This window comes from Bidens hawaiensis, unplaced genomic scaffold, assembly GCF_021521415.1.
Source record: "Bidens hawaiensis isolate Kalapana, Puna unplaced genomic scaffold, B.hawaiensis_p1.1 tig00029871_1, whole genome shotgun sequence".
Classification (NCBI taxonomy): Eukaryota; Viridiplantae; Streptophyta; class Magnoliopsida; order Asterales; family Asteraceae; genus Bidens; species Bidens hawaiensis.
Window position 1 is genome coordinate 127,794 of NW_027494953.1, and position 72,089 is coordinate 199,882.

Genomic DNA, 72,089 nt, shown 5'->3' on the forward strand with positions numbered 1-72,089 from the left:
CAAATTGTTTATTGATTCAAAGTGTTGACTTGAAAATGTCAAATGAATGAAAGTTAGAATTCTAAACATGATTCGGGTTCAAATTTATTTTCAAGGGCATTTTTGGAAATAATCGAAATGTTCGGATGTGGAAAATTGACTATTTTCCCTCGAATATTAAAATATAAGAAAAGATTGCGAACATTTTCGCATGCCACCCATGCCTATTAATGCTTCTAACTTTTATCAAATTTGAAATATTTATATTAGCATTAACTTTTCCTTCATTGATGATCATAACGTTGTATGGAAGCATGTCATACAAAACTATGCTCAAATGAACTAAATATTCACAAAATTGAATGGATTAACAATTATATTTTTATGTTGTCAGTATGACAAAGTCGATAAGACTTCTGAAACTTATCAAAAGCTTTTTAATTGTGTAACTCAGAAAAACATAGGTTTTTGAAGAACACCCGTCGTTACAACTATTGTTCTCCTTTCCTAATTGATAAATATATCAATAAAGATAATGTTCCTTATGTATTTAGGCTGAGTGGTTAGAAGTTAGAACTACTATTGTATGAGAAGTCTTATACTCTTATTTCTAAAATTGGCTTATAACCAAAATTATTTTAACTATACATATATGACACCGAAAATGAAATTTTCAATAAAAAGAAACATTCTCGGGTACGTTTTTGCACGTACTTTTTTTATTAGGTTCATTTAAAAAAAACATTTTGTGATATAAATAAAATCAATTTATGTACATAATATATATACAAGCATAGATGTAATACATTTTTCATATACGCTATACAATTATTTCTTTACTTGTAATTTTTTTAATTTGATTTATCCCGTATGACATGGGCTTTAAAACTAGTTCTTGCATATATAAAAACAGAACTACTCATTTGATAAATAATTTTCAGAGATGCCATTTCACTTAAAAAAATACACCAATATTGGGTTGGTAGTCAAGGCAAAGACAACATCTTTAAACACCTTAGATTGGAAAAGTTTAGGAGGTCTTGAGTTCAAGTCTCACAAACGATAAAAGAAATTCGTCATTCGAAAAAACTTTAAAAAAATCCGTATGCAGTTATACATGTATATATGTTTAGCCAGTCGTTTAGGTGGTGTTGTACGTTAGAAATACATTACTGTATACATATATATATGTTTAGCCAGTCGTTTAGGTGGTGTTGTACGTTAGAAATACATTACTGTGTAGTGACTTTTATATCTGAGACATGTTGAAGAACTTTATCAGGAATATTACAAGAATATTTCAAAAGTAGAAAACCAATGCAGTGGTATAAATAGACTATAAGACTTCATATGCCACTTTAAGCAAGTACGATGCGAAGTTGACTTTAGTACCTCCCCCCAACATAAACTCATTGGGTTAATATTTCTTACTTTCTTCACATTGTTGTAAGTAAATGTAATAAGGTAAGTTTTTACAATATAATTTTTTCGATACTGTTCTTTTTAAAAGAGTCTGTTTTGAGTACTTGAGTTGGAACTAAGTTCGATAAACGTTTGATCATGACGGCTCAACCTTTCTGATGGTTTAAAATGAATTCTACAGGTGAGGTTCTTTTTTAAAAACAAATATTTTTTTTAGTATCATAACAAGTGAGAATATGATGATAAATATGTTTTCTATGTAAGGTCATGAATCACACATATTAGAGCAGGAGTAATGCTTAGTAGAAAGAAAAGTTTTTCCAACTTCCAAGTATAGTGATATTTTGTTTTTCCTTGTCAAAGCTGAAAACTAAACTAAGTTAAACCAACCGCAAATTCGAGAAATTAAGAGCTAAAAGAGTTATGATACGAGCGAAAAGTTAAATGTGCATATTTGAGCATTAAAACGATCCCTTAAATATCGGGGCTAAACTTGAGCAGTTGAGCTTATATTTGTAGTACGTAGAACTCGTTTGCAATTTCATGATCTAACTAGATTTGGTGATACAAAAATGATAACCAGTTTTATAGTTTAATCTTTTATTTTCTACATAATTATAGAGCAAAATCACTGAAGAAGTAGAGGTTTGAAATGATAATTTCTTGTGAGAAATATACATTTTTTAACCTTCATGCATGGGTGGTGGTGAGAGGTGGGATTTTACGTTTGAATACGACTTTAACTGGTTTTCTGCCTTTAACCTCGTTGAAGGTCACATGTATATATGGCATAAAGCTGTTTTACGTTATCTTTTTGTTTAATAGAGTATTGGCAGGGTTCCGTAAATTTACCTGTGATACAAAAGACATATCGTTCTTATTTAAACGATAGAAATTAGCCTCTTGCCATTAAAAGTTCTAGTAAGAACCATATATAAATGAATTTGATCGGATTCTTATCCATTTGCATGAAATAACACTTGTATATTGTACGAAAAGGTTACATGCAAATTAAGATCTCGAAGAAAGCACACATTACAAACTCTTGGACATGCAAATGAAGTATCCTTAAAAATTAACTGTTGCCTAGACACAAAAGATCGACCAAATGATTAAAAAGAAAGAAACAAACACGAACACACAGTTAATGGTGTTTAGGATTAGGTCCTCCAGGACTCAGACGCGTTGGTGCATACCCACTTCCCAGTTCCATAACGTCTCCATGTTGATACTTCCGTTGGAACATGGCTTTGAAGGGTGCAGTCAGGCTCTTCCTATGTTCAAACGATGGCTCAACTAACCGTCGTGCATTTGTGTGAGAAAACATAAGTAACATAACACGTAACCAAATATGCCATTTAGCCATGTTGGAGATATCTGCTATGTGATCTCACTTAGACCTATTTATAGCCATTTTCATCATTGATACTTGATATTTGATCATACGTAAGGTGTGCTTAAAAATAGAGAAATAAAAAAAAGATTAGTGAGGTGTGGACCCACTCTTTGGGCACCTGGGTTGAGTCTTTCTATTTTATTTAGAAAAGGATTTGGTTAGATTTGGTAATTATTTTGCTTGTCCATTGCAAAAAAATAAATAAAAGGCTGCTTGTTGACGAAATGATTTAAACATGTTAATATAGTTTAGAGGCATGAAAACCCAGCTGGACTAGTAACTAAATGCGTTGAATGAGTAGTCAAACAATTCTTTCTTTCTTCCGAACAATGTTTTGCACCTATCCATAAGCAACTTCAAAAATAAACTCAAGTTCAAATGTGAACCAAAATCGAAAAATCTATACTTACACTCATAATATTATGCTGACCTAACATATATATTCAACAAAAAGTATTGACGTATTGTCAATCATGTACTTATAATCCCTCAAGAGAGTGAAAAGCAAAGCAATAATTATATATTGTTTGCAGTATGTGGATGTATATTACTCATTGTAGTAATCCAACCACCAGTACAAAAAGATTTTCTTAATGCAACCTTTATTTTACAAAAACAGTTGCATTAAACCTAATGCAACATTTTTGTTACAGACTGCAACTGTTTTTTTTTCAATTGCAACATTTTCAAGATGTATATATTTATAAAAGAGTTGCATTAGATAGCAAAAACGTTGCATTAGGTCTAATGCAGCTTCATCTGATGCAAAGATGCTCCGGGAAACATTACAGAAAATGACCCAAACATATAAATAGTTGAGCAATGAGTTGAGTTACAAGGCCATAAACAACGGTAGGAAAAGTATATACAGGTAGAATCATGTGACGCTAGACCTAAATTCTACCAATTAGGGCTCTGGTTTCGTAACTAAAAACTCTACCTTAGTATTACTTGATTATCCGTTTTTAATTAGTCTAAAAGAATCTAAACCACTTATATATTTTTTATAAAACCCTCCAAAAAGAGATCCCTATGTAATATTTCAATCATTTATATTACATCACTTTCTTTTAAGAATCTACCTATGTTTATTTTCTATTTCCTTGCTTTTTTATATGAATATATATGGGCTAAGCTAACTAACAACTTAGATGTAGAATGTTGAATGACAGCTTAGATATGTCAATATATATGGATATGAATAATTTAAAAAGAAAGAAAGTTGTCCAATCCAAGAAAGTATGTATGAAAGCAATTGATGGTCTACTCACCTGATTCTCCACTTAGAGTTGAACATCATCAATGGTCTTTTAGTATATACATTGTACTCGTTGAATGGTTCCAAAGGTCAAATGAGCAACCCACTCAGTTTTGGCCTAGTCTTTTAAGTAGTTTAATCTATACATTCTTTTCTAATGTTCATATGATTATAATCATTTACAATTCGAGTTGGTGTCGAAGACTATTAAGACTAATAGTGTATACGAGTTGGTGTCGAAGACTATTAAGACGACTTATGGTGGATATACACGTATGATATAACAGTATTGGTTAAGTGGATGAAAACATGCACTTGCAAGATATGTCCAAGCCAAAGATATTACCCAGATAATCTTCACATAGATAGATATTGTTTCTTCTGTTTCATTTATAAAGGTGACTTTTATGATATATCATCAACTTTCATTAACTTTTAATGTAATAGTACAATTTGGATTCGGTGTTACAACCCTCACCCCTTGGTAGGCAAATGCATATGATTTTGTTCTTATAATCATAATAATAAACAAGAAAATAAACTAGGGTACTTGTCTCATCTTCTGATTCCATGTAACTCTACATCCTTTCGACTATAAACAAACCAACTTATTTGTTTCTTAGTTTTCATCCTTTTTCACAAGAACCGACGTAACTTCTTCCACGTGTTTTAGCTTCTCACGTTTTCAATATCATCGAAAGGCACAAATATGAAAACACGATAATATTATGGATATCACTCAACTCTCATGATAGTTTTAAGAGAAGCCATTTTTCTAACCCAAGCCATAACTTTGAATGGCATATATAGGACTCAACTTGTAAGTGAAACATATATTACCTCCTAATCCTATAATGAGACCTTCAACTTCAACTTATTGTATTTAGCAAACTGGTAATTAATCTCATTGTTAGGCTAAAGGATATGGATAAGTGGGCATCCCCCATTGGTCCAATGTGGCAGCCCCCTCAATCAAATGAGGCCAGTGAACACCGCCCCGCTACTTCCTCATTTCACTAGTGACATGAGGCCACTAACCATGGTCAATTGGTCACGCGGGTCAGTTGCCAATCAGTTTCTTTTTCTCTTTTGCAATTCTTTATAATACTAAGTAATGAAGTTGTGGAGAATGATGGAAAATGAGGGGAATAATCCGTACCCTTAGTTGAAAGGTGAGGCTGAATGATGAAGGAAAAGCTGACGTGGAATGAGAGGAAAAGACTCAAATAGTCAAATGAGTTATACCGTTTAGCCTTATATGGTTCAACTTTTATGAATTTTCTTATATGATTTTGATGCTTACCTTCAATAGTAAGTACATCAAACACTTTTTTACATAGTTGGCAACTTCTATCTTCATATCATGCTACATCATGATACATTCTCAATGCACTATATGCTTAAAAGAGTACTTCAACTAGTGTGCCTTATCATGTAGCAATTGCTTGTCATCAAAAGGTTTGGTACCCGGACATTTCTGAATCGGCCTCTGTACGTTCTATCAAATGCCTCGTGAACCCAAACAACCCATCTACGACTCAAAGCCATACGTATATTGAAACGGTTACACAAACATGCAAGAGGATACCAATGCAAAGATGAATGCCGAAATAAGAGGTGCTATTTACAAATCTAACATCCAATAAATCCGCCGAACCACCACTAATTACCCTTTAACACGTCCTTTACCGGGCAACAATATTTTGATACGATATTCTTTCTTTTATATATGTTTGGTTACTATTTTTAAGTTTGGGTACGTGTTAGGTCTTTTATGGTTAGTAGAATGGGGTGTTTAGTATTTGTTTGATTATATAATAAGCATCATATCATGAATAAAAGATAACAGATTGTTTTGAGTTAATTCTTCTCCTAAATCTTAGCATTCTTCTTCTCCAACCCTATCATATTTGACACGATACAAGTAGGGGTGCAAACGAGCCGAGCTACTCGCGAGCTACTCGGGATTGGCTCGTTAAAAAGCTCGAACGAGCCGAGCTTAATCGAGCCCGAGCCCGAGCTCAAGCCTAAAAGTAAGCTCGTTTAATAAACGAGCCCGAGCTTCACCTATCGAGCTCGAGCCGGCTCGCGAGCCTAAACGAGCCTGCCATTTATATAATTTTTTAAATTATATATTTAATAATTATTAATTAATATATATATATTGTTAATATATATTTTTATAAAAAATAACTAAATAATATATATATATATATATATATATATATATTGTTTTATACAGAAAATTATAATAGAAAATAATATATAAAAACAATTATATTATTTAAAAAATAACAAATAAATGGTAAACGAGCCGAGCCCGAGCTGAGCTCGAGCTTGAAAATCTACTCACGAGCCGAGCTCGAGCTTTGGAAATAGAGCTCGAAACGAGCCGAGCTCGAGCTCTGTGTAAGTTAAACGAGCCGAGCTCGAGCCTGGTCGAGCTCGGGCTCGGCTCGGCTCATTTGCACCCCTAGATACAAGAACCAGACATGTAAAGCGGGTAAGGATCGGTAAACAAGGCAGTGTCATTAATAGGACGTAAACTTGTAAACAGGTGACTCTGATATGCGCCAATCCTACTTGTTTTCAATATGCCAACTTGTTCAAAAGTACAATAAAAAAAAATCAAATATTATAAGTTACATATTCAAATTCATTTCAAACAAAATCAACACTGATTTTCAGTTGCTAATGCCCAATATTAATCAAGTATATTAATAATCCTCCGACTCACGCCTCTTACTCTTCATCTTGTGCCTTTGATTCTAGTTCCGGGTAACAAACGGAACACAAATTGTCAATCCTAGCATAATATAGGTTTTGGACTTCCAACTTTACAGAAGTAACATAACATAAATTCTGATTTCTGAGTCAACACCTGTAATACACAAGACATGATTTAGACTAACACTACATCGCAAACTCAGACTTAAGATATTCGATTAACGCTTCATAAGGGAAGTGTTTCTGCCAAACAACCAGACAACAAATCATACTCCAGTGATGAAAACTAAAACTCGCAAGTGTGTCGAGATCCAAGTCGGGTTGACCTCAAACACTTTTTGATCTTTTTGTTTGTTTTAGTAAATTGTTAATGTGTCAAATATGATAGCAAAAACCGAATTATTACAATCATTATCTTTGTTTTAAAAAAATGATTAGATTTGATGCATTTTGAAATACAGTCCATCTGTTTAACCAACTTGGCCCGTTTTCTTTCCTTTTTTTAAAATTTTTTTTTTTACCCAACTGGCCCGTTTGAGGGGTAAAAACACATACAGACTAACTTACCTAAATGGGTAAAGATTGCATCCAGTAAATTCCAATGCTATGTGACTAAATGTGATAAGTGGGTCATGTTCATGGGTTGCAGGTCGAACAAGGCATGAACCCGATAACCGTGTCAAACATGTGAACACGAACATGACACCATTTATCATGAGTTGACCCGAACACAACCAATTTAACCCAATTTTTTAAAATTCTTAATATTTGCATATAAATACTCTAATTATAATATGTTGATGCCATACTCTCTTCTAAATTTTAAATTTGGGCATAGAATACAAACCGTTTCAAGTCATGACATAATATCACATTTAAAAGAAATCAAACAAGTTGAACGGGTCAACCATAACCCAACCCGTTAGATCGAGATAAAATTGTACCCGAAAATGAATTTAAAAAAGTACCTGCCAAAGATGAAATACAACTGCAAACTGCAGTCACCAAGCAACCCGCGTCGGTTTCATTCCATCTGCCATTCTATTTCAGTTCAACTCTGATGGTTTTTCACGTGTCAACCCCAGAATTAACGACTTAAGACCAAGAGAGCAGCCGAAAAGATATGTTAAAACGCTAAGCGTTCAGTTCTGCAAACTTCTTTTTCAGAACATAAGCAAACTCAATTTCACCAACAGCAACCAACCCATCAAACACTTTCTGCCTCACCTTCACATACGGTATAAACCCTCGGTTCGTCATCCTCACAACAACCTTACCCGCCAAAACAAACAAACCAGATTCCAAACACGCCTCAACAACCAACTCGTAACTCTCAAACCCAATTTGCACATCCATTTCCTCAAGAAAAACGACCATTTCAACCGCTTTATGCACGTCTTTACTAGCCCGCATCGACTTCAAAACTTTAACCACTATTTCTTTCCTAGGCGATAATCTAAACTTAACCACCATCTCCTTCATTAACTCCTCAATCTTTCTAGTCTTTCTAAGCTGACAAAGTAAACCAATTACCAGACCGAAACTGTCCAAATCAGGCACGCACCCTGCACCTTTCATGGACCGCAAGACGTGAATCGCTTCATCATATTCATCAACTTTGCATAAAGATGAAATAAGATAGTTGCATACACCGGTGTCGGGTATGTAACCGATTGAATGCATTTGCAACAACATGTCAGCAACGTCAGATAGCTTTCTTTGATGAAGCCAAACACTTGAGAGAAGAAGGTGAGTTTGAGGGACGGGTGTGCAGCCTGACCGGAGGGTGCGTTGTAAGATAGCTAGGGATATTGGTAGAGGATTTGGGCTTTGGAGTGTGAACGAAAGAAGATAGGTGTATGCGCGTTGAGGGTGGTTGCGAGGTCTTATGGGGATGAAGCTTTGTAGAATGCTGTCGATGGTTTCGGTTGTTTGTTGTTGGTTAGAGTTTGAGAGGAATGTGAAGGGGTTGGAGGCATGAGACGTTTGTTTTGAGGTGTTAAGAATGTCTGCAATTCGGTTGTAAGTTTTGGATTCAATGGCGGATTTGATTGATTGTTCAAGCAAATGTTGGGATGAGGTTGTGTGTACGGAGGATGACAAACGAGTAAAAGCGCAGGAGAACGAACGGATTGGTTTACATAGCTTTGACATTGCCTGACTAGTATAGCCTGCAGATATAGATCATATAATCAAGCTTCAAAATGAACACCAAACGATTATCTCATCGTGTTTGTATTTAAAATCTGGTTGCTGCAAAACTAAATGAGAAAAGGTAACTCATTTGGAAACATCAAATGACAAATGTTTTGAAAATTTGGTGATATTGAGCTTAATATAGGGGTTAAAACAAGTTGAGCCGCTCGCGAGCTACCTGAGATCGGATCGATAAAAAAGTTCAAAACCAGGCAAACCTTTTCTACCCAGCCAAACTCGTTTATTTATCGATCCCAAGTTCAAGACATGTTTGGGAAGCACGTTTAGGCTTGTCGAGCGTTGTGTATTTAACTATTTTAAGTCTTTACCTCTTTTGGACTTGTATGTATTAATTTCACACTGCACAACTGAGCTCGAGCCGAGCTTTGGCTCATATAAGGCACAACACAAACTCGAGCCGCGTTTAATGTTTTTCTCAATATATATATATAAATAATTAAAAATGTATATAGATTAATAAATAATAGCAAACGAGACGAGTTTGAGCTTGAAAATCTACTCAAGAGCGTAAGTCATTAGAATTCTAAAGAGTTAGCTAAGCTCGAGCACGATTAAATTATCAAAATTATGGAAAAATATTTAAGAATCCAATCTACAGTTTTTGCTCAAAAAAAGTCAATTCGAATGAGTTGATTTAAGAAACAATAAAACAAAAACTTTCACTGTAAAACAAAAACATATTAATACGATAGATTTGTGATCACCGCCATCGCTCACAGATTAGGTCAAAATTATTGGTGATTTGGGTCGGATGTTTAGAACAACAGTCCATGGTATTCAGATTTCTAATATGAATAATATAATTAAAACCAACATATTATTACCTTCTTTGAAACGCAACGAAGGTCACAGGACTTCAGATTGTTGTTGCCTTCAAACAGGTTAACCCGTTTCGGACCCGTTTAATCTATTTTCCTAACCCGCTAACTAGATGCTAAAGTGATAGCTTATTCTCATTTTCTTAACCGCTCTCTTTTAATTTTCGTGTGATATTTGCTCATTGCGAATTAGTTTTATCTTTAGTTTAATTCAATTTCAAATCTAACTTTTTTACATTTTGTTTTATAATCAAGCAATTTGTGGAATACTTCAATATCTCTTGTGGATAAGACATTCTACTTATCTAGGATATTTAGGTATTTACATGACTTGTCAATGGTTATTATCGGTTAACAAGTTCATAACTTGATTATTATCCAATAGGCCATCAACTTTTGACGCTTTTAGATAAACAACTTAAACGTGTTGTATTCTGGTTGCACGCTTTTAAGAGTGTGTGGTTTAGCATTGATGTTTTTATCCAAATAAACCTACGAGTCGTGTTTATGTCGAACAACTCAACCCATAAACCAATTCCCATCGAAAATCGATTTAGTTGTGGGCCTTCACGGGTTGTAGGACTTTGGACCCGGATCAGTTGTAAATGGATTGGCTCCAATCATTTTTCAAATTGGGCCTCTTTTCAGAAAATATAGTTTGGTCAAAATCATTATCCTCTTAAAAACAAAAAATCAAATACAAATCAAAGGTGCCGCAGCGAAAAGAACAGCGACTCGTTTTCATAGCTATTATTTTGTCTTGACCAATAAAAATACATACATAACACATTTATTTGCCTCCAAATTTGAGATCAAAGTCTTTCAAATACACCTTGTCCATCCACATTAGCAAAACCTCACCATATATACATATTTCAGTACTAAAAACCATTAAGTTACCTCATTAAACTCTCGATATCTCTTCGCTATGGGCGACTCGAATACCAACACTGTCGACCCGCTCTTAGTCGGGGCTCTTGGGGTCCTTTCTGGCGTTGTTTTCGTGGGCTTTATTCATTGCATAGTGGTTAACTGCCTTAAACGTGCTGCTCAAACCCACGCCGAGCCAGCTAGACCACCAAATATGCACCGAAGTCCAAGGATCCGGGTTAGCCGTGACCCCAACTTCAGGTTATACCTCCCAGCTATTGATATTGGTGGCTCGAGCTCAAACGGGATGGGGTCCATTGGTTTGTCGACCATGTTGCCGGTTCATAAGTATACGAAAGAGCTTAAAGAAGGGACGTGTGCGGTTTGTTTGGGTGAGTTTGAAGAAAATGAGGATGTTAGGATCATGCCTGAATGTGCACATGTTTTTCATGTTTCGTGTATTGATATGTGGCTTTTTTCGCATGATAGTTGTCCTCTTTGTCGGGCTTGTGCGACTCCTCGGGCTCATGATCATGTTCTGTTGTCGATCTTAACATCAAGGCCCGTCGAGTAAGCCGGTTCAGTGGTTTAGTTGTGAAGGTTTCTTTATATCTGTACATATTATCAGTCTCAAGATTATCATTTTATACATGTTTGAACAAATTTGATTATGATAACAAGGGTTGTTAAATGGATTGCGTTAACAAGTAGACGGTTTAAATCAACACTAGATTAAAATTCAAGACGGCTAGGATACGAAAAATGTGTCAGCCACATGAACCTAAACACAATACATGTTTTCACAGGTTGATACGAACACAACCCGTTTTGATTTAAAATTTTATTTCAGTTTTTAAATATTAATGCTCTAAAATCACATATTTACCACCAAGATAAATACAAATGTATATGTGATAATGTCTCCTTTTCTATGTTCTGAAAAATATAAAGAAATTCAAAAGAAAACATTAGCTTATGCATATCCAGCACAATGGGCTTTCAGCCCCTCTTTACACTACAACTAATCAATTATACATATACAAAAATAGTAATTGAATTACGAAATCACCAGTCGCAGATTTTCAACTAAATATTTTTCTTAAACTAACTTAATCATCAAATAACGTGTTCATTAACGAGGATTTCTCCTCCTCGAATTAGCCCGCCAATGACACTGACAAAGAAAGACTAAAAAGGCGATAATAATCACTTGTATGACTATCAAAGCCTTCAAACCTGCAATAATGTAACTAATATCAGTACTAGAAACGAAAACGTGTAGCATTTGACTTTTAAAAGTCAAATAAACAATTAGTTCGACTTCAATATCAATATGATGTCATGTGTTACCTTGGAGTTTTTGGAAGGTGTCGTCCCCGCTAAAACCAACCCGTTTTTGTTTGGTGCCACGAGAACCAAATTTATTGACTCGGGAACCATAATTTACTGTCTTGATTTCGGTATGCCCGCCCATAACACATGTATTAGGACAGTTGATACCACCATCATACTCATCACTCCCATCACAACAATCTAGTAAAAAAAAAGATTATAAATAAGTATCAATGAATATGTTCAATTTCATGTTATTAATATCATGGCTAGTTCATGAAGAATACCACAAATTTGATCATTCACACGAGACGAGAATAGAAACCGAGGTGAACTTCCTGCGTTTCTGCAATAAACTTTGCAGTAGGACAAGCATTTGTTCCTGCAAATGAGAGGAACAAAAATTTAAGCATATGTCAATTTGTATTCTAGAAGCAAATATGTCTGGGCATTGTTAGGAGCTGTAAACAAACCAAATGCTTGGCGGGAAGTTTGTTTATGTTCGATTAACTAAATGAACAAACACAAACAGAGGTCATGTCCATTCAGTTGTGTTCGTTTATGTTCGTTAATGTTTGTTTGTTTATCTTTGTTCGTTAAAGGTTTTTAACTTTTCTAATCTTATAATGTATAGATTTAAAAAATATTATTAACTAATAACTATAATACAAAAAATATGTATGAGTATTATGTGATTAATTTATATGTAAACTTAGCATATGAATATGAATGTTGAAAAAAACACCAACACAAACTTGGTAGCTAGACCAAACCATTGACACTAAACCATTGACACTGACCATTCTCGATTAGCCAAATGAAATAAAACATTGTTTGTGTGCGTGAAACGTTCACGAACAACTTCATTTCCTTATAATAAACGAACACGAACAAGAACTTCCGTTCGCTCGTCCAATCAAGGGGGAAACTTTTATTGCGGCCCTCCCTAATTTTTTATTTTTTGCTCAGTAGTGTAAATTATGCGTTTTAGTTCAAAAAAAAATTATGTAAATTTACTAGTTTTCGTCCGAAAATTTTGAGCCCGCCACCTGGTTTATGAAAACTTTTATACGTTTTGAGTCCGGGCGTTCTCGTCCAATCTTCGCCACTGCGTCCAATAAAAGCTTAATGGACAAACATGAACAACCCCTTGTTCGTTTACAAGCCTAGGCATTATATTTAATTAAGGTTCACTTAATTAAAAAAATATTCTCTGAATCTATAAAACTCAAATCATAATGACCTAAAAAGTTGTAATTAATGTCAAATTTAATCATTTCTATAAAATTTTGATAAATTAGGGTTTAATAATAATAATAATAATGATAAGTACCAGGTTCATCAGTACCATCAACACAATCACAAAACTCATCGTGAATTCGATCTCTAGTGAACGTATTCGATCCGTCTTTGCAATTAATCACCTCAGAAGCAAAGTACTTCTCATCTGCAACACAAAAAACGATCAAATTAGCCTCAAATTTATTTAAAAATTTGTGAAAAAGAACAGGTAGAGGACCTAGAGAGTGGATTCCGATGGGTACGTTTGATGAATTGGTTAAAGGTAATAAATTGATAGTGAACAAGAAGAAGAAGATGAAGGCATTGAAGACAAGTAGAAGATTCGTTGTGTCCATTAGAGCATTGGAGTCAACGGCTCGGTCAACGGGTGTGTGTTTGTGTTTGTGTAGGTGTTTGAAAATGGAAATGGTGTGATGGTGGCTTTAAACGAAGAATCTGCTTCAGTTGTTTTCACACTTACAACGTGTTGGTCACTTTCGATATTAATGTAACAGGGTTTTAATCCGGGTTTGAACTTGAGAGAAGCAAGGGTTTACAGATTTTATTCGGTTTTTCGTGCATCAAAGAGGTGCAGTTTCACGACGGTTAAAAGAGTTTGTAACTTCAAATATAACTTTTAAGCTAGAGTTCTTTTTTTCTTTGGACAAAAGAAAGTTTAACTGTGTAAAACCATGAGCTCGAGTTATTTTATTAATAAAATATATTTAATTGTTAACGTTTATCATTTTAATCAGTTCATTTAAAATAGAAAACCCCAACTCTTTTGAGTTATTATGATATATATATTTTTTTAATTTTTAAGTTACTTGTGAGACTTTAACTTGGGCAACAAAATGATAAAAGAGCTTTAACACCGCGTCAAAGCATTAACAAGGAAATAATGTGCCCAAATGTTTTAACAATGAAATGATGGGGCTTTAAAATGGTGATAGGACTTTAAACCACAACACAGTTTTAATGTTTTGCCAAGAAAATGGTGGGGCTTTAACGTGGTAATGAGAATTTAAACCACAACAGAGTGTCAATGCCTTACCAAGGAAATTGTGGGGCATTAACGTGGTAATGAGACTTTAAACCACAACGCAGTGTTAAATGTGTGTGTTAGCTAAAACACCGCCACCTACGTAAACTGACGTGACGATTTAATTAAACATTTAAAGCCTCACCACAACAATAGTAGTCTTATCACCTCTTTGTCTAAAAAATTGGCGGATATTGGAGTCATTTAATATGCAAGGGCGGCCGATAAGTTTTTTTGGAGCACAATGTTTTTTAAAATTCCCAATGTTATGTATATAATACCCGAATGCTTATAATTCCTCTGTTTTTTATAATACCCACACGCTTTTTAGACCCATTTTTTTAAATTACCTAGAAACTTATAGGCCCATTAATATTTGAAAAATAACATTATTTTTTTATTAATCAATAAAAGTTAAATTAAAAATGAAATGAATAGGTAGGATAAGAACAACGTCGACTTCAAACACCAGCAGTCACGGTAGCATCTGCATAAATGAATTTTTCGAAATCGCAGTTATTGAAATCTTATTTACAATCCACAATGCCCCAATAAAGATTTAGCATGTTGGCGATGATGACTATCGAAAATGGTATATTATATATCATAAACCACGAAGAGTTGATTCACCAAATTGCTATCAAGAGTGTTAAGAGAGCTTCACAAATCTTCGGTTAGCCATTAGCTTATTCAGTTTGGCATAAACTCATTCTAATACCTATATTTGCTAATTGTTATGTTTATTGTCATAACTTTAATCGTCGTTTAAAAAAATTGTTTACATTTTTAGGCCGAAGCACGTGAATTCTCGTAATCGGCCATGCTAAAATAAGGGTTTGGGTGTAAATTAATACGATATTTTTAAGGATTCATTATATTAGGTTAGATAACTGATTATTTTCTTTGCACTTAACTTTTAGCACTATATATTCAATTACTAGATTATGTACCCATGTCTTACACGGGTTAGACAACTTTAATTTTGTAAGTGATAACTTTTGATAAATAAAGTTGAGTAATACATTACGTACGAAGTTAAATTATAACTACTATTCACAAACTTAAAAATAAATCATAAATCTCTAAATATATACTTCTTTCGATACAACATTAGAATACACTAAAAATATGATAGCAACTAAAGTAAAATGGTATTATGAGAACATAAACGGTACAATCGAAAAAATACAAACCAACCATCAATAGAAGAAAACGTTCGATTAGTTGAAGAATGTACAGTAAAGAAGAATCGATAAGGTTTTGATCGACAAAATATGGATAGAAAGAAAGATGTTACGGTTACAGGTGAAAACAAGGCGGGTCAAGTTCAATTAAAGATCCACGTGTTTTTAACAATGAAACCGTTGAATAATGAAAATGTTTGGTTTATAAAAGTGTTTTATAAATAAACCTAACGTTTTTGAAAATATAACATATGTTTTGTAAAAGCAATTAGAGAAATCATTAAACAAAAAATATTTAAAAAGAACTTTAAAAAGTATGTTTAATTAATGTATAGTTAATAGGAGAGAGAAGCGAGAAAAAAAAATAAGAATGCATAAGAGGGTGACATGTGGCATAAGAAAAGTTTTATTTATTATATAGTATAGATTCTTCTATCCCCGTGTTACGGGGTTGTTTTATATTATTCGTTTCTAATATTTATATATATTTTTTGAATTTTAATTTTATTTATTGTAACGAAGTTAATAATATATTTAAACCTTTAATGATGAAAAGATTTCACAAATAAATGAGATGTTATAATCAGGTTTAAAAGCTATATAGGTTTGGGGAGACCCATGACCAGCTTATTTTTTTACTATAAAATTGTTTCATAATTATAAATAATACAATATCTTTTTTTTAAATGAGATATTAACCTTTACTATATCCATATTTTATAGGATTTCCATATCAAATATTTGGTGAGATAAAATTTAATTTAATGAGATGTGTTATAACCCGTTTAAGGACTATCTGGGTTTGGTTAGACCCTTACTTGTGAATTCAGGTCAAATGCATGAGAAACCTCAATTTACAAATAATGCAATCTGTTGGCTAGAGAGAATGTAGAAAGCAACCAAACAGTTTTTAAAGGTTTCGTTTATATATATGATAGATAGATAGATTAATAAAGTTATATGATTGATGGATCCATCTAATACTTTATAAGTTTTTTTACAATACATATAAACACTAGTTTTTATCCCGTATTACGGCAGTTTTGTTCCTTTTCGTTTATAATATTTATATTTTTTTAGATTTTAATTTTATATATTGTAAGGAAATTAATAATTTACTTAGGGTTTGAAGATAAAAGAGTTTCATAAATAAATGAGATGCTACAACTCGTTTAAAAGCTATGGGTTTGTGAGACCCATGACTAGCTTATTTTTTCTTTTTACTACAAAATTGTTTCTTAATACAAATATTATTTTTTTCTTAAAAAAATGAATATTAATTTTTAGTATATCTCTATTTTATAGGATTTTCATATCAAATATATGGTGAGACTAAATTTTAATATAATGAGATGTTATAACTCGTTTAAGGTTATCTGGGTTTGGTGAGACTCATACCCATGAATTCAGGTCAAATACATGAGAGGTATTCATTTACAAATAATGCAATCTGGTGGCTTGAGAGAATGTAAGAAGCAACAAGAGAACTGTTAAAGGCTTTGTTTATATATATTTAAGATTAAAATTCTTAGTTTTATAGTTTTTCTTTTCTTTACCTTTTCCTTTTTTTTTGCACGCAATATGTATGGTAATTTATTTACATCCTCATATGTTGTTTTACATTATTCATTTATAATATTTATAATTGTTTTTTGAATTTTGATTTTATTTATTGTAAGGAAGTTAATAATAAGATTTGATGAAAAAAGAGTTTCATAAATAAATTAGATGTTATACCGGTTTAAAAGTTATATGGGTTTCAACACATGACCCGCTTATTTATGTATTTTACTATAATTTTTTTTCTTAATTATAAATAATATCTTTATTAAAAAGATGGATAGTTTAAAAGTTATCTAAGTTTGGTGAGACCCATGACCCGCTTATTTATTTATCTTACTATTAAATTTTTTCTTAATTATAAATAATATCTTTATTGAAAAGATGGATATTAATTTTTAGTATATCCCTATTTTATAGAATTTCAAATATTTGATAAGATATTTTTTTAATATAATGAGATGTTATAACCCGTTTAAAGGCTATCTGGGTTTGGTGAGACCCATACCCATGAATTCGGGTCAAATGCATGAGAAGTCTTCATTTAAAAATAAAGCAATCTGGTGGCTTGAAAGAATTTAGAGAGCTTTCGTTTATATATATATATTTAAGATTTTATAAGAAGAATTTCCAAAAAAATTTAAATTAAAGAAGACCAACAAGATTATAAACATGGATAATAGTATGTGTATTTGTGTTTTTGGTGTTTTATTTTTATATAAAGATATATTGTTAATCGATCTAATTCCGATTTCTGATTAATAATATTAATTATGCTTGTGTTTTCAAGAAAAGATTTGAATTGTATATGACCAACGTGATCATAGACAAGGACAACAAATGTTGTTCATTAGATGTATTGTGAATAATTCTAATATATATTGTTATCTTAGAAGTCATTGCAGGTCATCACTGCAGCGAGTATGAAGAAGTTTTTGTGGGAGTTCATTATCTGTTGATTTTGCCTTCCGTAAACACTGGTCAGTGATAATGAGACCTTAGTTTGTGGACATAGGACTACAAGCGTGGTTGAAAGAACTCCAAATTAGCCAAGTATTCACATCAATGGCTCATCCGCAGGCTAATGGCCAAGTAGAGAAAGCCAACCGAACCATCAAGGATGGGATTAAGTCAAGATTGGGAACTTAACGAACAGAATGGGTTGATGAGTTGCCTCATGTGCTTTGGTTTCCCGTACTCAAAATAAGACAAATAACTCAGAGACACCGTTCAGTTTAACATACGGTACTGAGGCCATGATCCAGCGGAGATTGGATTACCATCCGCAAGAACGTTATCCGTCATTAACAACAAAGAAAAACTCCGTCTAAATCTCAATCTTCTTGAAGAACGACGCGAGTTGGCACTTATTCGAGAACATAATTATAAACGTCAGCTTCAGAAGTATTATGATTCAAGGGTTCAAATTTGTAAGTTTTATGCGGGAGACTTTTGTCTTCCGCAATAACGAGGCATCAGGACAAGAACCCTTGGGAAAACTTGCTCCAACTTGGGAAGGGCCATACAGAGTTAAAGAAGTCTTATCTAAAGGCGCGTACAAGTTAGGGAAATTGAATGGGACTGAGATCCCGAGAGCGTGGAATATTGCCCAGTTGAAAAAATGTTATATGCAAGCAGATACATTTTTTATTCGTGTTTTCATTTTCTGGCATGCATGCCATTAACAATTAAAAAGTAATGTGCGGATTACACTATTGTAAATTGGCCTGCGTGCCTTTTCTTTCTAAAGTAGTCACTTACTCGCAATATGTCTTGTGTACAAACTGTTCTTATACCTGGCCCGCGTGCCAGAAGTGACATGCGTGTCACTAAACTTAACCCTGGCTTGCGTGCTAGAAGTGACTCGCATGTCAATAAACTTATTCCAGGCCCGCGTGCCAGAAGTGACCAGCGTGTCAATAAAATCATTCATGGCATGCGTATCAAAAGTGACCCGCGTGTCAATAAAATCATTCGTGGCCTGCGTGCCAAAAGTGACCCGCGTGTCAATAAACTTATTCCTGGCCTGCGTGCCAGAAGTGACCTGCGTGTCATTAAACTTATACCTAGCTTACATACCAAAAATGACCCATGCGTCATGACATGGTTTAAGTAATCCCTTATTGACATCTACAAAGATCTTACAATGACACTTATATTATTTGCAAAGTAATATAACAAAGTGATAGGAAAAATACTTCATACATAGTCAAAGGAGGATTACAAAACATTTGTTCTAACACGGAAATTCAAATACATGAACAAGAAATTACGGGGATGAAGGATCTTGTTCAATGTCATCCATGTCAAGATTGATTGGATCTTCACTTTCTTCATTATCCTAGCCAATGGCAAAATAAGCCTTAAGTTTCTCAATTCCATCATTTTGGGGGGCGAGTTCTTCAATCGCATCTTTGATAAGGAAGGAAATATTGTCAAGGGATTTCGTCTTAGCAGTGTAAATGCCAACGATATCTTGTCCATGCAACTCAAATTCTTCAATTGGGCACTTTTCTTCGGCAAACTTTAAGCTTTCTTGAAATCCAGCTTGACGACCGGCTTGGGATGACGCAACAAGTAGCTCCACTACAAAATCTCCAAGCTCAGCCCCATCTCGAATATACTCAATGACCTATAGACAATGGAAGTGAAGAGCAGTTTAAACAGACGGTTTTAACACATGCAATTACAAAAAGGAAACTTACCAGCAGAACGCCCTCTATCATCAGCCAATTTCTGTCTCCAAGAGCTCGATCAGCTACCAGTTTCTGCTCCGCATTCACTATGGATTGCTGCTTGTTTTCTTCAGTAAGCTCAGTATGCGTTTATCCTTTTTAGCAACCTCAGCTCTTAAAGATTTAATCTCTTCCGTGTATGAGGAGAGAAGGTCATTTTGACTATCAACTTGTTTTCCAAGGCAGCCTTGGCTTCCTCAGCTTGAGCAAGTTCTTTCTTTTTAGTACGGGTCTGTTCTCGAGAGGCTTCTAAGATAGCATTTTGAAGTTTACATGCCTTCTCGCAACCTTTAGCAGCAGCATCTTGTCTTGCTTTCTCCGCAACCAAATCCTTTTCACTATCTTTCAGTTTCCATTTAGCAGTATTGGCGGCTATGAGGTAGTTGTAAGCTTCATTCTTGGCTACATCAACAGCATTCTCTAGATCTTCCCACGCATCACTCATAGCTAACCAGTCTCGGTAAATCTCTTGTCCAGTAGAGACCGCGTTAGCCATATTGTAAGAATAGGAGTTTTCCAGTTCGTAGTAGGGGCGTCCGCGCTGGCGAAGCCTTTCAGCAGGTGGGATCCCTTGTTGCAGAAATTCATGACATACGCCGTTATCAGTAAACAACGACCCTTGACGCAAAGACCAGTGAGGATGATAAATCAACGGGCCATCATGCGGGTTTGGTTGCCCGTAATATCCGGTGGGTCCCATGCCTTCTTGAAAATGGGAAGAAGATGCTTGTGGTCCAGTGGAAAGAACTTGTTGCCCTCCGACGTCTTTGAGATGGTGAGGAGAGGCCGACGGGGAATTAACTTGTTGATTTTGTTCAGCGTCTGAAGAATGGATTGGAGGATCGTCTTTCGATTTTCTACCTTCTGATGCAATTGCTTTGGCCACATCTGCGGATGATGGAGATTTCAATGGTGACGTCAACGGATATTTCAAAGGAGATCTCAATGGGGATTTCGGTGGCGACCTTGGCGGTGATTTTGGAGGAGACACGTTTCCTTCAATCACATTATCCTTGAAGGGATTCTTGGTGGAATCTATAAATATAATTAGTGTGATTACATATACAAAGAACATAATAAGAGCGCATCATCATACGATACATTACCTTGAGTAACTTGAGTAAAGGCAGCAAGATTTATGCGGTCCCCAAGACGCATTTTCTTGGGTTTCTTGGGAACAGGAGGCTTCGACACTCGGGTTTTACCTTTCGCAATAAGTTTAGGCGCGTCAACATCAATGAATTCTTGGTCGGTTGCGAGTTGTTCTTCATCGCTCACATTGGCTTCAACAGTGTTTTTAGCGTCACTTGCAGTCTTGCTTGATGAAGGATTTATTTTTCGGATTAAACCTACAACAGTACGCATGACACTCTCAACGTCAGTAGTATCAACATATGATTCTTCCTCACAGGGTGATGATTCTTAACTAGAAGTCAGAAGGATGATCACCCCGCTAGAAGTAAGCGCTGATAAAAGGGCAAGGATTTAAAACTCCCTCACCTTTCGCAAACATAGCCTCAGATACCACAAGTTCTGGGCGAAGAGAAGTGGAAAATAGAAAGTTATCACGAGTGCGGTCAAGAAACGGTAAGGATGTGGGGTCACGAGGGCGTCGTGCCATCAAACCTTGAACACTGTCCATCAACGTGCATAAAATTGATCCCTGACCTACATTCAATAAGCAAAAACTCACTATCATAACGCAAAAAAGTTTTCAGGAAAAGGAAATAGACTTACTCTCATCAGGTTTGTGGTAGTAAGGTTCCTCGTCAGGAAACAACCAAAGACGACTCATACCTGCACGCAGTAGGGCGCCCTCGGTTATAGCACGCATTGAGGTGGGAGTACGGGTCATAGTAACAAACCATGGAAGATTAGAGTATGCCACGAATAATACATCAGACAGCTTCTCGTTGGGAGGGCGGTAAACCGTTTTGATGGGGACAACGTCTTCACGAATCCAAAAAAACTTTGTCAGCCACTTTACGCACTACGAGGGGTTCTGTTCCGATAACCCCTTTTCCGGTTGTTGAACAGTTGAACCAGCCCCCACGACTTGACATTTTATAAAACATGACACATTTATCAACGGTAGGTACCAGGTTATTGGCATGACAACAGAACCCAAAATAACGGATTCTCATCAACCCAAATGGGTGCATTTGTGATAGATGGATACCGTGACCCGTCAATATGTTACCGAGAAACTTTGTTATTGGAAATCGATGATTTCCAGTGGTGAAGTCTTCATCAAACAAGGCCATCTTGCCTTTTGGCGGTTTGTTGGCGGTGGACCCTGGAGCTGAAAACTCCGGCTCCCATTAAGGAGCCAAACCGTACACATTTACGATATCTTGGAAATCTCTTTCTTTCCAACTAACGACGATTTTATCAATAGACGGACTACTTTTCTTCTCTGCAGCCATTACCTCAGATGTGAATGGAAAGCAACGAGCTATGATGAAAGATAGGCGGTCAATACTGAATATCATAAAGGAAGATGAAGAGAAGGAAAAGGATAATGACTGATAAAAATTTTCTAATGAGAGGCAGGCGCTTTATTTATACCCATCGCAGTTAATGCGATGAGAAAATTCCAGAAAAAAGAGAAACCGTTGGCCCAATCAGGTATCGCCACGTCACACGGGAAAAACGATAAAGCGAAGAAGGAATACAATCAGGTATAGTGACAGCCGACATAAACGTCGCATCAACATACGACGACTACAGAGCTGTCACATCCACTACCCGTACTTATCTTTCCAAAAGACAAAAATATCTCCTCAAGGCACGCGAAAAATTCAAAATCCCCATAAAATATCCTAAGTCCAAAATTTCACCCGCATAAAACTTCATGCGGAAGAAACAGTGGACTTGGGGGGGGGGGGTGTGAAAATTCCAAAATACCCATGAAATATCATCTACGGGTCATCCAGGACTTCCTCAGAACATTTCTATAACTCGCATTACTTGAGTCAGAGGAAAAATAAAGAACAACTCAGAGACTATCTGCGGGTTGATCAGGACGTCCTCAGAAGTCATCCGTAAAGTATCCCCTTCATGCGCAATATTGATGACCAGAAAGTGACGTCAAAGAATCAGTTGTAACTGACTTCCTTCTAGAAAATTTATGCGAAGATCTTTCCTTGAGAAAAACACGTGATGTAGCAGCCAATAGAGAAGGACAGCTGATCAGGTTGTTATAACTGTGCACATGGCCAGCTATCTCATCCTATCACATGCGGACACATGTCCAGGTTGTTATAAAAAGCATCTTCTTGAAATGACAGTTGTACCAATAATATTCCCTCACCCTTTGGCTACAAATCACTACAAGGTATTCATTCACTCTTCACTAATCACACCAAATTACTTAAGTAACTTTCTCTCTAGAACGATATTTATTCTAATGCCGGAGAGTGGTTACGGAAAGACCCCCTCTTGTCCTTCCCATAACAAGCTCACGGTGGTTTGTTTTGCAGGTTTCCGTCATCGGACTTGTTGAGATAAAGCTTGTATTATCGTGTTATTAGTTACCCGACCCGTATCCTGTGAACCATCGGCCTAACCTATTAAGGTTTAGATCCGTGTTTCTTTATAGACGTACATTGTTGCAATAATAATACACTTACACTTAAACTTTGGTAACACTCACGTATAAGCATGTTATCTAGCTCGTTTAGTAAAGAAGTTCCAATTTATTCTCTAGCTCGTTTTATACTTTATATGACTTGATCCCAAATAGCTCACGAGCCAATTTGACTAGTTTACGCTCAACCTTTAAACAAATGATATTATAGCTCTTAATTAAACAAACTAATATTAAAAAGTTTTTCCGTATATTATATGAATTTTAACATGGATTCATTTATTGTAAAAACATATGTTTACCATACGAGTATATATTTCGGCCTAGATTGCATTTGCTAAAACATAGGGGGGTTAAGTTGAATTTTGGTAGAACATATGTTCAACGGGACAGTATTTAATCATTTCATTTAAATCGTATTTTTTACTTTTATATCTTTTTATTTGAAGTATTATATATAAATTCTGTTACTAAATGATATCACAAACTGAATATTAGATAAATCATAGTTTGTTATAAAGTCTTTATCAAATTTTAGATAAAAATGCACATATCAAAATATGGTATTCAAATTTTTCAAAAACTTAGGAAAAATAAAGTTATCCTTTAACTAACTAAATAAATAATCAACACAACATTCGTCTTCATGTGAAAGACCTACAAATACCCATAAAAACCCAAAAACCCTTTTATGAAACAAGTTATTCTCGATCTTTACATGCTATCTCTTGGTATGTCTACTTCTCTTTTTCAAGCTTTTTATTATATTCAATAAATACCCTTTTCATTGTTTACATAAATAATTGTGTAACAATTATGTAAGGTATCATGTTTACTTTTATGAAACACATATGGGTTCATGATCTTGTTTATATATAGATGTAAACAATCATATTTGTAATTTTTTACCCTAAATCAATCAATTAAAATTCTTTCATTCAAAGCTTTTCTTGCTTCTTGATTATTCATCCGGTTCTTGTTTTATATAGTACCATCACAAGATGCATAAGAACCACAATGGTCCAACCACCAACCCAACCATTAGGGTTCTTGATCATGCACCTACACCCTTCCCATCACCTGCACCCACCACCGGAGTCCCAGCGTGTGCTTCATGCCGCCACCAACGCAAGAAGTGCACCGAAAAATGCGTTCTTGCACCGTTCTTGCCTGCCGACAAAACCCAAGATTTTCAAGCGGTGCATAAGGTGTTTGGTGTTAGCAATGTGACAAAACTGGTTAAGGATTTGTGTCGAGAAGACGCTAAAAAGGCGGTCGACTCGCTTATCTGGGAAGCGAACTGTCGGCTTAAAGATCCGGTGTTGGGACCATTAGGTGAGTTCCAAAGGGTTTCTGAAGAACTTGGGGCTTATAAAACACAATACCAACAAGCTAATATTCATCATCATCATATTAGACAAGTTCCTATTACCCAAGGTACTGTTTTGTACGGTAATAAATCCGCGCAGCAACGTTTGATTGGATCATGGAATGGTGACAACAATGGGATCAACAATGGTTCCATGTTGGATTATATTCATAGTACTGGGATTGTTGGTGGGGGTATCGATAACTCGCGTATGTTTAACTATGGATCTTTGCAAAATGCTGAGAAGCTAAAGCAAGAAAGAGAGCAGCAAGGTTCTTTGATTCATCCACCTCAACATATGATGAGTGAATTCAGTCCGTTTTACTAGCAAGGTATTTACTTGCTTGACCTATATAAAGATTAAAGATTAGGGTTTTAACTAGGGTTCTTTATTATTCTCTCTCAAACTTGTTAAACGGAACTGAATAATAAAATCAGTTTAAAACTGAACCGAATTACATACTAATTTTAAGCTGAAACGAAATTGAGTTTTTGGTTCCAAAAATTTAACAACAGTTCAAATAATGGTTCAATCAATCAATCATACCTAGTGGAGTCCACCAATAGCAAAGCTATAATGGTTCAAATAATGGTTATACATGTTTTATCATTCAATGACTAATTACAACTTTAACATATGTTATGTAGCTCGTCCAACCAATTTAATAACAAATAATGGTAAAAATAAAGTTTGTTTGGTTTGGTTGACAGTTTTATTATTCAACTCAAATACTCAATTTTTTTTTAAAGACGATAACAACTATATCTATTTATTAAAAATCCATTGGTCTCAACAAAACCAAAGACATAAACAAGTGGTTCCATCGAGGCAAACGCCAGAATAAACTCCTCTTCTAGTGTAACATTGTTTATGACATTCCTCAAAATGACATGGATCAAGGTTCCAAGTTTCTTTACACGCTTCAGCAAACAACCCCATGCTCCATCAACATAGCAGGTAGGCGGGCAACAAGCTGCGCCGTCACCTCTTTCTGAATTGCAAACCATAACCTGCTAAAGACATACCTCTGCCCCTTTGGAGTCGACACATTGCTATGCACAACCCGTTGGACCCTGGTTAGGAAACAGATAGCATCCGGTGCCAAGGAGCCAAAGGTATCAAAAGCCAGAGGGACAAAAACATGTTGGTTCTCTTCGCAGGCTTTAGCATGTTTCTCCACCTTCTTCGTTTAAGCCCTTTTCATTGTTTGCCCAGCTACAAACCCATTATCCCTCAAACCAGCTAAAGGAGATACCCCCTGTGAGGTCAACACAAGCGTGTTTTCCCCCCGGCCCAACCAAAGACGAGCAAATCTGCCGGTCGTAGAGTGGATCTCCCTTCCGTGGGGTCTGTAAGGAAGTTTACGGGGGCTTCCTTTTTAGCTGATATCCCAGCTCGCCTTAAGATGTCCCAAAGAACGTCTCGCACCCAATCATGTCGGTATTTGAACCCAGGCATCTCCTTATAATGAACCGCATGCTCTCCGAATTTATCCAGGCAAGCCTTATGGCAGATCGGACATGTTTCGTCTTCTGGGTACATCTAATAGTAAAAATACTCAATTACAATTTTAACTCAATCTTATCTAGCTAGTCTAACTTAAATCTAATAACAAATAATAGTAAAAATAATAATAAAAAAGAGGTTTTTAAGGTTTGGTTGATTTGAACTGAGTTTGACATTCGGTTCCATTGAAAAAATCTTTAAACAAAATAAACAAAAAACAAACCTATGATAATTGTATTTCTCTTTTTGGAGGTAAAGCGTTTATTTATCGTAATTATAAGACCGAGTTTTATGGGCGTTATCCCCTCCACATCAGTTTTTAGCGCCGGTTAAACATTTCAGGTATGCATGTGGAGGGCGTTATTCTTACAACACCATTACACACTTTTGAAAGGTTTGTTAATGAAAACCATCTTTCTCATATGACAGACGTAACGATACCTTTGATTACCTAACCACTCCTAACACCTCTAAGGTCTGATTGGGTTTTTTTAACTATCTTCATTATACTCTTATCAATAATCACACGTACACCATATATCACGGATGAGTCTTAAGGTTCTTAAAATAGTCACGATTTTTTTATATTTTCTTTACCACCTAGTTATTTCAAGTTTCAACACAAATTTGCAAATAAGTTAAGCAGTTTTAACGGTTACTAACTGTTTGTTTATACGCAGGTTAGCAAACCACTACGTCCGACAATAACTCCAGTTACTTCATGGCAGCTTGGAACGCTTGGCTTATTGATTACCTTTTTCTTTTCTCATTTATTTCCTAGTTCTTTTGTTTCGAGTATACAGATGTAATATTGTGTCGGTCTTTAAACATCTTATTCCTTTTTTCAGCCTAAGAAATATTAATTTGTAAATTACTTAAAAGTTTGTTAAATTTTATTAAGCCTTAAATAATTATAAATTTATAATCAAACAATAACTAATGATATCAATAGGTATTGGAATTAAAATATTTATCATATTTTTTCCTAATTTGAGGTTTCCTGTTCTAAATTTCTTTCTCTTCAAGTTTCATTGTTATTTGGAAAACTAAATTTAAATAATCCTAACTATTGCATATTAGTTGGTAATAGATTCAAGTTTTAACTAACAAGTTATTTAATGACAGTCTCACTTTTTAACATTTTCTTCAATGATCATCGACTAACTAACTCAGTTAACATGTTGATGGTGTGGCATCACCGCACGCCAAAATCCTCCTTATGTGTCAAATACAGAGCAACCACCATTCCACACCACAATGGTATCGACCACTATCACCCCGCCACCGTCGCCACCCCTAACCACCACCACCATGGAAGTCAACACCGTCATCGTTGTTTGTCGACACCATTGTGATATATGTGATTTAAATAGCTAAAACATGCATCGACATCTTTCACTATCAAATAAAATTAACAAATCTAACAACGTAATGAATAGATCATTGAATCATAAAAAATGTCAATGGAAACAATTACTTTTGATGGAATACAACCAACGTTGACGTAGATACCGCTGAAAGCCCACGCTTCTCAATGCAAGTAATTTTGAGCACTCTTTAAGCCGTTGCTGCTAGACTGTCATGATCTAGTAAAAAACAATAATAATAATAATAATAATAATAATAATAATAATAAGGGATTCTAATCACCTTAAACTAGTTAGGGCAAGAAGGGTGTCAAACCACGAGGGGTATGTGGCCAGTGACACATGTAATGAATTCCTAACATTAGAAATGAAGAAAATAAGAGTGTTGATCACACTAGTAATGATTTAAGTTTTATATTAAGCAAGCAATTAATCAAGTTTCAAACAATTAACTAGTCCAAATCACACCCGGAGTTGAAGCATGTAACAAACAAAAATCTCATGTCTTGTAACAAGTTAATTATTAATAATCGAATATCGTTAATCAACTAGTCAAACCTTAGGCATCAACAATCGCTAACACGTGACATTGGTAATCAAAGGTTTCTTACCAGCGTGACTCAACTAAGGGCAATTGTATGCTTCAAACTAATCAATATAACCCTATGAAGCATGTATCACAACAACCGACAAACTAATCGTTCGGATTGAAATAAAGCTAAACCAACTGAGTGCACAATAATACCAAACATCAATGTTCATAGATCGATAATTATCAATTACTATTAGTTCGTTCTTAAAACATGAAAAAACTGTAAAAATACAATACTTTACATATCGGGTATGAATCGAGAAGACTACTCGTACACCATCATCGATAGGTCTTCAATTCTAATGAAGAAAGACATTAGGGATGATCTCATTAGGGATGATCTCTCGATGATTGGAATGGTAGAAAATTTCCTCTTGACTCCCGGAACTGTTCTGGAACAAGATAATTGTTTTAGGGTCGTCAAAATGATATTATATGAAAACCCTAATTTTCCCGATTTTCCAACCCATGGCGTATCGCGCTGGTCTTCTCCAGGATCCATCGCGTAGCATGATGGACCAAAAGTCATCAATTTAAGTTTTCAAGTCCATCGCTTATCGCGATGGACCAATATTATCCCCGTCACGTAGCGCGACGGGATTCCACATCGGCTAACTTATTTTCTGCCTCGTTTTGCATGATGGTCATCCCGGGTCTTCATCATGTGCTGGTGTAGGTCCAAATTAGCTTCATTAATCACATGTGACATGTAACAAGATAAACACGTATGAAGTACCAAAGTTCATGCAATAAACAATTAAAACAATACAATTAACATGCTAATATATGTACATAATACTCGGCCATCAGCCTCTTTCATTGCCACCACATATCCGCTAGGGTGGGTGGAGTTTTGGGATGGTGGTGATGATGGTGGTGGGTGGTGGTGACTGGCATGGTGGCTACCACGATTTTGACACATAAGAAGGATTTTGACAAATCGGCATGCCACGTCATCAACATACTAACAAAATTAGGATTTTGTTAGTCGGGGATCGTTAGGATACATTTGTAAAAGGTGGCACTGTCACTGAATGATTCATTAGTTGGGACTAATGTCCGCCAATAAGCAATAGCTGAGATTAATTAAATCCAATTTTCTTATTATAAAAACCTATATAATTGATTATTATCATATATATAAAGAAAATCACAACTTTTTAAATGGTATCAGAGCGTGATGACATTCGCTAACCAACACCCTAATCGCTAGGGGTGTTCAAAGTCAGATATCCGTACCTTTCGAATAATGGATTTCGCAATCCAAATATAAATCTGAAACTTCGAATATCCATTTGGATAATGAAACGGATATTCAAAAATATGAAGAAAAAACACTTGTTTTGAAAATTTAGTTACAACATTTTAAAGAATCCAACCCAATACCACCACCACCAACCGACCATCACCACTCGCCACCCGTTGCTTACCACCGTCGCTGCCACCACCACCCACTATCACCACCACCTACCACTACCAACAATCTTTCCCGCCTCCCGCCCATCGCCACCGCTGCCCACCACCATCATCCCACCGCCACGATGCCACTCACTACCATTTTTATTTTATTCCGATTTTTTCTAGCTTATCAAAAAGTAAAAAAAAACTAATAATTTATTACATTCTCACATGGTAACCAAACATGTCAATGGAATGGTAATGAATCATTACATTACCCCTCCATTCCATTCCTTCGTTCATCGCATTCCATAGCCCATTCCTTCTCTCAATGGAGTGTTAAACGTACCCTACTCGTCTATTTGTCTTACCCCCAACCCTTAACTGTCATTTTCGTTAAGAATTTTTTTTTTTTTTTTTTTTTTCATATTACTCCTCTGTAACATTTTATTGTATTTTATGGCCTCCCTTTAAAATATTAAATTAAATTTTATTTTATTTTATTTCTTTTAAGATTTTTATTTGAAATATTATTCCCTTTTAACTTTTTTTTTTTTGCATTTCATGTTTCACTTTAAAATATTAAATTAAAGACTACAAAAGTTTTTTTTTCTTTTTGTGTTTATTTTCCTTAATCACAATAATAATATTAATTATTATCAGTGTCCATGTATTATTATATTTATAAAACAATTTACACACATATTGATACTATGAAAATAAAAAAAATATATACAATATTAATACTAATAAAATAAATTAATAATAATTGCATAATTATTTTAAATTCGATATATATAGCGGAGACTATTAATTGAAATTGTTGTAGAGGCTAACATGTACATAAATAATGTTAAGAGCTAATAGTAATTGATTTAATAAATTCAGAGGGGTGTACATTCAGTAAAAATGGTACGGAGTTTGTGTGTGTGTGTTGGGGGGGGGGGGGGGTACGCTCAACAACATTCTTAATGATTTCATTAAGTGACTATCACTAAATTGTTGTTTTGTTCTCTTCAAACTCTCTTAATGATTCATTAAACCTATTAGTCGTAAGTTTTAAAAACATGCTAGTCAATTCATAAGTAACTCATAATAGGTCATACCTCTTAATGGACTAGTACAAAATTTACAAATACTCCCTGAATCTTTTTAGCTAATATATTAGATAAAATCAATTGAATATATTTGATTGCTATGGTAATAAGTTAATAACTATACCCGGTCAACAAAGACGACGACGACTTCATTCCAATAACTTCATGGTGGGTTCCAACTCTTTGAACACTCTTGTTTCTAACTCTTTTTCCTTGTTGTTTTTCCCGTTTCTAATGATGATTTTTTTAAAAAGACTTGTTATGAAGGAGATCTAAAGTTGAGAGAACAAATTAATTACTTGATAGTTGATCTAAAACTATTATTTATGCTATCTTTTGTTATTTAAGAATTAGAAGTTTAAATTTTCTTATGTTTTTTTTTTTTTTTTTTTTTTTTTTGAACATTCAAGCTTTCCTCCTACTATTTACATTATACCGCCAATGCCAGGAATCGAACCCTGGACCTCTCACCAAAAGGCCAAAGCCTTTACCATCCCACCAAAGTGGTGATGGCTGTGTGTTATTTTTGCTTAAGTTTCTAGTTGCTTATAGATACAACATATGTTTATTATTTTTACGATACAAGTTCTCGGGTCATGTTCTTGACTGTTTAACAATTATGATTCATAAACCGTTACATATGTATAATGTATTCCGGAAGTTTATAAAAAAGAAAACAAAATAGATTCTAACAAGTTGCCGTTAAAACAAACGTCATTGATGATTATTTGAAAGTTATTCATATGTTTCTTACATTCCCACAATTCAATACGAGTCAATTATTCAACTTATCAGTACTTCATTTACATAAACTCTACATAACCAACACATATGAAACAATTGATCTATGGATATATAGCAACGCGATCATTCGTGGTCATTCTCCTTAATCTGCCACGAAACAAGGCTATTGACATGAACCATATACTCGGCTCCGGGTAACATGAAACATCCTTTCATTGTCGTGAACTTTTTCATATGCGCGCCTTCAAAATCAAAACCGAAAACCGAACCATCTTTGTCCATGAAATATATCTCATATTTGAACCTCGAAAAGTAAAGAGGGACCAAGTCTCTTATACACCCGATCGCAATGGTATATTTCTTTGTCCACGTGTCTGACACGCTTCCCATGACCCATATGCTTATTTCATTAATATCTTCATGTGTCACAAAACAAAGACACTCATATGCTTCCATTATTCGATCATTAAATCTACTAGCTTTAGGAAGCATGATCTTGTGAAACTTCTCATCATCTATAGTCATTGTGACTATATATTCACTATGGTCAACTTCAGGAACCCAATGTAACGCGCCAATCGCGAAAACCGGGCTATACCCGAACCATTTCACGAGCCCGAAAGATGGCCCATCGATAACCCGCCATGACTTTTCACCAATATCTAAAACCTCACATCCGATATAATGAAACTCGTCCCGAAACAAGTGAACTAGTTTATACCCTCCTGAACCACAACGCACGAGCCCAAATGACTCGTCGTGTGGAGGGTATATAGTGCCTAAAGGAAGCAAATTCACCTCGCGAGTGACCGGATTCATGATCACCAATTCACCTTTTTCGAGCTTGTTATCCACCACGATTAGCCCGTCACAACTTGCCCTAATCTTCCCCAAACACGTCGCGTTATAATCACCTATTGCGATCTTCCCATCTTCGAAAACCATGTATTTGATAACATACTTAAACGGTGACTCGATTAACGGTTGAAGAAGCATATGAACCGATTTCAACTCAAAAACCTTCGATTCCACCGAAAACGTATTAGGGTTTTCAACAAACTCTAGATGATCATACCTTCTACGAATCAGGGGTTTGACCGGGGCCAAGAAGATCATAACCTTCTCGGCTCGATGAAGATTGTCGCGAATAAACGTGGGACTCTTGATGATGCTATACCATGGCTTGCAAACAAACCTTGATCGTTGAAGTGATTCGATCGGTAATCGAATTAAGATATTTGAAACACAGTCTTTTGGAAGGTAAGGAACCGAATCCAATTGTTGTTTTTGCTTTTGTTCATCAAGTTTCTTCTTCATTAATGCTCTTTCTTCAGCTAGCTTCAATAAACTCATCTTTTTGCATGCTTTTTCCGCCATTTTTACCGGTTTTCAGCAAGAATTCAAGGGATTTGGAGACTGTGAATTGTGGTTTTGTGAAACGGCCAATGTTATAACAAGAAAATAATATATGGATGTGATCGAAGAACTAGTGGGCCTGCATAGTTACTATGTTTCTGGCCATATATGGCGATGACTTCTATAAGTGTAGGACATATGTTGTAGTGTTGAACCAGTCAGCCGTGTAGATTGGGGAGTTGGAAGTGGACTGGTTTGGAATATTTTGGTTGTCCTAAATGTATACCACCACTATGTCTATGTTTACTTGTGGCATGTTTTTCTTTAATTTGTCACACTCATTAAGTATTGGTTAATTAATTAGTTAATAGTATTTTCCATTTTCTGCGCCTAGGGTGGGGGACACCTGATACGTGCATGATTCACACAAACATACTCCACATTTCATGTAATTCATAATTTTCTTTTCACGTTCACATTTCCATGCATTTGTTCCTCATTTTTATGTTTATTTTAGTATTTTAGTTAGTGGGTAGTTTCTTATTAGTCCATGTTCTCATCAGTTATTGCACTTGCATATTTATCTCTTCAAGTTTGTAAGCCTATATAAGGCCTTATTGTTATGTTTAATATTTAGAAGAATATTAAGAATAAAAATGTCTAGTTCCTTATCTTATTTCTTTGGAGTCTAACCTGTTCAAAGGGTATATCACTTGAGAGATTAGCCATCTCGAATCCGGCTTCTATCAACACCCATCTGAAAACATAAATAATATGATAAACCTATAATTATATGTGTACTTGTTATAGCATGGAGAGGCATCGGAGAAGGATGTAGATGACATAGTTGTCAGATTGATCGAGTTCCCCTTTAGGATGTATAGTTAAGGATGATGTTAGGGTTCTTGAGAGGAAACCGGTTTAGAAGACATGAGGCATATAAAATTATATGTGTGTGAGATTAGATTATGATGTTATTATTCTCTCTATATATACACCTAATGGGAAACCCTTTATTAGTTAATTATATGTAATATGGCTAATCAACAATTACCAAACTAATATATAATAAGGTATAGTTAATATTTTGATCTATTATAATATAAATGATTATAATGACCATATATAAATATATATTATTATTATATATTATTCATATATTCTCCCACTTGGCCAAGTAATCATTTATTATGAGTATTAGATAAGCCTGATCAGGAGTTAACACTCATTTTAGCTTTAAACTTAAACTGGAGTAGAGAAATACAATCATCAAATTGAACATTAGCTCAAGACCCCCCATTAATCATATCGCATTCCTTATTTAAAACCTAAGTAGTTATGATCAAAATTTTCAAGTAAGCCTTTCAAACGTTTGATTTGTATAATAATTTGTCTATATGTCATTATGTATGCAGAACATATTAAGAGACATACAAAATCAAAACTGATGAGGAAAATTAATAGTTAATCATTCATAGTACGATATGCAGTTGTACGTGGTCTTAATAAACCCCTCATGATTATAAGCGCTTTCATAATTCTTATGGGTAATTGACCTTTAGTTATAGGATCCTTAAGCATATCATGAATGCATTCGATATGATTTAGATTCCTCAATTCGTTCATAAACAAATAATTAATTTCATATCAAAATTTAATGCGGCACCTCTCAGACTGTTACTGTTTGAGAAAGCATGGTGACTGACTTTATCACAATTATTCTTCAATATATAATTTATCTGGAGTTTAATAAAACTTATGAGTCCACTAATAAATATTCAACAACATTTATTGACAATAACGTTGTAATTAATCAAAATATTATGTCGTTATGACTTAGGTTGTTGTTATCGGTTCATTATGACTCCTCCATGAGATAAATTTATCTACTGACATAAGAATATATCCCAAAAATTACATTTTCTTATCTCTGAATATGACAAAGTTTAAATTAATCTACCGGTTGGAATTCTCACTTCTTCTTTTAAATTTTAGTCTTTCATTTCTTTTAAAGATATTTTAATACTCTTTTAGATGTTTCACATTAATCTAGACATATCTAGTTTGTTGCAATTTTGAGTAATATCTGAACGAGTATAGACTTGAACCTACATAAGGCTTCTACTTAATGAAACATAAGGTAATAATCTCAATGATTCTATTATCCTCTAAATAGAGCAATATTGTTTGTTACATGTGTAAGGACCCATTTAAGATAAAACTTATAGAACAAAACTAACGTCCATTTGGGTCAATCTCAGAATGTTATGATATCTATTATGTAAAGGATATCTCTGAGATCTATACATCAAAGTATGTACGAACAATGCTTTGACTTATGTAACATATACATGTCAAAAGAATGTCATCTATATAAGTACAAGTTTGTTTTTACTTTCTCCCACTCATCTTGAGGTAGGTACATTAATCCACTAGGTTTTTGATGAAAATAATTGTATAAAGATTTCATCACATTTTGATGTTTTCATTAACCCATATATGGATTTTACTGACTTATAGACTAAATGTTCTTTAACCTTCAGTTTATAACATTTAGGTTGTGTTATGAACATATAAATATGTAAACCGATTGTTAGGGAAAGTTGTTTTGATGTTCATCTAATGTAGCTCTCAACTATTATAAGCTACTAGAACAATAATGATACTTAAAGGAACCTTTTTGTAATATATGTAAGAAGATTCTTTGATAATTGGTTTCTCCTTGAATATAACCTTTAACAATCAATCATATTTCTTTGTGTCTTTGCATTTGTGTTAGGATTTAATTTAGTTATGAACACCCTTAGGCGTTTCAACAAAATCTTAAAATGTTATTCTGACTTATGAAGTTTAGTTTAATTTGCTAATAATAGATTTATTCCATTTAAAATATTGATTAATTTAATGGTTTAATTAGAAGAGGTCTGATTAGTAAGCTTTCCAACATCCATTTTAACTTTAATTAGGGATATTACATAATCATAAAAGTTAGTAGGTTTTAAAACCTTGATGACCTCCTTTGTTGATTATTGGGTTTATTTGAAGTTTCAGTTTTATGAATTAGCTCTTGGCTAGGTTGCTATCATTTTCAGGACTCTAAGTGTGAAGAGTTGGTACAGCATTGTGTACAAGAGGTGTAACTGGAGTTAAATTTGGAGTAAAACTTAATGACTCTCTTCCCCCTGCCTCTTGTACTTTTGCCAAGTCATTATAAGGACTTATACTGCTCCCACTGACCTTAGAAACCTTTAGGAAATTAGCATGTTTAGGGTCAATATTTATAGACCAATAGATTCTAACAGAGAAACAAGTTAATAATATAAGTTGTTGAAGTTTCTCTTGTTGAGGATTAGTTTAGTAAGAAATCTGAATTTGCCCACTTTAAGCAACAATGAAACTTTTGTTAGAGTAATTGTAAATTCTAAAGAGATAAGTTTTGATAGAATAGTGTTGTGATGTACAAGAGGTGTAATTGAGATAATATAAAGTTTTCACTCCCCCACCTCTTGCAAATCTTGTAAGTTATGATTGAGACACTTAAGGCTCCCACTGATCTTTAATATCTCTAGGAAAAATACAAGAGAAATTTCAATGATGTACGTGACGTGGGAATTTGTTATATATATGTTAGACTTGATTTTATGTCATTAATGCATGTCCAGATGTCATATTAACTTAGGGACATATTTAGAAGAAATCGTATTAAGTATATATGAATGGATCTCTTTAAGACCGTGGATCATAGAAGACAAATTGGATACAAGTAAATAGCCTTTTAAATGATAAAGAATTATGTCTGAATATTCCATTTGAATAAGTTCCACGAATGTAAGTGAAATATACTTCTGGTGGTCCCATACTTATTTCTTAAGCCAAGTAATGTTTAGGGCATCTAACAAATGATTTAAATAACTAAGAATGAGATTATGAAAAATCATCCTCGTCAACATTGTCATGATTTCTCATGAAATTTGGTTTTAATGGATGAATTTTATAGGTCTCATGTGTCTTTTGTTAAATTTTTTATTTACATAATAATAAAAGTTGTATAAGTATATAATATCATCTAGTTCTATTTTATAAATATTTCAATCCAGATATTGATAACAAATAATATAAGAGTTTAAGGTAAGAGTGACTTTATGTTAGCTCTACAAACCTCATAATTGTCATATTGTAGCTTAAGTGTGATACTGAATTCTGATTAATCTCTTGAATATTTAAGGGAATCATAAAGCATAATTAGAAGACGGTGTTTCATGGTTATAATATCCTTAACATTTAAATTTTGTCACTAACACTCATGTTAGTTATTTATTAATATCAGTTTAAAAACTTATAGAACTAGACTCAACCTATCATGTATTAATTGGAATATAGGATTAGCAGACTTAAAGATCGTTAATATACGACTACTGTTTTAGCCAAATATTCTTTTGAATTATAGATAGCCTTGTTACTTATGCCTGATATAATGACATATTTTTACAATGAGACTTTTTCTTAGAGAACTTAAAGCTGAAAGTAATACTTGTATTTTGTCAATGAACATTAGAATTATCCTCTTTAAGGTTTTAGTGGTAGTGAGTTGAATAACATCTTATGTTCCACTGACATATTATTTTCTTTTACATGTGTTGCTAGTCAACATACTCGTTTTCCTTTTGTACTTGTGAGTGTTATAGTTGATTTTTAAGGCAATAAATTGTAATAATAGAAAATTTTAGTATGTAATGCATAATAAAAGTGTACTTATTTTCATGTGTGAGTCCTTAAATTTATGGGTCATGGTACTGTACATTATGATGTATTCGGTAATGTCATTTAACCTTATAGTTAAAATTTTCGAGGAACACATGCATCTTATGAGTTATTTTAATTATTTAATAGATATTAGATTAGTTTTAGGAAAAACTAAATCCATAATAACTCTATTTGATAGCATGAGTTTATTGATTATCATAAGAGATATTCTGTTTGACTCATCCCATTTTTTCATGCTCTAGGTTTCTTCTTTATTACTATTATTAAAAGGAGCAAGGAGATGGTCATGTCTTGAGGATAAACAAAAAACGAGAAGAGCTAAATGTTAATGAAACTCTTTATGAATCAAAATATATTTGGGTTTGAGATTAGAGTGGATGATTTGAATGAGATAATTATTTATAGAAGAAAATTGTAGTGCGCAATGTTATGGGATACTAAAATAATACATATTAAAATTTATGATTATTAGATTAATGAAGGATCATTAATGTCAGAATCATTATATTTTATTGAAGATGTGATATGTATATCATTAACATCAAACTAATAGACTATAATTAAAAATTCTACTTAAACAAAAAATAAATCACCTTTGAGCAGAATTAAAATTTATTTAAGTATATGTGTGCAAAACAATTGTAACACATCTCCTTGAGGCATAAGTGAGACGATTATTTTAATTATGCACGAGTTAACTTTGCTGGATATAAATGTAACACATCACCTTTGGACAGAAATGATACATTTAAATCATGTAAGCAAAATTAACAAAGCTTTGTAATTAGACTTGAATGAGGAGTAGATGTAACACATCACCTTTGGGTAGAAGTGACACATCAAAATTCATTGAAGTAAAGCTTTTATGTTTTGTAAAAAGTTTTAAAGTTTTAAGTATTTACAAAACATTTAATTAGTTAACAATAACCTGTTTAGTTTAGAAAAGTTTTGGTTTTCGGTATTGTAATGAGTTCTCGATTCTAGTAATGAGTTCTCTATTTTTATTGGGTTTCCGGTTTTTAATAAGTTTTCAGTTTATAATGGGATCTCGGTTTTAATGAGATTTCGGTAAGCATTAAAATCCAAAAATTATTTAAGATAACAATATGTTGGTTCAAATTGTTAGAGATTAATTTTATCTCTAAGATTTGTTTAATTTTGAAATTTATATTCTTAATAATTATTCAGATTTCAAAAAATCTTTGAAGCTTTGTTTATTCAATTATACTATGAAAAACACAATCATAATATGAATTTTAACCAAAATATGTATTATTTTCGAAAAGCCCGTAATAAACACGAATAACATCACCGAAAAACCATAAATTTTTAACATTTTTTAATGTGAAATCGGGTTCTAAAAGTTTTAAACAGTTTATTTATAAACCAATTTCAATGAGTATAAGCATAAAAAAATCAAAATTAGGTTTTATCAAGACTTTAGATTCAAGTCTTCCGGTTTTAAATGGAAAACCATGAAAAACTGATTAAACAACATTGCTCTGATACCACATGTTGATCAATTTCTCATTGTGATAATGGAAAACATGAATAATATGATAAACCTATAATTATATGTGTACCTGTTATAGCATGGTGAGTACTAACCGCATCGAAGAAAGATGTAGATGACATAGTTGTTAGGTTGATCGAGTTCCCCTTTAGGATGTATAGTTAAGAATGGTGTTAGGGTTCTTGAGAGGAACCCGGTTTAGAAGAGATGAGGCAACCAAATTGTATGTGTGAGATTAGATTATGATGCTATTATTCTCTCTATATATATACACCTAAGACGAAACCCTTTATTAGTTAATTATAGGTAATATGGCATATCAACAATTACCAAACTAATATATAATATATAAGGTATAGTTAATATTTTGATATATTATAACATAAATGATTATAATGACCATATATAAATATATATTATTATATACTAGACGGGTGCACGCGCGATGCAGTGGGTGTTTGAACATGTTAATCACGAAACAAATATAAGTATTTATGGTTTGGTTAAAACCTTGAAATTGTTTAAATCGGTCATTGGTTCGACTTCTTTTTTCTTTTTCTTTTTTACTTTTGGTTTGTTGGTTAGTTTCAAAATTTTCAAAACGTAGTGAACGGTTGGTTTGTGGTTTATATCGGTAACCGGCCATATGAAACCAGAAAAGACTGTAAATTAACCTAATTGCAATATAATTCATTTTGTAAACTTTGTTGTTATTATTTCACGTCATAGATCTTTCATTAGTATTTACCATTTATGTGGCTAAATTATCATTTTTTATTTATGATCATCCTCAAGTATCATATTATGTTGGTTTTTAGTTAAAATTGATGATACATTTAAATTATTAATTATTTTAAACTAAATTTATTATTAAAGTTTAAACTGTGAAACCAAACTGAAATCAGGCCGTTAGTAGTGATTCAGTTTCAACTTTCAATGGTTGAATTTGGTTTTGGACGACAAAAAATCAGTATTAACGGTTGGACTCACAAGTTTAACTTAAAAACCATCAAAACCGACACTGAACACCCCTAAGTAACATATTAATTTATTTAAAATGAAAAAAAATTACAACAATATCATATCCAAATTAAAGAGAATAAAATGCTCGTTTTTATGGTGCAATTTGTATATAAAAATATTAACGTATGAAAAGACTATATTCGTTTAAAAATCATGGGTAAGAAGTTAGTTTACAAGTTAAATTAAAAACATAATATGGTTAAAGATGAGCGACCAAACTTATAAGTTGAATTGATTGTGTTTAAAAGACATGTTTACCCTTACTAACGCATGTACCTCATGCTTTAAGTGTTGTTAATTACTTAAAAATGGATGTCTTAATTTGCCATTTTTAATGTATCATATATGGTATAGATATTTGTTTAGTGTATTATATATAGTATAGATATAGATTATTCTTACAACATCAGATTACATTTTATTCAAAACCTATGAAAAATACATAACCTGTAATTTTTTCATCCCAGACCATTTTCCAATTATTTTAACCAAATACTATATTATTAACGTTTATAATAGTTATTACTTTTTTATTTAAATAACTAAATGTTATAATAACTATTATTATCTTAACTAAAAAAATAATTATTATAATACTAAAATCGGGCCGATAAAATAAAACTTAATAAAAAACATTGTATTAAATTTAAAAAGAAATGACTAAAGAACAAAGCCAAATAAAATAAACCTAGCTATCAATATCGGATATGTGGTTTTGTAATACGCAATTATGCAGAAATAGCATATTCATTGGTTGAAGGGTCGATTTCAAATTTTGCAACGTCATTTTTCAAGATCATATTTATGTGCATTATTTTTCTAATTTTGTTCATATGTATTGCCCGTGCATAAAGACTAACCGTAGCCCACCTGAAGAAACACCAGTCGAACCCCGACAGATTACGAATAACCTGAGGGTTAGATAGACGTTTCCCACGAGGGGTTAATTCCGGCAAGATGGTTCTTCCGATAACCTGCAAAACAGACACCGTGAGCTCATCACTAAGAAAGGGGGGGGGGGGGGTTCCTCCTTGTGACCACCCTCCGGCGTGAGAATCAGTCTATATTACTCTTTGAATATAAAAGTATATTAAGAATACTAGAGCAGTTATCAGGTAAATTATACAAGATATTAGATGATGAAATGATAATACCATTTGATGTCTTTTATAGCCGAAGGTGGGTTTCCAAGGAGGTTTAGCCGGCCTACTACTCTGCCAACTGTGGCCTACACACGTGCTCTGCTGGTAATTGGTGGATAGGCAGCGGCTGACAGTGACCAGGCGTGCTGTTCACTTTTCCTTTTCCACCAACTACAGGCTAGGCACGTGGTATGGCAGGAGTTGGTGAGCAGGCGGCGGCTATTGGTCACAGTGCTGTGGCGTGTTGTCTGCCATGCTGCTGTCAGTGAGCTGTCGTATCGTTGGTCAGATCTTTTGTCCATACCTCGTCAGGTATCACACAAGATCCTCCATTATTATACGGACTGGCTCATTTAAGCGGGAGTTTTCCCCCTCCCGCCTTTATGCGGGAATGTTCCCGGCTTTGCTCATTCCTTCTTCAGGTGACTACTGAATTATTACGAGTTTGAGCCTTATGCGTGTAGCCATGCTGCGCGGGTGGCCAGTCCCTAATGGCGGGTATCCGCACCTGCGGGAACAGGCGGATACTTGGAAACCATAGGGAGGCATTTCCTGCGGGACCAGCTTGCGTAACGCATGTGAGGTCGTCACAACTCTGAGCGTGGTGGGTCCTGCGGGTTTGGTAGGTCGCGGCGCAGACGTCCCTATGGTGAAGTCTGCGGGTTCAACTGCGCAGACGTCCGTTTAAGGAGTCTTGCGTGTTCAACTGCGCAGACGTCTCCTTTTAAGGGAGTCTTGCGGGTCCTAACCACCTCTGCTGGGACCTACCTCTTCAAGTCCCCCCAGTCCAATGTTCTTCTCATGAATGTTTAATAAAGTGAGGTGAACTTTTGGACTTAAGCAAGGGGTTTTTGAAAAGGGTTTAGTTTTATGGGTTTTCCGCGGGAAGTCTTACCCACGGGTTTCCCAATGTCACGCAGAATTTCCCAATGTTCTGCTTGATCTCTGGGATGATGCGGATAGGTCTGTAACCTCCCCGCAAGTCAGGAGCGTTTAGAACCTTTTGTGTAGATTCTCCATGAGGTCTTGGTGGTTTTGAACATAGTGATCAATCATGTTATAACCACCAATTCCATCCTGAAGTTTCCAACAATCTAGTTCTTGACGTTCCCGCTATGCGGGGATGTTAATCCCGTTTCTGCAAGCATGGCCCAGAGGATCCTTCTTGGTTTCAATTCCCATGGAGTGCTCGGTATGCGAAGGGTTTTGCCTTGACGCTGTACCCGCACTTCGTCTTATTAGTTACTTTACTCCCAAGGTATCCCTGGCGTTAAATCCCTGCAGGGCTAGGTGCGTGAAGGGTTTTGCCTTAACACTGTACCCGCACCTGACTTATGGTTGCCAAGGTGTTCCTGGCGTTTAATCCCCTGCGGGCGCTAGGTATGTGAAGGGTTTTGCCTTAACACTGTACCCGCGCCCGACTTACAATTGGGTGCCGAGGTCTGACTTTTTACGGGTGTTAGGTATGTGGAGGGTTTTGTCTTAACACTGTACCTGTGCCCGTTTTGTAGTTGGGTGGAATGCCAAGATTTTCTCAGCTTCACTGTGGGTGCTATGTATGTGAAGGGTTTTGCCTTAACACTGTACCTGTGCCCGTTTTGTAGTTGGGTGGAATGCCAAGATTTTCTCGGCTTCACTGTGGGTGCTAGGTATGTGAAGGGTTTTGCCTTAACACTGTACCCGCACCCGGCTTCATAGTCGGGATTTTTCCGGTTTCCGTTCCCTGCGGGTGCTAGGTATGTGAAGGGTTTTGCCTTAACAATGTACCCGCACCCGACTTCATAGTTGGGTTTTTCCGGTTTCCGTGCCCTGCGGGTGCTAGGTATGTGAAGGGTTTTGCCTTAACACTGTACCCGCACCCGACTTCATAGTTGGGTTTTTCCGGTTTCCGTGCCCTGCGGGTGCTAGGTATGTGAAGGGTTTTGCCTTAACACTGTACCCGCACCCGACTTCATAGTTGGGTATTCTTGGCCTCTGTTCCCTGCGGGTGCTAGGTATGTGAAGGGTTTTGCCTTAACACTGTACCCGCAGCCGTCTTACGGTCAACTGGATAGCCAGGGTAAGGGGTTTTTCCCGCCTACCTTTCGAATCTTTTTGAATCTTTGAAATTTGAAGAGTTGGTGAAAGGATAAGAACAGTCGTCGTGGGACGGTTTCTTCTGACTGTGTCAGGACGTGCTGGAAGTTATGGCGACGTGACATTATATGGTCATTCCAGACGCTTTTTACGGCGCGTGGGCGCGATTTTTCGGGCGCGTGGCCGCAAAATTAATGGCACTCGTCCTTTCAACAGCTGTTGCCAGCTTGCCTGGTGCCACATGTCACGGTTTCATTGCACCTTCAATTTCTCTCTCCTCCGCATTAAATTCATCGCATTAATTGCGATCACTATATAAAGGGGAAGAAGGTCCTTTGTAATTCACACCTTCACTTCTTCTCTTCATCTCTAAGGCGATTTCTGGTGAATACTCCCTTATTCAGTTGAGCATTCCTCCGAAATCGTTTCTTCTTCCTCTGCAATATGTCTTCCCATGATGCTGAAGCTGTAGTCGACGATAAGAGTACTGCTGGCGAGTGCCAGTGTGCTCTACCTGTCGATCTGTACCAGTACGTCGTCAGGAAATTCATGCTTGAGTCTCTTGAGCCTGAGTTTCCTGAACCCCAGCAGACTGTGTACGATGCCCCCAGCGGCAAGATCGGGGTATATGCTGCATTCTTCGTTTATGGGAACCTTAGGTTCCCATTGACAAAGTTTGTGTACCGTGTCCTGGAGAGGCACGGTGTGCACCTGACCGAGGTGCATCCGATGGCGATTGCCAAGATTCGGCACTTCGAGTGGGTGTGCCGGATTCTGGGCATTGAGCCCTATTTGGACCGCCTGATGACCTTCTATACTTGGAGGTGCATCCAGGGGTGGTACACCCTGACAACCCGGATCAAGGGTTTGAAGATTTGCGCAACCGAGCGCAGTCTCCGTTCGTGGAAGCGGGAGTTCTTCTACATTTCTGCCCGCGCCATCCCCATTGCCATGAAGTTTAAAAATGGCCAAGCAATTCCGAGCCTTCACGCCACCAACTACCAGGAGGCGGAATGGTTTTCGAAGATATCCCGGGTCCAATCTCCGGTTTACCGGTTTGCGGAGTCCGGGATGGTGATGCTGGGGATGAGCCGGGTGTGGAAGGAGGCGCCTCGGGTTCCCATCCTTCTCGAATACGGTTTGAACTCTATTCCTTATGGTATGTCTTGTCTTTCTTGCTGATATGAGTTTGTCTTCTAACTGTTTCTTTCCTTTCAGAGGGGAACGATTTGGAGTCGCTCCTGTACCCGCGGGAAGCTGACGGTCCCGTGCGGGTGGGTACTCGTGCTCTAGACGAGAACGAGTTGCCCATCCTGGAACAAACGGCGGATCGGTTTGTGGAGGTCTATCCGCTGGGCCACGAGATCCTAAGCCACCGGCGGCCAGGTAAGGCGATACTCTATCCTCAACCCCTCAATGCTGTACCCGCTGCCGGAATTCCTGACATCCTGTCTTCTTCTGAGGAATCCGCAGATGGTCCTCCGTTGGTGCGGAAGAAGAGGGCTGCCGGCGGGAAAGGGAAGGAGAAGGTGGCCTCCACAGCTGATCCAGTGCTTCTATCTGACACCGAGTCAGATAGTGAAGAGGTGGCGGGGAACCCCGGTAGTGAGAAGACCACTGCTCCGGAGGCTACGACTGTTACCTCCGGAGAACCAACGACGACGACGGTGACCGGCATCAAGAGACCGGCTCCATCGGGCTCGTCCCCGCCCGTCCGTACGTTCAGGCTCAAGAAAACCCGTAAGTACAAACATCCTTATCTTTGTAGATTTATCACTTTATAAATTTATTGAGACACTTATCTTCTTGTGTAGGCGTGGATGTTGATGCATTCCAGGGTGGAGCGCAGAGGAGTACCCCTCCGCCGATGACGGTAGGCTCGGTCAGCCTACCTGAGGCGACGACCCAGGCGCCTGCGCCTGCTTCCGCTGGATCAGTTGCTCACTCCCTTGAGCCGACTGTTCCAGCTGAGATGACGTCACCGCCGGTGGTAAGTGCGATTTTTACAGCATCTTTCACCGAGCCGGCGGTTACGATTGCTGCGGATTCTGCGGCGGCGACCGCGGCGGCGACCACGGCGGCCGCTACTATGCCTCCGCCACCGGCAACGACGGCCGGCCCATCAGGTACGCGCAGGGCTTCTCGCCAATCTTTGTCACCTTCCCATCTGCCCGACCTTTTGGATGGATTTCCCTTAGGTTCAGGCGATAGGTTCGGTGGCTATCGGCCTGTGATCGACCCTACAGGTGCGTAGGGTTCTTTTGGCCTTTATATTTTTTCTTCATCTTTTCCTAACTGCTTTGTTTCTTTTGCAGTGTCGGATTCCAATGAAGTGTATGTTCCGCGATGGAACATCCGCCGAGGAACAACCCTTCGTACCCCTGTGGAGTGCGTGGAATGGGCTCGCCACGCTGCTCCCCATGGTGCGTTGGGGGAAGCCATGGCTAGCTACCAGGAGGATAGGCTAACCAATGAGCTTCGGGTTCTCCAGGCCCGGATGCAGCCGCGCGTCGAGCTGCTTTGTCGTGAAAACGACAAGTTGAAAGCAGCTCGCGCCAAGGAAGTATCTCAAGCGCGGGCTCTTCGGGAGGAGAACCAACAGTTGGCCGCAGCTGCTGCGGAGAAGGAGAATGCCTTCAAGGCCTTCGAGGTTGAGGTTCAAGCGCGACTCGAGGCCCGCTCCAAGGCTGCCCAAGCTGTTAACGAACAGCTTCGGCTGGCTAAGGAGACTGCGAAGAACGCAACCGAGAGGGCCACCAAGGCTGAAGCCGTTGCTGAGCCTTTACGCGTGGAGAACGAGGAGCTCAAGGCCAAATTAGAGGCTCTCCAACGTGCTCATGATGCCTTGGCGATGGAAGATGCCAAGAAGCTTCAAGAGATCCTGGACCAGAGGGGCGTGCTTGACCACACCGAGCGGAAGCTTAAGGGCGTTGAAGAGGCTGCTGCAAAGGAAGTGCTACTTGCCAACCTTAACAAAAGCGAAGCCGAACGCGCCCGCACCCAAGCTCAAGCCGCCCTCCAAGAAGCTCTGGTTGCCAAGGAATGGCTTCTTCGAGAAGCGTTGTCTCAGGTATGTTTAGCTTTACGTCTTCACGCTTTCCTTTGTACATAGAAAAGGTGTTTTGACACTTGTATTTTCTTTGTAGGTTGTGCATCGGGTCTTCTCAGAGACTACTTACGATGATGCCATGAGCGAAGCCCTCAACGCTTCTCATGAGGATGGGGAAAAGGCCGGCTTCCTGCTTGGTCTAGGGTTCGTTGAGAAAGGCGTCCCGCCTTCCAACTTCCCTTTATTCGATGTGGACACCGAAGCTGCATATGACCAAGCGGTGAACCAATATGCCGCCTTCCCGCATCCGGTGGTGGAGAAGGTGAAGGAAGTCGCTGCTGCTGATGATGGACTTGCTATCCTCAAGGCTTTCCTTGAACCGCCACGCTCTACTGATGGGGCGGGTCCAAGTGGAAGTGGTCCTGAAGCTTGATTCTGAAGATCCCTTCCCGCTGCTAGGATAGACTAGATTTTGTTTTGTATGCGTGTAGTTACCCGGCCATTCTTGTAATATATCTTTTGTGAAATACAAATCTTTTTGTGGATGAGACTGTTATTTCCTTTGGGTTCATTGCTTTATAAACCTTATATGACTTGCATACTTAGTTTAAATTAGCGATTTCCCAAGTGTTTAGAATAAGTTAACCTTGAATGTGGTTGACAGTAGGTTGAAGTTTTGCTTCCCCCTTTGTGAGTGTGCGGATAGGACCGGCACTTGCACTTGGTAGGATGGCTAAACTCTTCCCCTTTAACTGTCCTGCGTGAAGGTCTTGTCATTTTCTGGGTTTATGCGGGTTTTGCCGCCTTCCCCACGCAACGATTCTTCACTTGATGCGGTGAATACCGGCATTAGTGTTCGAATCGACCGTTCAACGCGTGGTTGTTAATAGGTTAGTGTTCAGCTTCCTCTACCAGGATTCATGCGGATATACCGGCACTTTCACATAGTGGGGTGGCTGAACCTTTCCCCTTTAACTGACCTGCGTGAAGGTTCTGTCGTTTTTTGGGTTTATGCGGGTTTTGCCGCCTTCCCCACGCAATGACTCTTCTTGATGCGATGACTACCTGCATTAGTGTTCGAATCAACCGTTCAACGCGTGGTTGTTAATAGGTTAGTGTTCAGCTTCCTCTACCAGGATTCATGCGGATATACCGGCACTTTCACATAGTGGGATGGCTGAACCTTTCCCCTTTAACTGACCTGCGTGAAGGTTTGATGCTTTTGGGTTTGTGCGGGTGTTGCCGCCTTCCCTGCGCAACGATTCTTCACTTGATGCGGCGGATACCGGCATCTCCATGTGCAAAGTTCATAAAATATAAATGTAAAGTCATCAGCTTCAATTTGAAGGAGAATCGTTTCCATTAGAAGTGGCTCTAGGCCTTTTCTTTACAAATTTGGAATTGATCTACATACAAACTGTGTAATTGAGCTCCCATTAGGCGTGGCTTGGATGGGAGTACCATCGAGCCGACATGTATCTTGTTCGGGATCTCGTTGTTTACGCAGTATGTAGTCTCCGTTGAAGCTGCGATTTTTATTCGTGCGTTTCCCCAGCTGGGGTTCACGCATCAGCCTACTCGACGCTCACTTCGCCACAAGGTGCGCGAGTGTCCCATCCTTGACAAATGCTTCGACCAAGTCCTTTACGTCTAAGCATTCTTCAGTGTTGTGGCCTTTGGTTTTGTGAAAATCACAATACTTTCTCCGATCGGCGTTGTGGCGATGCCGGATAAACGGAGCCTTTGGCCACGGGAGCTCCTCCGTGGCGAATATCTCGGTCACACTCTTTGTGAGTGGCGTCCACCTGGAGTTCTTCTCCGGTTTCACGTTATCTCTTCCGCCCAACCGATGTTGGAAACCGGACGGGGTGTCAAAGTTTACCCTTGACTGCCAAATGCCCAGCTTCCGCTTTTTGTTTAATCGGGCGGTAAGGACGTTGTTTTCCCTCGTCTTCTGGGTGTAGAGGTTCGTGCTTTGTGGAAGATCTCTACCTAGTTGCCTCTCGGTTTCCGCAAAGCGTTTAGCTGCGGTCATGATGGCATCCCATGTGGATGGCATGCCATCTTTGCCCGTCAGGGTGCGGATGAGTTCCGGGTCGTTTGCGCCCTGGATGAAAGCGGCGCGAACGAGATCTTCGCTAACGTTGCCCAGGCTTAGCTTCTTCGAGTTGAAGCGAGTGATGAAGTCAGGCAAAGATTCTTCCTCCTCTCGGACGCACTTGAGGATTGTCCACTGCTCCTCAGTGTACTTTCTTTGCTGACTAAAGTGTTGGCTGAACTTCTGTTGGAAGTCTGCCCAATCGTAGATGTGGTGGACCGGCAGACGGTCGAACCACGCTCTAGCTGCCCCGACCAGCGTCATTTGGAACATATAACACCACGTTGGGCCGTCCAGTTACTGACAGTCGCCCCTGCGATGAATCTGTTCAAGTGATCGTCAGGGTCAGAAATACCATCGTACGTGCCTATGTTGGACATTTGTTTGGCACTTCTTGGGGCGATTGCTTCCGCAATGTCCCTTGCGAATTTGGACGTTCCCGCCCTTGCCGCAGTTGGCGTGAATGTTTTGGAGAAGTCCCGTGGGCTGTTGCCCACGTTTATTGGACTGAATGCTTCTCCAAAACGCCTTCTCGGTTGGGAATCCGTTTCTTTACGCTTCCCTTTCGCCCTATGACGAGGGTTCGCGTCTTCCTCGGATTCCTCCGAATCATCGTCGTACTCGAATTCTTCCACTTGTTGGAGTGAACGTAAACGTTCATCCAACTCAGCTTGGAACTCTTTTTGACGTGCTTCGGCCCACGCTTTAACCTCATCGAGTGTTTGGCAGGGGAGCCTCGTCTGTTGATTTTCTAACTGGGTATCGGTGAATCCCAGTGTCTGATTATTTACTTCACTTGCCCCGGCTTGGGTAGCGGGGGTAGTGTTCGTAAAGTTTGTGTACTCGGTATTCCCCCTTATAGCTGGGGTCATAATTACCGGAGTCTCTTGGTTACTCGGTTTTGGGACCGGAGTATCCTTAACCATCTTTCCAGAAATTTTGAAAAAACTGGAGAAAAATAAAGTTCTAGCTTTATGCACGGATGGCGCCAATGAAGAAACACCAGTCGAACCCCGACAGATTACGAATAACCTGAGGGTTAGATAGACGTTTCCCATGAGGGGTTAATTCCGGCAAGATGGTTCTTCCGATAACCTGCAAAACAGACACCGTGAGCTTGTCACTAAGAAAGGGGGGGGGGGGTTCCTCCTTGTGACCACCCTCCGGCGTGAGAATCAGTCTATATTACTCTTTGAATATAAAAGTATATTAAGAATACTAGAGCAGTTATCAGGTAAATTATACAAGATATTAGATGATGAAATGATAATACCATTTGATGTCTTTTATAGCCGAAGGTGGGTTTCCAAGGATGTTTAGGCGGCCTACTACTCTGCCAACTGTGGCCTACACACGTGCTCTGCTGGTAATTGGTGGATAGGCAGCGGCTGACAGTGACCAGGCGTGCTGTTCACTTTTCCTTTTCCACCAACTACAGGCTAGGCACGTGGTATGGCAGGAGTTGGTGAGCAGGCGGCGGCTATTGGTCACAGTGCTGTGGCGTGTTGTCTGCCATGCTGCTGTCAGTGAGCTGTCGTATCGTTGGTCAGATCTTTTGTCCATACCTCGTCAGGTATCACACAAGATCCTCCATTATTATACGGACTGGCTCATTTAGACGGGAGTTTTCCCCCTCCCGCCTTTATGCGGGAATGTTCCCGGCTTTGCTCATTCCTTCTTCAGGTGACTACTGAATTATTACGAGTTTGAGCCTTATGCGTGTAGCCATGCTGCGCGGGTGGCCAGTCCCTAATGGCGGGTATCCGCACCTGCGGGAACAGGCGGATACTTGGAAACCATAGGGAGGCATTTCCTGCGGGACCAGCTTGCGTACCGCATGTGAGGTCGTCACAACTCTGAGCGTGGTGGGTCCTGCGGGTTTGGTAGGTCGCGGCGCAGACGTCCCTATGGTGAAGTCTGTGGGTTCAACTGCGCAGACGTCCGTTTAAGGAGTCTTGCGTGTTCAACTGCGCAGACGTCTCCTTTTAAGGGAGTCTTGCGGGTCCTAACCACCTCTGCTGGGACCTACCTCTTCACCACCGAACTTTTAGACATCATAAACACGTTCTATGTCGTTTCTTGTTGCTTCCTATGTTGCCTTGAATCCTTTTTGTTTATCGTCATGTAAATATTAGAACAATTTCACAAAAGGTGCTCAACTATTTTTATTATTTTCTACTTACCATGAAAGGATGCTTGGGAGAAAATTCGTGTACAACATCGTTGAATAATGAAGATTTATGAAGGACGTCAAGGTTGCTTTTGGTACCGGCGACACCAAAAAGGCATGTCAAAACCATAAATATTGAGAAGCTACCAGTTCGAGCATAATCGTTGGGTATATATATATAGTCACCTCTTGTATATTGATCTCGCTACTCCGTTGGAAAATGCCTCCAAACCCAACGTGTACAATAAAAACCACCAACCTGCATTCAAGATCATGTCTAGTTCCATGTGGTGAGTCATGCAAAAGTTAAATGCGCTTGGAGGTTATGTATACGTTCTTTTCGATAGAAGTTAATAACACCATCACAAAAATAATGTAAACTTTCATGAGAGGTTCTTTCAAAGCATACCCAATATTTATCATGCTAGTCTGAGTATTCTCTTGTGCTAAATGACATATTGTCGATGTGCACTTACGCAAGACGTGAAATATTGTTTCAATCTAGCATTATATTTAGTTGCAAACAATTCAAAGTTCGTCTCCATGTCACAAACTATTTTTAGGCATAGTTGTAGACATATGAGACCTTCTTCAAAGATTCCCATCACTGTATATGGGATTTTGACCAAAAGAAATCATGTACGAGACGTTCGTGCGCTGCCACATGATCTTTAGGTACAAGAACTCTTTACCGTATCGTATCGTGAATAACATCATCATCAAAACTTTACAAAGTTGATGGAACTTTGATGGACCCATAGAAGAATGAAGTGAAAATTGGGAGAGAAAAGGTATAAATTTTGGTGTGAAAAAATTGTGAGTTAATAAGAATTATATTTATAAGGCTACTTAATAAAGAGAAAAAAAATCTAAAATCAAAGTTAATACCCCTATAGTTGTTTTTTTATATAATTATCTTTTCCTGTTTAGGTGGATCTTCTCAGCGATCATCAAACGGCTAGATTTTGTCTCAGGATGACAAAATTTGGCCGATGAGGATAACTTTTAGCTGGTACCGATTGAAATGAGGCGTTTTTTAACCAACAAGCCATGTAGCCCTGTCCCGTGCATACAATCACCACACCATCCACCCTAAAGGAGACACAAACATTTGAAGTTTTTAGAGAAAGTAGAATGATGAAAACTTAGGAAATATCACATATAGCTAACAGGATATTTAGTTTGGATCTTTTGAGGTAGCGTTGGTATGCATGAATGAAAGGCGGAATGGAATGATCCATTGTGAAAGAATGGAGTGTGTTTGGTTGATCAAAGGAATGAAATGACCCATTACCTAGTCCATTTCATTCCCTCTAAAATACCTCAATTTCATTCGATCCATAAACAATGTTTTTTTTTCATTCTTTCCCTCTTTCACCCTACATCACCTCCACCGCCCTCCCACCACCACCACCCTCCCACCATTACCTCCACCACCCTCCCACCACCACCCACCCACCACCATCAACATACACCACCCAACAACCACCACCACAGCCATTCACCGCGGCGTTATCGCCACCACCACCCACGCCACCAACCATCGCCATTAGTGCCAGCCGGCCACCACCGCTAGCCGCCCGCCGCCAATGTCTCCCCTACCCCTCACCACCACCGCCCACTCCCACCACCGCTTGCCACCTCCACCGCTACCGCCACCACCCACCCCAACACAACCACCACCAACCACCATTATCTCTCGTCACCCACCGCCCACCCCAACACCACCACCACCCACCATTTCCACGACCGTCACCTACCTTCCATCACCATCGCCACTCACTACCATTTTAATTTTATTTTTTTCTTTTTTCCTACCTACCAAACAACGCAAAGTAATCATTTCATTCCCATGTGATAACCAAATATCTCGTTAGAATGGTAATAGCACATTCCATTTCTTTGTCCATTCCATTACCACGTTCATTCCAATCCATCGTCCATTTCATTACCTCATACCAAACAGACCCTATGTTTCAATCATTGAATATCTGGTTGCAGGTTAATATCCAATTAAATTTCAATCAAGTCATATTGAATATTGGTATAAAAGAAGTATTTCTACTCTATAATTTTATAGTTACAAGAATTCTACACATAATACCCTCCTCCCCCCTCTCTTCACACACACATACCCACCCACACATATCACTAAAAAGCAAGGAGAATAACACTTTAGAATCGTTCTTATGGGAAAATTTGTTGTTGAGTACAAGAAAAAAAAATTACAATCTAATACTATTTGGGTTTAAGAGGTTGTAATTAATTTCCCTGCTAGGGTCTGTGACAAGAGTCATTGCTCTTAGCCGTGCAACAAACGCAACCCACCCGTAAGAGGTGCGTCTCATTAAAACACTTATCATTTGTTAGGAACTAGTGTTATACCCTGCGTAGGTTGGTAAAATCTGGGTGATGATAAACCCAAATGTTGTCGGTTTCGGGCGTTGAGTCGACATACAAATTCAGTCAGTTTCGGTTAAGTGCGTTATGATACTGGAACTAAAAACAAAAAAAAACAAAAACATATAAAATTGAGATGGATCAATTGAGTAGCGCAGTCGCTAACACTTGGGCGTCGGGAAGATCCAAGCATTGCCGATCCCTGAAGTTGAGGCGGCGAGTCGGCTGATTTCCGTCACATTGGTTACAATACCGAAATTAAAACAACATGTAGTGAGTCTACACGAATTCGTTCGGTTTCCGTTATGTTTGTCACGCTACCGGAATTAAAACCAAAAATACAAAATTCAAGAACTAATACGGTGCCGCCAAGTGACCCAATCGCGCTTACCAGCGCCAAAGTTTATAACTGTAATCTTTCTATATAATAAGTGAAGAACTTTTTTTGAACACGTCTCATCTAGATTTAATTTTCTATGTGTCCATCAAACAACATATCCACACTTCCCCTGCTCCAAAAGCTGCTTCCTTCTTGTAAAAGCTTCTACTTTACAGCTTCCTCTTCACACTTTCTTTTGTGAGCAGATTCAAATTTCAAACACTAACCAAAATACATACTTCATGTCTGATTGCTTCACCACCATCGGCCGCCTGTGGAAAGTTGAGGTTAACGACTCCTGCAATTCTATCTGTTTTATTTCACAAGACAAGGTAACAATCGAACCCTCTTTTCGATGGCTCATGCAATCAGGTATTCACCTTCCCGTCTTGTCTCCGTTTTTGTCGGTTTTGTCAAGTGTTTGGCTATCAATTTTTTTTCGTCTTTCTAATAGTTTCTTTGATTTTGTGTTTTCTAATAGTTTCTCTGTTGGATATTAGATTAAGTGAAATTCGTGCTTGTGTTGCTATTATGAGTGTTTTCTATAGGGTTGAATGTGTATTATTTATGTTTTAGTGTTCTGCTCAATACCATGTTTTTGTGTGGCTATAGTTCAAGTACTACAAAGAGATCATTAAACCATTGGTGAATCCATCTATCATTATTTTTGTTTGGTCAGGTTATTACAATTCTCTCATGGCATAGTTTTGTTAAAAGAAAATTTCAAGATCTATTATAATTTATATTAGAGCATTCTCAACCGGTTCTCCATCTCTATCTCTATAATTACACAAAAAACACTACATTTCTCTCTCTTGTTCAATTAAATAATGAACATGAACATGTTCGCTTTTTGAACAAACAAATATCAACATATTTGTTCGATTAACTGCTCGTGTTTGTTTATAGTTAACTGAATGAACACGAAAATGTGATATTCCGTGTTCATTTGGTTTGTTTACAAGGCTCCACATATCACATTAATCATGTGAATTTGTTTGGTTGAGATCGATATGGATTTAGTATTTGAGTTAAAACACATTTAAGTTTAAAAGGTAAGTTTTCTTCTTATTTTTAGTTATATTCATTTATGTTCGATTATTTTTTTAGGTTTCATATGAATGACCATAAACGAACACGAACATTTACACTCTTTAATCAAACGACATGAACCTTAAACATGAACTAAACATTTTTATACATTCGTAGCTATCAGGTGGGAGAAACATTATTTTCTCTCTGGAGCTGCTGTAGTGGTTATTATTCTATGGGAGTTTATTTGGTTGATTGTTTTAGAGTTTAGAGATGAATCTTATAGTTGATTAAATATTCTCATTAATTTTAAAACTTTGATAAGTTGAAACAGCTTATAAGTGGAATTTGGTTATTTAGTCTACTAAACTGTTATTTGAGGTATTAGAGATGCAAAGAAGCTACGTGCTGTTTATATCTAATGAGAGGTGATTTGAACACCAAATTTTCCTATACACCATCAACTTACAAACCAAAATTTGATATTTTTTGTCTTCTCAAATGTGTCTTCTCAAATTTATATTAACTAATCTCTTGGTATTAATGAGAGCGAGATAAGAAGTTATTTGTGTCCATGAATAGTTGTATGTTCTCCCTAGTGCTAAAACTTAAACTTATGACAAAGTTGGATAAATATATACGAAATGTTTTTGTTTGAAAAGGGGAATTTTCAGAATTGATTCTGAAGAGGTATGTACCCGCCTCAACACCGAGCAAGGCGGGTCAACCCACAAGATAAACACATTATGAAGGCACAAAGCCAAAACCTATGCGCATCGCGCATACAAAACATGCTCAGGCATCATATGCCCAGGCACACATATGCTCGCGCATCACATATGCGCGCGGCGCATATCACATGCTCATGCATATCACATCTGCCCAGGCACACATATGCTCGCGCATCACATATGCGCGCAGCGCATCAGCGCGCGGCGCATATCACATGCTCGTGCATATCACATCTGCGCATGGAATATCTGCGCGTGAGAATAAAGAGAAGACCTCGCGCATCCTCAGGATGGGCGCATATCACATATGCACATAATCGACCTCGTCCTTATCCAAATCAGGATTAGGGCAACCTTGATTGTGCACGTCAGACAACCTTCCAGAAGGCATCTTTTTAAGGAATAAGAATATGCTGATGTTGAGAGCTGCCAAATGAAAGGTCGACAACTCAGCATGACACATGTGCTACCACGTGATTACAACCAACGAGAAAGCGCCAGGTGTCCCAGAGGACACGTGGCGCAGTGCGATTGGAGGAGGCCAACGAGGTTGAGCCTAATCAGTGGAAACCCTAGCACTATAAATACAGCATCAACTCCACTTTGATGAGGACATTCATACTCAATCATTGACAGTTACAGGCAGTGATATCACATTCAATCATATTGAATTACATTCACTCACAGTCAGTTACATACAAACACACAGTCTCACAATCAGAGGGTATTCAGCTATTAAGCAATACTCTTGAGATTCCCTTACAGACATTATCATCTTCTCCACAATATACTGATTCTCACGCCGGAGGGTTACCCCAAAGAGGACCCCTCTGTCCCTTTCTGAGGGGTAAGTAACGGCGCTGTTCATTTTGTAGGTGGAAGAGCACGGATCCAGAAGAACCATCGGTGAAATAGTATAATCACACCCGAGGAAAGTAGATCTGCCACCAGTGAGTAGATCCACGTTTCTTCATTGGCGCCATCCACTGTTACAAACGGCAATCAGATCTCATCAGATCTATAAAAAAAAAAAATCAATCACCATGGTTTCTGGCGTTCGTAACGTTGATCAAGCTCTGGAGGATATTGAACGTGAGGGTGTTAACGACGGACAGCAGGTTCTGAGGGTTCCGCGTGATTCTACGCGTACCACCAGCAACCATCCCTTCGTCACAACCCCTCACGGCCAGACTGAAACTCCTCCAGACGATCTCACGTTACAAAATATGGCCGGCGCGAAACTGAAAGGACCAATGGGTCCAGAAGAAGAAACAAATGATCCGAATGAATGGCTCATAAACGAGCAGCGGCGTCTGATGGAAAAGTACAATGAAATGGTCAAGCAGAAGAAGCTAGCCGACCAAACACAAAGGCAAGCTTTTGATAAGCAGACTACAAAAAGGCCGCGCGCGCCGGAAGAAGGACATTCTGTTCACACTGCACACACTGAGTTCAGTGATGAAGAAGTGCATAGCATGAGGAAGACACGGGATACTCATGCAGGAGGCTCACAGCTCCGCGCGCCTGTGAACATGGCGCCTGGAGCCAGAGCAGATCTGGATCTGCACATGCCGTACAGCCCACCGGTCAGAGGGCAAGTGGACGTAACCACGCCCTACAGACCAGCCATCCTGGTAAAACACTCAAAGTTTACTGCGCGCATCGCGCAGGCTCCTATCCAGCACAAGACCAAGATGCCAAGTGGTCTGGGCAAATATGATGGCACAACAGATCCAGATGACTTTTTGCAAGGTTTCTATAACACGGGAAACCTAGAGAGCTGGACGATGCCAACATGGTGTCATATGTTTGCTCGCTGCCTCACGGGCGCAGCGCGGGTATGGTTCGAGAGCTTGCCGACAGGGCAAATTGATGGGTTCGAGGAACTATTAGAAAAGTTCCAAGCCCACTTCGTACAGCAGCGCAGGCACACGCGCGATCCTGATGACATCATGCACTGCATACGCAGGAATGATGAAACGATTGAAGATTACATCACTCGTTTCAATCAGGAGTCCCTGGCAATCGGGGGTATAACTGAGCAGCTCCTGCGCGTGGCCTTTATACAAGGCGCGCGCAGTGATCAACTCCGCCGGGCTCTCGTAAGCAAAGATGGTATGCCCACCACTTGGGCAAAACTAATGGAGGCATCGCGAGTTTTCGCGAGAAATGAAAAACAGATTGCCCAAGATAGGGCAAGAGAAAGAGCGCATCAGGCAAAATCACCGCGCAGCAAAGAGAAGAGGGCCAAACAGAACTCTGTATGGTCCAGGTTGCAGCCAACAAGTTTTTCTTCCGCGGAAAAACAAGCGCAACCAAGCTCACCCCAGCCCCAAAAAGAAGTTCGTAATCGCGGGGAGGGTGACAAGAGGGAAGGCGGCAGAGATCCTAGCAGACCTCTGCCAAGAATATGGACTCCACTCACTAAAACACCTTCACAGGTGTTAAGTACTGAGAATGTTCAATTCAAGCCCCCCAAGCAACTACACTACAAGGGACCGCAAAACAGTGGCAAATATTGTGAATTTCACAGGTCCCCGGGCCACAACACCGACGCATGCCATCATTTAAAGGATGCGATCGAGAAGGATGTAAAATCAGGCAGGCTGGCTCACTTGGTGAAAAACCAAAGAATAGAAGATGAGCAACCGGAAGGAGCCTCTGCCAGCAAGAAATACAAAAGAATCTGTGTGGCTGAGGGGGGACGACAAGGGCAGACGTCAAAAAAGAGAAGCGCGCAAATCCACGGGGATTGGCGCGAGCAGCAAGTCATCTTCCCAAGAATCAGGGGAGGCCCTTCGATAAGCAGTCCTCTCGTCATTACCACACACATTGCTCATTACGAAGTGTCAAAAGTCCTGGTGGACACTGGAAGCGAATCTGACATTATGTATGAGCAATGTTTCAGAAAGTTAGACCAGGCAGACCAAGCGCGGCTCGAAATTGTGAACGCACCAATCTGTGGTGTTTCAAATGAAATCATCCATCCCCTAGGCCAGATTCAGTTTGAACTAACTATGGGGGATGATGAGCACAAGCGAGCCGAAGTTGTCAACTTCTTGGTCTTGCCCACCACGACATGCCACAATATGATCCTGGGTAGGGGAACGATTGCCCAATTTAATGCTGTACCGTCGCCAGCGCACGGCGCATTGGGGTTCCCTACACCAACAGGCGTAACATTTGTATACCGCGATCATTTGTGCGCAGTGACAAGTACGCCGCGGGAAGGGAGAATGAAACTTCCAATGGCGGACAATGCGCCAGAGAAGTGGATTTTAAACCCAAAATTCCCAGAGCAAACGGTCACAATTGGCACTACCATTTCAGACGAAACGAGATTGAGAATGAAAAAGTTGCTCACAAAATACAAGTCGGTTTTCGCGTGGCAACACTCCGATATGACGGGGGTCCCGCGAGACTTGGCGCAACATTCTCTTAACACGTTCAAGTCGGTGGAGCCAATTGCTCAGAAAAAGAGAATCATGGGGGATGAAAAGGCGAAGGCCATGAATGAGCAAGTGGAGGACCTGTTGCGCGCAAACATCATCCGCCCGATCCGATACCAGACGTGGGTAGCCAATCCTGTGATGGTAAAGAAAAGCAACGGGTCATGGAGGATGTGTATTGACTTCAAGGACCTCAACAAAGCATGTCCGAAAGACTGTTACCCCCTCCCAAACATCGACGCAAAGGTGGACTCCGTGGCGCCATTCAAGCTCAAATGTTTCCTGGATGCCTACAAAGGCTATCACCAGATTCAAATGGCACCACAGGACGAAGACAAGACTGCCTTCAGAACCGACAAGGGTGTTTTTTGTTACACAAAAATGCCCTTTGGTTTAAAGAATGCGGGCGCAACCTATCAGAGACTTATGGATTCGGTTTTCAGTGAACAAATCGGAAGAAATCTAGAAGTCTACGTTGATGATTTGGTGATCAAGAGCAGGGAGGAGAGACAAATGCTCAAAGACATCGAGGAAACTCTTCAGCGCCTAACGGAAGTTAACATGAAGCTCAACCCGAGCAAATGTACTTTCGGCGCGGAAGAGGGGAAATTTCTTGGTGTAATGGTTACTAAGGATGGTTTCAAGGTGAACCCTGAAAAGGTGGAAGCCATCCTTGACATGCCTTCACCATCCACCATGAAAGAGGTTCAGAAGCTGAATGGTAGATTGGTGTCAATCAACAGGTTCCTAGCGAACCACGCCAGCAAATCTACTCCATTCGTTAACACTTTGAGGAATTGCTTGAAGAAGAGCCAGTTCAAGTGGACGCCTGAGGCTGAGCAAGCTTTCAGTGAGATAAAAGAATGTCTCATAAAGCTGCCCGCGCTCACAGCTCCACTTCCTGGCGAAACCCTTACATTGTACTTGTTAGCTGGAGACCGCGCCATCGGCGCAGTATTATTGGTGGATCGCAAGGGGATCCAAACGCCAATATACTATGTGAGTCGGGTGTTGACAGACCCTGAGACTCGCTATTCCATCATGGAAAAGTTAGTTTTGTCACTAACACACGCGTCGCGCAAGCTTCACAGATACTTCAATGGTCATCCGATTGAAGTTCTGACAGGTTACAACATCCAGCAAGTCTTGCGACGCCCCGCGCTCTCCGGAAGGCTGACAAAGTGGGCGCTGGAATTGGGTGAACACACGATCATTTATAAGCCCCGTCCAGCAATAAAGGGTCAAGTTTTGGCGGATTTCATCACGGAAATCCCAGAGGGAAAGATTGAAGAAGCTCAGCGCGAGGTAGACCCTCCGCGAGCAAATGATGAAGAAGATGTTTGGAGGCTATTCACTGATGGAGCCTCCAACAGCGAAGGGTCCAGCGCAGGCCTCAAACTGGTGGACCCTGATAATCATAAATATACTTATGCTATTAGGTTGGACTTCAAGAGTACCAACAATGAGGCTGAGTATGAAGCCCTGCTGGCTGGTCTGCGCATTGCGCGCAAGTTTGGAGTTAAAAGGCTAGAGGCACATGTTGATTCTTACTTGGTAGCTGCACAGGTCAATGGCCTTTATGATGCCAAGGAGAACACCATGCCTCTATATCTAGAGCAGGCAAAAAAGCTCGTTGAGCAGTTTGACTTCTTCAAAATCATACACATCTCGCGCAGCGAAAACAAGTCCGCTGACGCGTTGAGTAAGATGGCATCAACTAATTTTGATCACTTTGGCAAAGATGTCAGGGTGGAAGTGATGAGCAACCCGTCAGTGCAAACGCAATCGGTCCTTGTAATTCATACAACCCCTTCATCCTGGATAACTCCAATAATGGAATTCCTGAAGGAGGGGACGTTACCGGACGATCGCGCACAGGCGAGAAAGATAAGACACAAGGCGCAGAACTATGAACTACTTGATGGTACATTATATCGGCGCTCTTATCTTGGACCGCTCATGAAATGCCTGGATGCTGAAGAAGCAAGCTATGTGATTAGGGAGATTCACGAAGGAATCTGCGGCATACACGCTGGCCCGCGCATGGTGGTTGCCAAGGCAATGAGCTCGGGCTACTATTGGCCAGGCATGTACTTGGATGCGCTAAAAGAAATACAAAAATGCAAGGCATGTCAGAGCTACGCGCCAAACACCATGCGGCCAAAGAACAACTTGATTCCGGTGACCTCTGCATGGCCTTTCCACAAATGGGCCATTGATATTGTGGGGCCCCTGCCGCAAGCGCAAGGGCGAGTGAAATTTTTGGTAGTGGCGATAGACTATTTCACAAAATGGGTTGAGGCCAAGCCACTAGCAAAAATCACAGCTGAGGCGATGAAGCAATTTATCTGGAGCCACATCATTTGCCGTTTTGGCCTTCCTATGGAAATTGTGAGCGACAATGGCAAACAATTCACTGACAGGAAGATATCCAGCTGGCTCAAAGAATTGCACATCAACCAAATCTTCACTTCGGTCTACCACCCTCAGGGGAATGGCCAAGTGGAGCGCGCGAATCAAAGTTTGTTAAATGGGCTGAAGAAAAGGTTGGAGGGAGAATCCCATTCTTGGGTCGAAGAGTTACCTAATGTCCTGTGGGCGCACAGGACATTAAGCAAAACTAGCAATGGCGAATCCCCGTTCAGCCTAACCTATGGGACAGAGGCTATGATCCCAGCAGAAATTGGATGCCCATCCCATAGGGTACTCATGATGAGCAAGATTGATAACGAGCGCGAAAGAAGATTGGACCTTAACTTGCTTGAAGGGCGCAGAGAAGCGGCTATCATCAATGAAGCCAGATACAAGAAAAAGCTGGAAAAATATTATAATCAGCGCGTTAAAGAGTGCCACTTCAAGAAAAATGATTTTGTCCTTCGAAACAATGAAGCTAGCCGCGCAATACCCCCAGGAAAAATGTCCCCCAATTGGGAGGGACCTTATCAAATTTCAGAAGATTTGGGGAAAGGCGCGTACACTTTAAAAGATTTGAATGGAAAAAAGATACCGCGCGCGTGGAACGCGGCACAACTTCGAAAATGCTTCATGTAAAAGTTCAAATATGTAATCAAGGCTTTTAAGCCATCATGAATGATAATTCGCGCTATCTTTCAATATTTGTTCTATTACCTTTGCATACATGTTTCACACTTCCTTTATTAATTTGGAGCAATATGACAACACTATATTGACTTCAAAACGAAATAAAACGAAGTAAAACATACATGCGCGAGCCTTAGCTCAAACGCGTTAACGAGTCTTAACTCTAAAACGTCAGGGCCTTAGCCCAAACCTACGAGCCTTAGCTCAAACACGTTAATGAGTCTTAACTCTAAAAACGTCAGGGCCTTAGCCCAAAACAAAGAGCCTTAGCTCAAAACACTCATAAACATCCATCTTACATCCCGCGCAGCCTGATCATAAAAATCCTTAAACACAACTAAGGCAAAGTACATGCCATATCATAGTTGTTAAGGTCTCAGGTCGAGGTCTCGCGCGGAATCATAGTGGATATCTGGGTAACACATGCTGACATGTAATGGCTAAAACGCATACTTCCATATAAAAACGCGCGACAACGAGACGCAAAAAAGGAATATTGAAAAGTCATCGCGCGTGTCAGCATAAACAAGATACTGCGAAACCACATACAAAATAGGACTATGGTTAAGTGAATAATTTCCTTACAACCTTGTTCTTATTTTAACGTGCAAGCATATCTAATATCTATACAAGCAAACATGAAGAGATGAATGGAAATGCGCAAGATGTGAAAAAGGGAAAACAAATTTCATTCCATTGCGTTGAAATTTACAAGTATGATGAGTTACAAATTACAAATAAAAATAAAAACATGAAGGGCTTCTCAAGTCTCCACGTTGACATTAGCCTCTTCATCATCCTCATCATCGCCCTCGGCATCTGGCGCAGCCTGCTCCTCTTCATCTCCAAACTGACCATAGTCAAGTTCTTCCTCCTCATTGGAGTCTTCTATCACGACGGTGTCAGGAGCAGATTCTTTCGCCGCGCCAGAACCGCTGGCAGGGGCAACATCCCCCGCGCCACCATCATCGCCACCAGCCCTCTCGCATTCATCGAGCAACTTCTTTAGCGCGCCGAGGTCGGGCTGGTCAGCAAGCGCAGCAATCTGCAAATCAATAGAAAGGTATTGAGTACAAAACACTTGAAAAATTAATCAAGTAAAACTCATTAAGGTCAAGGTACCTGCATAAGGATGGGGATGGGAGTATTCATATACTTCTCCCCCACCGCGGCCATGTCCGCGCAGGCCGCGTCGCTCTTGTAAGGGTACTCGGATGGGTTCTTCTTCAACATGCCATATTCATACCCATCCGTAAACCCTTCAGCTCGACCCACCAAGCGCGCGGCAGCATTGCAGTCCATCACAAGGGCCTGAAACTCGGCGGAATATTTCATCGCCAAAGCGCAACGAGTCATGCCCTGTGACACCAGCCATTGGCGATCCTGCGCGAGGCCAGCAACAGACGTCTCGAGGGCAGGAACCTGTGAGTTTAATAACTCAACAGTTTCCTTGGTCTTTTTTAGCTCCTCTTTATCAGACGCTGCTGCCGCCAAAATTTCTTCTTTCTCCGCCTGCGCAGCATCAAGTGCTTCCTGGCTGGACGCTGCCGTCGCCAAGGCCTCATCTCTATCGGCCTGCGCGGCCGCCAACTCCTTCTTCAGGCGCGCGACCTCACTCTCCAGTGATGATTTCTCAGTGATACTCTGGACGATAGCTTGGTCACGCGCCTCAGCCTGCTGTTCCAAGACACGCACTCTCCGCGCGTACTTGGCAACTTCGGCCTCCGCCACCTGCTGCTTCTCCCGCGCAGCCTGGAGCTCATGCCCGCGCTTAATAAAGGCGGTGTTGGCACTTGCTCTATTTTCGCTGAGCTCCGCCTGGAGTTTCTCAGCTCGTGCGCGAGCATCAGAAAGGTTCCAGGCAGCCACCTTAGCCTCTTGCTGGGCTGCCACAAGAGCATCGCGTACTTTAATATAATCGCGATGAAGCTCTTGGGAGGCAGCAAAGAAAGCTGACCCAGCGAAAATGTGATCGTTGAGCAAGTCAGCGCGGGTGCGCTCCTCCTGATACCTCCTTTCAGTAGGAGGCACGGCATGAGCCCAGAAGTCCTCGCATACGCCCATGGATTGGAAGGAACTGTCTTCATTAATATTCCATCTCGGGCGATAAACGTGGTCACCTTCCTACAAAACACAAGAAATGTTCTAAGTCATAAACATACTTATATGGAGGTACGCGCAGCGGAGCAACAAATTAAAACATACCTGCGGGGATGAAGCAGAAAAGTCAGCGCCAGCCCCACCAGAAGTATGCGCTGTGAAGACTTGTGGCATCGCAGGGCTGGCGCGGTCTCCCAAGGAGTCCTCAGCTTGAGCCCCCTCATCCTCCTCATCTTCTTGAATAGGCCTCTTCTCCTGCGACCTGGGGGGCTCCAAACCAGCCTCGCGGAGAGGGCTGCGCGTAGGAGGAGGCGAGGGAGGTCTCGACGCCGCCAGTTCGGCGCGCAATACGGCTTCCTGCTCCTTTGTAACCCCAATAAGGGGAGAATCAGCACTAGCAGGAGCAGGACCAGAACCAGCGGCGCCGCCAACGGCGCCAGGAGTGTCACCGGCAACTTGTACGCCAGCTACAACTCCGATGAGCAAATCAACAAGGAAAATTGGTTTATCACTAAATCTAAATGAAAAAATTCAGAAGACAAATGTGCAAAACATACCTTGGCGCAATTCCGTTCGCGCGGCGAACATCGCCATAAAGTTCATTCTACCCTTCTCAGAGGGTAGAACGGGGGACTTCGAAGCAGACCCCGGCGCAGCCTCAGCACCTTGTGGCGCCTGCGGCTGATCTGCAACCGTCGCCGGTCCTGCAAACATTCAAAGGAGCAAAGGTTTAATAATAATTCAATCAGATGAAGATAAGCAAAGCATACCTGTCGCAGGCGCGGCACTGCTTCTCTCTTCAGCCGCGCGAACGGAGGAGGTGACGCCACCATACCTCAAGTGGACAGGAGGTCTGCCCACTTTCACAGGCAGGGAAGCTAAAGAACCCATGGTGGTAAACACCTGGGTTTCCTTAGGTCCCTTCGTTTGAGCATGGGGATGAGCGACAGGGGTGTCATCTTTCTTTTGTCTCTTACTGCCCCCTGCGCCTGATTTCCCCTTAGCTTTGCGCTTTAGTAGGGGCGCCTCCTCTTCCTCCTCCTCCTCCTCCTCCGCGAGCTCCAACTCGTAGTTCTCCAGCGCATCTACAATACATGTAACACAAGTGTTAGCAAAGTTTGGTATTCTCAAGGAATAAACATAAGTGTGAAGGCTTACCAGGCGCGTCGCCATCAAAGTCAAATTCCAGATCCACTGGGATGAACATGTCATCGAAGCGATCTGGGAAACCAACCTCCCCAGCGCCAAGCGCGATGGAGCCACCCTCCACTTGATCATCATAAGCGGCGTGGATATAATCCTTGGTGACTGCGCAAAAACAAGTCAACTGATATCAGAAAAAGAATTATGTTCGCGCAGAAAAAGAAATAAAGCAATGAAATAAACTTACACAACCCGTCGACTTGGATAACGGGCTCAAGCGCGCTGTCGGCCCATAGCTTACTCATGCCGACCCCCACCAGCGCCTCCTCGCAAATTTTCTTCGCGGGGGATGGTTCATCGGTCAGCTTCTTAACCCAGGCGCCAGTTGGGTTCTTAATAACATCCGCATCCGCGGGCGCAGAATCGATTGCGCGCATCGTCATGCGGATGGGGATTACACCGGCCCTAATGTAGAAGAACCTCTCAGACCAGTCATGAAGGCTCTTGAATGAAACAGTGGAGCACTTCACCTTCTGACTGCGAGGAATAAAAGAGAACCAATTGTCTTGGATCTTGGCCTTATAAATATACTGAAAGCGCCGAGGGGTAGGCTCCTCGCGCTGGGATTTGCACATGAACTCAAAGTGAGTCATGCGCACGAGTCCAAAAGGATGGACTTGGGATATATGAATCCCATAGAACTGCAGCAGTGCACCCACAAACCTTGTAATCGGGAGACGAAGGTTGCAGTGGGTGAAAAAATGGCTATATAAGGATATATAACCGGCAGGCGGGTCCGCCGCCGATTGCCCGGCCTCAGGCAACATGCAGCCAAACAGGGTGGGAAAGACCTGAGAGGCGATAAGGCTGTCAAGGTCAGCCTGCCTCAATTTGCAGGGGATTTCATTCCACCTCCTCACCACCTTGGTCCTCCTTACCTCCTCCGATGAGCCCTCAGCAACCTTCTTCCCCTTGCCTTTCTTCTTCAACGTCGACATCACTACGGATTTAACGCGGCGTTTTCGGGAGACGATTGAAGTGATCGACAGGTTCGACGAGTCCGAGCTATCAGACATACAACTGTCAAATCTAACAACGGAAACTTCTGAACAACAGATATTTCAGAAGACAAAGAAAGAAAAAATCAGAAGAGAAAACAAGAAGATGAAGGATAAAGAACTCCAAGGGCTGGCTTTTATAGGCCGAGGAGAGAGAAATTTGGGCGCTGAACGGACTTCACGCGCCCCCACTCGCAGGTAATAGCCAACGCGAGCGCGACACGTGTCCCTGACAACTGTGTGAGAGGACACGAAAAGAAAAATACGGCGGGTGCCAGACTTCACGCGCCCCCACTCGCAGGTCTTGGCCAACACGAGCGCGACACGTGTCCCTAACAGCTTGTGAGGGGACACGAAAGGCAACTGTAGCACCTCGAGCACACGAAATGTCTGACACGTCTCCATCACTGAAGAGGTATGTACCCGCCTCAACACCGAGCAAGGCGGGTCAACCCACAAGATAAACACATTATGAAGGCACAAAGCCAAAACCTATGCGCATCGCGCATACAAAACATGCTCAGGCATCATATGCCCAGGCACACATATGCTCGCGCATCACATATGCGCGCGGCGCATATCACATGCTCATGCATATCACATCTGCCCAGGCACACATATGCTCGCGCATCACATATGCGCGCAGCGCATCAGCGCGCGGCGCATATCACATGCTCGTGCATATCACATCTGCGCATGGAATATCTGCGCGTGAGAATAAAGAGAAGACCTCGCGCATCCTCAGGATGGGCGCATATCACATATGCACATAATCGACCTCGTCCTTATCCAAATCAGGATTAGGGCAACCTTGATTGTGCACGTCAGACAACCTTCCAGAAGGCATCTTTTTAAGGAATAAGAATATGCTGATGTTGAGAGCTGCCAAATGAAAGGTCGACAACTCAGCATGACACATGTGCTACCACGTGATTACAACCAACGAGAAAGCGCCAGGTGTCCCAGAGGACACGTGGCGCAGTGCGATTGGAGGAGGCCAACGAGGTTGAGCCTAATCAGTGGAAACCCTAGCACTATAAATACAGCATCAACTCCACTTTGATGAGGACATTCATACTCAATCATTGACAGTTACAGGCAGTGATATCACATTCAATCATATTGAATTACATTCACTCACAGTCAGTTACATACAAACACACAGTCTCACAATCAGAGGGTATTCAGCTATTAAGCAATACTCTTGAGATTCCCTTACAGACATTATCATCTTCTCCACAATATACTGATTCTCACACCGGAGGGTTACCCCAAAGAGGACCCCTCTGTCCCTTTCTGAGGGGTAAGTAACGGCGCTGTTCATTTTGTAGGTGGAAGAGCACGGATCCAGAAGAACCATCGGTGAAATAGTATAATCACACCCGAGGAAAGTAGATCTGCCACTAGTGAGTAGATCCACGTTTCTTCAGATTCTTTGCATTAGAAATCTTTAATATTTTATGAATGTGCACGATGACATATATAAATATGACCATTTTAAAGGAGAAACAAATTTTCTTTGCCTTCTACATATATTCGTTTTAACTTATAAATTCATGTCAAACAATTCGTCTGTCTTCTTCATTTGTTTATTAAATTCTAGGAATCATCCACTTGATCAAAAGGTTTGCTTTAATAGACGAATTCTTCAATTTGTTTATTAAATTCTAGGAATCATCCACTTGATCAAAAGGTTTGCTTTAATTTTATAATTATTTATATCCAATCCTGTGTATCACACGGGCTTATGTGCTAGTATATAATAATAACACGTACTTTACATCTCATAACGTGTATTTGAATATGATCTAGTAGGTAAAATTTGGATATATGACAAAAAATTGTAGTTGTCTACCATTTATTTTCTAATATGGTATGCTGATCCAAAGCATGTGGTGCGGTCTTCCATGACGTGTTTTTTTGTCACATCGGACCACGACCCTTTTTACTTCCCTGTACCGCGTAACCTTAGGGTCCTTGTATCGCATAACCTTAGGGATGTGAATAATCTTAAGAATGTCTATAAAAATAATAAAATTATAAGTATTAAATAAGAAATGCAAAAGTAAAATATAACAAAAAAAAAACTATGTGGGCAAATCTGAACCTTTTTAAATAATGATTTATGTTAATAATCTATTCATATTGAAGAGGTATGTACCCGCTTTAACATCGAGCGGGGCGGGTCAACCCACAAGATATAGACAAGAGGCTTGAAATCAAGATATCATGAAGGCACAAAGCCAAAACCTATGCGCACGGCGCATATCATATATGCTCACGCATCACATATGCTCACGCGTATCACATGCTCGCGCACCATATATGCTCACGCATATCACATCTGCGCGTGGCGCATCTGCGCGTGGCGCATATCGCATGCTCACGTATCATATATGCTCACGCATATCACATCTGCGCGTGGCGCATATTACATATGCTTGCGCATATCACATCTGCGCATGAAACATCTGCGCGTGAGAATAAAGAGAAGACTTCGCGCATCCTCAGGATAGGCGCATATCACACGTGCACAATCAACCTCGTCCTTATCCAAATCAGGATAAGGACAACCTTGATTGTGCTCGTCAGCAAACCTTTCAGAAGGTATCCTTTAAGGAATAAGAATATGCTGATGTTGACAGCTGCCAATGAAAGGTGGACAACTCAGCAAAACCCATGTGCTACCACGTGATTGCACATGGGTCAGGTAAAATGCCTGGGTCAGAGAATAATCAATGAAAAAGCACCAGGTGTCTTAAGGACACGTGGCGCAAAGCAATAGGAGGAGGCCAAAAAGGCCCTAATGGGATCTGAGCCCAATCATTGGAAACCCTAACACTATAAATACCACACCACCTCCACAAGGGGAGGTAAGCAAGAAAATACATTCCAATTCATTACTCACTCTCAGATTATTATTATCTTCTCCTACAATCTCTTATTCTCACACCGGAGGGTTACCCCAAAGAGGACCCCTCTGTCCCTTTCTGAGGGGTAAGTTCACGGTGCTGCTCGTTTTGTAGGTGGAAGAACTCATACTCCGGAGAACCATCGGTGAAATAGCATACTTATACCCGAGGAAAGTTGATCGTCTACCAGTGAGCCGATCCACGTTTCTTCATTGGCGCCATCACCTGTTACAACGGCAACAAAATCTCATCAGTTCTCTCTGAAAAACTTCACCATGGTTTCTGGTGTTCGAAACAGCGATCAAGTTCTGGAGGATATTGAGCGTGAGGATGTTAATGAGGGACAGCAGTTTCTGAGGGTGCCGCGTGATTCTGCGCGCACCACCAGTAACCATCCCTTCATCACAACTCCTCATAGCCAGACTAAAACTCTTCCAGACGATCTCACGTTCCAAAATTTGACCGGCGCGAAACAAAAAGGACCAATGGGTCCAGAAGATGAAACAAATGACCCTAAAGAATGGCTCATAAACGAACAACGGCGTTTAATGGACAAATACAATGAGCTGGTCAAACACAAAAAGTTAGCCGACCTAACACAAAGGCTCGCGTTTGATAAGCAAACCATTCAAGGAACAACAAAAAGGGCGCGCGCGCCGGAAGATGGTCACTCTGTTCACACTGAACACGCTGAGTTTAGTGATGAAGAAGTGCACAGCATGAGGAAGACGCGAGATACTCATGCAGGAGGCTCACAGCTCCGCGCGCACATGAACATGGCGCCTGGAGCCAAAGCCGATCTGGATCTGTACACACCGTACAACCCACTAGCGAGAGGGCAAGTGGACGTAACCACACCGTACAGGCCAGCCATCTTGGTGAAGCATTCAAAATTCACTGAGCGCATCGCGAAGGCTCCCATTCAACACAAAACCAAGATGCCAAGTGGGTTGGGCAAGTACGATGGCACAACAGATCCAGACGATTTCTTACAAGGTTTTTATAACACTGGAAATCTAGAAAGCTGGACGATGCCAACATGGTGTCACATGTTTGCTCGCTGCCTCACGGGCGCGGCGAGTGTCTGGTTCGAAAGCTTGCCGACTGGGCAAATCGATGGGTTCGAAGAGCTATTGGAGAAGTTCCAAGCTCACTTCGTACAGCAGCGCAGACACACGCGCGACCCTGATGACATCATGCACTGCGTGCGCAGGAATGATGAAACGATTGAAGACTACATAACTCGTTTCAATCAGGAATCTCTTGCAATTGGAGGTATCACTGAGTAACTCTTGCGCGTGGCCTTTATACAAGGTGCGCACAGTGATCAACTCCGCAGAGCTCTCGTGAGCAGAGATGGCATGCCAACCACTTGGGCCAAGCTAATGGAAGCATCGCGAGTCTTCGCGCGAAATGAAAAACAAATTGCCCAAGATAGAGCAAGAGAAAGAGGGCACCAAGCAGAAGCACCGCGCAACAACGAAAGGAGGGGCAAACAAAACTCTGTATGGTCCAGGTTGCAACAAACCAGTTTTTCTCCCGCAGAAAAGCAGGCGCAACCAAGCTCACCCCAGCCCCAAAAAGACAGTCCTAATCGCGGAGAGGGTGACAAGAGGGAAGGCGGCAGAGAGCCTAACAGACCTCTACCAAGAATACGGACTCCCCTCACTAAAACGCCTTCACAAGTGTTAAGCACGGAGAATGTCCAGTTTAAAAGCCCCAAGCCACTGCACTATAAGGGACCACCAAACAGTGGCAAGTATTGTGAGTTTCACAAGTCTACAGGGCACAACACCGATGCATGCCACCATTTGAAGGATGCGATTGAAAGAGATGTGAAATCAGGCAAGTTGGCTCACCTGGTGAAAAACCCAAGACCAGAAAATGAACAACCAGATGGAGCCTCAGCCAGCAAAAAGTTCAAAAGAATCTGTGTAGCCGAGGGAGGAAGGCAAGGGCAAAGATCGAAAAAGAGAAGCGCGCAAGTCCAAGGAGATTGGCGCGAGCAACAAGTAATCTTCCCAAGAATCAGGGGAGGCCCTTCTATCAGCAGTCCTCTAGTCATCACTACACACATTGCTCATTATGAAGTGTCAAAAGTCCTGGTGGACACTGGCAGTGAATCAGACATCATGTATGAGCAATGTTTCAGGAAGTTGGATCCAGCAGACCAAGCAAGGCTCGAAATTGTAAATGCACCAATCTCGGGTGTTTCAAATGAAATCATTCACCCCTTAGGTCAGATACAATTTGAACTAACTATGGGGGATGAGAAACACATACGAGCTGAAATTGTCAACTTCTTGGTCTTGCCCACCACTTCATGCCACAATATGATCTTGGGTAGAGGAACGATTGCCCAATTCAACGCCATACCGTCGCCAGCGCACGGCGCGTTGGGGTTCCCAACACCAACAGGTGTAACATTTGTATACCGAGATCATTTGTGCGCAGTGACAAGTATTCCGCGGGAAGGGAGAATGAAACTTCCAATGGCAAACAACGCGCCAGATCATATTGAGAATGAACTGCTTGATGGTACATTATATAGACGCTCTTATCTTGGACCGCTCATGAAATGCCTAGATGCTGAGGAAGCAAGCTATGTGATCAGAGAGATACACGAAGGAATCTGTGGAATACATGCTGGCCCGCGCATGGTGGTTGCCAAGGCAATGAGCGCAGGTTACTATTGGCCAGGCATGTAACGCAACACAGCTTAGAAAATGTTTCATGTAAAAATTGTCAAGTTTGTAATCAAGGCTTTTTAAGCCATTATAAATAATGATACGCGCTATCTTCTCTTAATGTGTGTTCTATTACTTTTTGCATACATGTTTCACACTTCCCTTTATTAATTTTGAGCAATATGACAACATTGTATTGACATCAAAACAAAAATAAAACGAAGTAAAACATACATGCGCGAGCTTCAAGCTCAAACGCGTTAACGAGTTTTAACTCTAAAACGTCAGGGCCTTAGCCCAATAATATGAGCCTTAGCTCAGGGCCTTAGCCCAATAATACGAGCCTTAGCTCAAATCACTCACAAGATCCATCCTACATGCTGCGCAGCTAGACCATAAAAATACCTAAGCACAACTAAGG

The 72,089-nt window shown here is 39.6% G+C and overlaps 4 protein-coding genes and 1 pseudogene across 5 annotated transcripts; 2 read left to right on the plus strand and 3 right to left on the minus strand.

Annotated features, from left to right (window-relative positions):
* Positions 1-7,781: 7,781 nt before the first annotated feature.
* On the minus strand, positions 7,782-8,617 carry LOC143579568 (pentatricopeptide repeat-containing protein At1g06270-like). The gene has a single exon (XM_077062827.1). It carries the CDS (start codon positions 8,475-8,477, stop codon positions 7,917-7,919), a length of 561 nt encoding a protein of 186 aa, XP_076918942.1. The 5' UTR covers positions 8,478-8,617; the 3' UTR covers positions 7,782-7,916.
* Positions 8,618-10,745: 2,128 nt separating this feature from the next.
* On the plus strand, positions 10,746-11,261 carry LOC143579563 (RING-H2 finger protein ATL57-like). Its single transcript, XM_077062822.1, has one exon. The coding sequence runs from the start codon at positions 10,746-10,748 to the stop codon at positions 11,259-11,261; it is 516 nt and encodes a 171-aa protein (XP_076918937.1).
* A 505-nt stretch (positions 11,262-11,766) lies between these two features.
* Positions 11,767-13,689, minus strand: LOC143579569 (glucosidase 2 subunit beta-like; annotated as a pseudogene). The gene is made up of 5 exons (XR_013143489.1): positions 13,539-13,689; positions 13,353-13,466; positions 12,307-12,401; positions 12,038-12,220; positions 11,767-11,923 (listed from the first exon to the last, which is right to left on the minus strand). The product of XR_013143489.1 is annotated as a glucosidase 2 subunit beta-like (transcript).
* Positions 13,690-24,411: 10,722 nt separating this feature from the next.
* Positions 24,412-25,107, plus strand: LOC143579570 (LOB domain-containing protein 3-like). Its single transcript, XM_077062828.1, has one exon. It carries the CDS (start codon positions 24,412-24,414, stop codon positions 25,105-25,107), a length of 696 nt encoding a protein of 231 aa, XP_076918943.1.
* A 6,350-nt stretch (positions 25,108-31,457) lies between these two features.
* LOC143579567 (F-box protein CPR1-like) lies at positions 31,458-33,051 on the minus strand. Its single transcript, XM_077062826.1, has one exon. It carries the CDS (start codon positions 32,859-32,861, stop codon positions 31,608-31,610), a length of 1,254 nt encoding a protein of 417 aa, XP_076918941.1. The 5' UTR covers positions 32,862-33,051; the 3' UTR covers positions 31,458-31,607.
* Positions 33,052-72,089: the final 39,038 nt, after the last annotated feature.

Coding starts and splice junctions, on each gene's coding strand:
- LOC143579568 (XM_077062827.1), bottom strand. CDS start 8,477: ATGTTGTTGCAAATGCATTCAATCGGTTACATACCCGACACCGGTGTA.
- LOC143579563 (XM_077062822.1), top strand. CDS start 10,746: ATGGGCGACTCGAATACCAACACTGTCGACCCGCTCTTAGTCGGGGCT.
- LOC143579570 (XM_077062828.1), top strand. CDS start 24,412: ATGCATAAGAACCACAATGGTCCAACCACCAACCCAACCATTAGGGTT.
- LOC143579567 (XM_077062826.1), bottom strand. CDS start 32,861: ATGGCGGAAAAAGCATGCAAAAAGATGAGTTTATTGAAGCTAGCTGAA.